The sequence below is a fragment of the Nansenia antarctica genome (assembly GCF_963989245.1).
Source record: "Nansenia antarctica genome assembly, chromosome: 14".
NCBI lineage: Eukaryota > Metazoa > Chordata > Actinopteri > Argentiniformes > Microstomatidae > Nansenia > Nansenia antarctica.
The window spans coordinates 9712671-9784759 of NC_137684.1; the positions used below are offsets into that span (position 1 = coordinate 9712671).

Sequence of the window (72089 nt, forward strand, 5' to 3'; positions counted from 1 at the left end):
TAAAATATAATATTTTTTTTTTTTTTCAAAATCATATATTTTTTTCTCCAAATCTAATATAGCTGTTTGTCGCGGTGATTACTGTTGTGTAGCGGCCTATATATGCCATTTAATGTCTATTTCTCATCCGATACGATTAGATGCGAGCTATATAATATATAATAATATAACATGATTTGACGCATGCCCGCTATGCCATGCGTCAAATCCAGCGCTGAACGGGTCCAGCGCTGAACGGGCGCCTCACTGGGAACTGAACAGACAGCATCGATCAATGAACGGACTCCACATTACGTTAACTGAAGTTTGTTAAATTGTTTGGGATTAATGTGAGTTTTCTATTTTCTCTTTACAGTTTTACCCTTTTTCTTTTTAAATCAATAAAACAACGTCATTTCTATAAGTCTCGCTGGTTGGGAAGGCATTTCGTTTAGCTCGGGAGTATGACAATGGGAAGAACATAACTGTTTATTGAGAAACAATTGATAGGCAGTCTGGGATACGTATATAAAGAAATACCACAATGTCTAGATGTATAACATTTTATTGAACAGTAACAGTGCAAGCATGTAGGCTACGGGGAACAGGGATTTTGGTCAGTAGGTCCTTTGTACAGAGGGCGTTTCTCTCCGACAACGCGTTCCCAGGTACCATGTAGTCCAGCACACTGACAGAGAGACAGATAGACAGACAGACAGACAGACAGACAGACAGACAGACAGACAGTCAGCTTACTTCTACCCTTTTGAGTGGAATTACTCCTTTAATTAGCTGTTAGCCATCTCAAAGCCCCCTGAGCTGCTCGTCAACACTGAGAATAGACCACATTATAGAAACCAAAACACCGTTTTTTAAATCCACAGGGAATAACCGAGAGTGTAAGGAAAGGCACACCCAGCGCTGTCAGTGGTGGGGAGACTTGAAGTGGCTTTGCTTGATTTCCATCACAGATTCAAGGATTGAAACACTGATGAAAATAGGGAGTAATAGTGATGGGATTATTTTAGATTATTTTAGATTAGATTAGATTAGATTAGGTGAGATTCAACTTTATTGTCATTGCAGAGTACAAGTACCAGACAACAAAATGCAGTTTAGCATCTAACCAGAAGTGCAAATAGTGATATAAAAACAAACACTTAACTTTCGGGGAAACTGCTAAAATAAAATAAATTAAATTAATTAAAAAAGAAAGCGACTATTAGCACCGCCGAATGACAACAAACGTATGAGTAATGAGTAAAACAATGTCACTGTTATAGTATGTTGTTTAACTTGCCGTTCGGTCGCCATGGCTCTGGTGTGTGTAGCAGCTTCAGCTAGCTGGCTGGAAACTTCTAGGGGTGCGTTCGTAAACACGCTCTGAGAGCGCCGGAGCGCACGCTGGCTTCGATGTCACAGAGCGACCGAGTCGTTCGATTGGACGAGAGGCGTTCCGCGAGTGCTGATCGGATTTCCAGAGCGTGTTTACGAACGCACCCAGCCAGCTTTAGCGAATTGTATTGAAAGGGAATTATTTTCACCGGACAATATGTCCGACGACTTTTCAATTTGTCGGACTTCACCAAATTTTACCGGACAAAGACCGGTAATTGCCGGTTAACGGAAACCCAGGGTCCAACACAATCCTGTTTTCCTCAACCCGCAATAAGGCCAGAGCAGAGAAATTAAATCAACTTGAATCTGAATATGCTCGCCTGGATAATTCACTTCAGCTTAAGTACAGCGACAGCACCGCATTACAGCGCAATTTGGTTAAAAAAGAAATAAACTCTTTACTCAAACAACGATCAGAATTCCTTATTCACCGGGTCAGACAAAATTACTATTTTAACAGTGCAAGACCCAGCCATTTATTGGCCTTGAAGCTTAGGGTTAATGAGCGGTTTGCGGATATTTCTGCTGTTAAGACAAGTAATGGTGTTATTTGCACGGATCCATTGCATGTTAATTCATCCTTTAGGTCGTTTTATGCTGACCTCTACAGCTGTGAGATTGTTCATGATAAAATTGCTTGTGATTCATTTCTGAATGACCTGCAATTGCCTAGTCTCGCAGCAGATGAATCTGCATCTCTCGACCGGCCTATCTCCCTGGAAGAACTCAGAGGGGCAGCTCAAGATATGCAGAGGGGCAAGTCTCCTGGCATTGACGGCATACCACCTGAGTTTTACCTTCTCTTCTGGGACATTTTAGGCCCGCTTTTGCATGAAATGATTTTGTTCTCTATTGAGAAGGGCTCCTTTGCTAGAGATGTTAATATAGCGTTGATCTGTTGCTGCTGCTGAAAAAAAACAAAGACCCCTTGGACTGTGGGAGCTATAGGCCGCTCTCCCTTTTAAACTCCGAAATTAAAATGTATGCCAAGGTTCTTGCACGCCGGTTACAGACTTACATGCTCAAATTGGTTCACTGCGACCAGACAGGCTTCATCAGGACCAGATTGGCTCCAGACAATATGAGGAGACTCTTACACATCATAGATGGTGCTACCTCATTTAATTCTCCTACTGCGGTGCTGTCGCTGGACGCTATGAAAGCATTCGACCGTTTAGAGTGGTCCTATTTATGGACGGTACTTGAAAAATTGGGTTTCGGTACGATGTTTTTAAATATGATCAAGACGATTTATTCTAATCCTTCTGCAATGGTAATGACTGGGAGGACTTTTTCGTCAACGTTTGCGATTGCTAAAGGCTCCAGACAGGGATGTCCGCTCAGCCCATTACTATTTGCGCTTTCCCTGGAGCCCCTGGCTCAGAGGGTCCGCCAGTCGACCACAGTCACACCAATTTCTATCGGTGGCACTCAGCATCACATATCCCTATATGCAGACGATGTACTTCTGTATGTAGATGATGCTCCTCAATCCATTCCCCATATTCTGTCCATCTTTGATGCTTTTAGCGCCATCTCTGGATACAGAATAAATTGGACCAAGTCTGCTCTCTTGCCGCTAAATGAGGCCATGAGGAGTGCAGTTGTGCCCTCCCAGATTCCGATAGTTACCCAATTTAAATATTTAGGCATTGACATCTATCCCTCACTGCTGACTACAGCTAATACCAATTTCAAGAATTTCCTTTCCAATATAACACAGGATTTGGACAGATGGGTTGCACTGCCGAATTCCCTGAGGGCTAGGGTTTCCATAGTTAAAATGAATGTGCTCCCCCGAATTAATTTTGTAAGTTCTATGCTTCCTCTTCCTCCCCCCGCTCTTTATTGGAACAAATTGCAATCTGCAGTTACTAAATTCATCTGGAGAGGTAAACGACCCCGAATTAAATTGACCACATTACAGCGTGAGAGACAGGATGGAGGCCTTTCTCTACCTAATTTTAAACTTTACTATTGGGCTTTCACACTGCGTCCTCTGGTAACTTGGTTTAATCCCATGGCTGAGGTTTCTTGGCGTGCTTTGGAAGAGGGATTGACATTCCCTCTCACTCTGAAGGAGGTGCTGTTTTCCAACACTCCACCTGCTCAGTGTAGGCGACGGTTTGGCCCAATCATTTCTCAATTAATCAGTGTCTGGCGAGCAATGACGAAAACATGCAAACTGCCCTCTGGATGGAACCCCTGCTCACCAATATTTAATAATGATGCACTCTTAATTGGGGGGCGTCCGATTAGATTCCAACAATGGGCTGACGGGGGTATTCATTCATTGGGCGATGTTATTGGGGATAAAGGTCTTCACTCTTTTGAAGAGTTACGAATTCAGTTTAATTTACCACGCTCCTCCTTTTTCTTTTATTTACAACTAAGGGCTGCCATGAAAACCTATGGGGTCCCATGGAAGGAGCCACTTCATAGGCACCCGGTGCTTGTTGTTCTGGACAGGGTGGGTAGTACGAGGGGCTTAGTTTCCACATTATATGGGTACTTCCTGCAGAAAACATACCTCCCATTGGCAGTTGGATCGGTATGGAAGGTGGACATTCCGGACTTAGACCTAGAATTTGACTGGGATAAAGTGTGGTCAGATGTCCTACAAACATCAAGGAATCCTGATCACCAACAAATTCATTATAATTTTATTCATAGGACTTATATGACTCCTCGGAAGATGTGTATTATGAAAATCATAAATGACCCCAATTGTACTCTGTGTCCTCTGGGGGTTGTGGGCACATTTATTCATATGATTTGGGAGTGTCCAGAGGTTACAGAGTTTTGGGTAATGGTCGCTTCTAAACTTTCTGCTCTGCTCTCTGTGACTATACCCCCTTCGCCTTCTGTATTGATCCTCAATGATCTTTCCCTGTTACCCCTCCCTCAAACTAAAAAACGCATTCTGTTTGCTGGTCTGACGGCAGCAAAGAAAATGGTTGCCACACGTTGGAAGCCTCCACATTCACTTTCATTTAAACAATGGGTTTTACGTTTTTTGGATGTTGTTTATTTGGAACTCTCTACAGCCTGTATGCATGGTGCTAAAGAGGCAAATATTAATTTGTGGATATCCACAGCTGTCGATCTTAAAAATCTTTTGAGTTGAGTGTAGGTTATCACAATTGTAACTGACTTGTCCTCTGGTCCCTGGGGTGGGTGGGTGGGGGTTATTTGTTTTACTTTCTTTTACGTTTTGGGTCCCGACTTGTAGTGTATGTCCCTAATACCTAGATAGCTATATTGTAATTTGTGTGCTGTGGTGTGGTTGTATGGGCTGTTGGGGGCGTTGATTGCAGGATGTGGCCTTGTTGTCTTGTTTTGTCATTATGTTTGTTTTAAAAGAAAATAAAGAAACATTTGATCACAAAAAAATGAAATACATCTCAGAGTGGTGTTTTAGAAGAGTGGCTAGCTTGCTACTTGTGTTTAATAGTTAGCTTGGAGTATCAGACGTTTTGAGAATAACACATGACAACGGCTCATTTAAGAGCCCATAAATCGAACGCTACCATTGAACGGCCCATAAATCAGGGACAGCGGCCCATTGGTACATTTTCTATACAGGCACTGGGCTGGCCCAATCAACAGAGAGAAGGGGGGGGGGGTCAGGGGTCACGCACGCAGCACCAGACCTCCGTCTCAGTTTCGCAGTAGTTTTGGGCCGGCAAAATAAATTTAGTTAGCCTGGATAGTTACTAGATAGATACTGAGAGAGATGGAGCGCAAAAGCACACTAAAACGGAAGGGAGGCTGGGAAAAACTTAGGGAGAAAAACAAAAAGAAACTCGAGGAAGATGCTGCCAAATGTGTAAACATTAGGGACATGTTTGCTGCACCCTCAAGTTTACCACAGCAGCAACAGCAACAGGTTGAAGAGGAGGCTGGCAGGGAGGAGCGGGAGCAGGGTACAGATACAGAGGTTTAGGGTTAGGGTTGAAGAGGAGGCTAGCAGGGAGGAGCGGGAGCAGGGTACAGATACAGAGGATAGAGAGGATACAGAAGAAGCGGGGCCGAGTCAGCCTGTAACCGTTGACCCGGTAAGGAAAATATACGTAGGTAGCTGTTAGGGGTGTAACGGATCGCCCCCCACGGTTCGGCACGCATGTGTACCGCGGATCAATTGCAAAATGTAACCAAGTAATAATATTACTTAATATTAGTTAATATCCCTTGTAAATCACAATGTAGAGTTGCCATGAAAAGATAGACGCGACAGTTGCGTGCTTTGTTTTACTCTAAAGCGCAATGATAGGTTGATAATGGAAAAAGAAATCTAGAACAACAAGGCTGCGTTCGTAAATTCGCTCTGGAATCTGATCACTGAGTACACTGGTCTACTTGCACTGGTACCATTGCTTACTGTATGTAGTCGTCTTTGTAGTGGTTTGGGGGAATACTACAGTTTGTCATATGACTGTACAGCACAGTATATAAGGCGAGTATATAAGGCAAGTATTTTTGTGCTGGTGTGGTCCGACCGATTGGGGTGGGCCTGTCTGGGCCAAAAATGCCAGGGCCTAATTTTTGTCCCAGTCCAGCCCTGTGTGAGACTAACTGTTATTGGAGTGTTCAGTAGTAATTATAAAGATGAAATGTGAAAGCAGTGTTAGCTCAGAGGACCTTATTAAGTAGTAACCCTCTGACTCAAAGTTACAGTACTTAACAAAGTTACCACCATTCGTAAATGCTGTTACACAACCACTCAGTCTTGAATATACTGGTCACGGATCATATTGATGTGGTTACTGACACGTCAAATCATTATCCAGGCCTCGTAATATCTGTTGCGCATCTACTGGTAGTCCGCTTAACAAGTGGTCTGGAAGTTGACTATTAGCTTTAAGAGATTGTTACCTAACTTTTGTCATTCAACAGTGTCAAACACCTATTAAGACTTAAATGGGACATGAAATGTCTCATCGGAGCCATTTAGTATGTGATTGAAAGTAAAGCATAACTTATGTTTAGTGTTCATGTATCAAGTATGTTTGCTAAGATGACGTTGTCTTCCCGAGATCTGAAAATATGGACAAAGATCAACCAGTGCTGTGGTTTAAAGCATCTACTGTGTCATTTACTCCTTGATCATGATTAATATGACTCTAAATAAGGACGTATTACTATACTATAGCTACTATAGTTTGTAATCATGTTGTGAAAAAGTAATACCTCTCCTTGAGCGCAACAAATGGGTCAGAGACATGGAGTGCTGTGCATAGCTGCTTTAAAGGTACAATATGATTGTTACAGTTGTGCTAACTTGCCATGGTACATCAGTAGCAAGTAAGGAATGATCAATAACATGAACTGAAGAGCGCCCAAACAAAGCCTTTATAAAACCTGGTGTTGTGATGCTTACCTATGTTACGCTTTGTTTGTTAAGGATATGCACACATTTGCCGCTATTAGAAAACATAGCATGTGTTATGTTCAGTATGTGTGGCCAGTGTGAGATAAAACGTATCTTATTATCTTACTTATCTAACACTTCACCTTTAATGGTTAGTGTGCAAGCTTGTATGTTACATTTAAGTTGTTACATGGGTTTGAATTCAGCCTTGGTTGGACGAGGATCAGCTGTTACACTATTGCATGTTGACTAGTCACACAGTCTGGCTCAGAGTTGCAGGTGCAACATCACACCATGTGTGTTTGTTTTGCTTAGGGAAGGTGTGAGTGTGAGTGTGAGTGTGAGTGAGTGCTGTGGTGGAAAGCATCACACAGGCACCTCAGTACTGCTCTCACAGAACCAACGCCATGGTTCAGGTAATGCACCAGTGTTGTTGTTTTACATATATTCAAATAGACCCTCATGGGCCACAACCTACAGGCAGACAATGATTAACTGTTACACAAGCGTGAGCCAGAAGTTTTTTTTATATAATGAATTCAGCTTTACTGTGCCATATTGTGGACCAGTGTGATTGGGGAGGTTACACAGACTGATTTCAGAGTTAATCTCTTCATTTATTTACACAATAAACAGTGAATAAAAAGACATTGTTGCCACTGTCTGCTGATTCAAAAGATTACAGGCCAATAGGGGAATGTAGTATCTTTCCTTTCTTCTCTGTTGTCATTGTGGGGGTGGGAAAAAGAAATAAAATGGTGAATGCAAATCGGCTAATGTTAAACTCTGTTCTCATCAAATAAAATAAAAAATAAAAAACACTGTGTGTGTATGGTGACTTCTTTCTTCCCCAGGTGACTGGGAGTCTGTTGCACCATTTCCAAATATTTCGCCTACTACTGAACAAAGTGTGCATAAGCCAAATAGTAGAGGCGATTCCTCTTTTTTGATGTGAAAACCAGACTGGCGAAAAGCCGACGGCTGATCTCTCTATAGGCATCCACCATACTGGTTTTACTTTCCCTACGGTTTGAGTTCAATGCAGTTGAAGTGGAGGGCGATAGGCCACTCTAGAGTGTTTAGATGCACCCTAGAGCCAAAGGTGAATGTCCTCATTTTCCAACCACCACAGACAGCTGGTCCCGGATCCGGCCCAGCCCGTCTAGCATGGTGTCCAGAGTCTCCTTGCTCAGTTCCACGGTCATCGACGACTGGGAGTCACTCCCTCCTGGACAGCTCGAGTCCCCCATCTGCAATATCAACCACAGAGTTGGTGACTGACTGTCTGGAACCTCATACACAACAACCTAAGCTATTTGTTTTGCAAGATTAGAATGTTTCGAGAAATTCACCAGACCAGACAAATTCCCAACACTAGACATTTCCCCTAGACCAGCGTTTCCCAAACTGTGTGGCGCGCCCCCCTAGTGGGGCGCGGGGGTACTGCAGGGGGGGCGCAGAAAAAATAAAATAAAATGTGGGAATACTGCTGCCTTTTGCAACATCGTACCTGTGTGAGATAGGCTTTTCTGCTGTTGCTGCTATCAAAAGCCAAAGTCAGGAAAGTATGACGATACATACCTCTCCCTGGGCTTCACGTCTAATGTGGACAGGATACAATCTTTCACATGGAAACTGGACATGTGGGGGAGGAGACTTGAACAGGGGGACATCGACTCATTTGGGAATCTGAAGGCATTCATCGAGACCAATGAGCTGCAGAGCACAGTGGTTCCATGTATGACAGAGCACATCTCAGCCCTGAAACAAAGCTTCCAGAAATACTTCTCTGTGGATCCATTTGTTGCACCACCACCTGCCATGTTCAGCACTGCGGAAGAGGAACAGTACATCGACATGACTTCAGAGTCAACCATGAGGCTGCAGTTCACATCCACGACTTTGGCTGGGTTTTGGATTGGAGTGGAGAAGGACTACCCTCTCATTGGACAGAAAGCTGTGGGAATACTGCTGCCTTTTGCAACATCGTACCTGTGTGAGATAGGCTTTTCTGCTGTTGCTGCTATCAAAAGCAAATACAGGTCGAAGTTGAACATTGAGAATGAACTGAGAGTGGCAGTCTCAAAACAACAACCCCGCTTTGAGAAGATTTGCAAGGCAAAGCAAGCACACACAAGTCATTGATCGTAATTGTGATAGGAATGTGTAGAGTAAGAATAGTGATGCAGTAGAAATTAGTTAATGTTGATATGTTGAATATTTCAGTGGCACAGGATCATTTGCCAAGCACTTATGTTCCTTTTCAACCCATAATAAAATATAAAACTATAGTTGGATATATGTGTCTTGTTATTATTAGAAGAGAAAATGTAATGTTTGTACAACTTTATACAATTAATTATATCAATCTAGGTGGGGACCGGGTTAGGGGGGGGCTCGAAAATATTTCCAATTACCCAAGGGGGGCCTGATTGAAAAAGTTTGGGAACCGCTGCCCTAGACACTTCCTCATATATCTGAAAGAGTTTGACGTGTAATGGGGAAATGCTTATTACTACACCTTGCCTTCTGGCAGAATTGAATGGAGTTTTCATGGGTTGTCTCTGAACTGAAAAGCCAATGCAATGTAGTATAGCGGGCCTAGATACTAACTCTTGGCAGCCCACTTACAGACATACATTTACTAAAAGAGGATGCATGTGGTCTAAAGTAAAAAAACAACAACAACAACAGTCAAATCAATACAGGTGAGGAGGACACAGGGGGGTCCATCAACGTCGCTAAAGGAAAATCTAGGCTTATTTAAATCTCGCGAGACTTTATGTTCCAGGTGGTTGCTATGACTACCTGACTATGTCTGGGAGAGAGCATATTTTCCGTCTGACTAGCGAGGGGACAGAGACAGACACCCTCTCACACATACAGGTACTGGAACCCCCTCCTCCTTCATAACGCCTTCAGGACACTCAGAAGACATCACATGTCACAAACAGTCATGACTACAAACTTTACACAGCTGTGGCACAGACAGTTATTTACTACTGAAGCTAGTTGACATGAGGAAGGGTTCTACCTAGTTGTCTAGCCTTATTCACATGAGTGTGTCAAGTGGTTTTAAGACCAGGTGTCGGAGAAAACATCTTGTGATGCCAGAACCACATTCTTTTTTTTTGTTTGTTTGTTATTTTTTCTGAGTGGGGCAGTCCCACTCATATTTTTCATTTGTATTGACAGTTACAGTGAAGATTCAGACAGGAATCAGAACCACATTCTAAGGCCTTCAGCGTATGAGTCTCATTGCCAGGGACACAGAGCTGATAGATGCGTATTAGATGAGTATTTAACTGGAGGACAGTTCACCAGCCTCAATTGAAAAGCGTTCTTCACACTTCCTCTGAATATCTGTATGCTTCAATTCAGTCCTTGCATTCACAAAACTCATAGGCGGCGGCTGTGGCGCAGGAAGGGGGGCTGTGGTGCAGGAGGTAGAGCCGCTGTCTAATGATCACGAGGTCGGCAGATCGGCGGTTCGAGCCCCGGCTGGCCACATGTCGAAGTGTCCTTGGGCAAGACACTGAACCCCAAATTGCTCCCGGTGAGCGGGCCGGCCGGGGCCTTGCATGGCAGCTTGCCGCCATTGGTGTGTGAATGTGTGTGTGAATGGGTGAATGAGAGGCCGTTGTAAAGCGCTTTGGATAAAGGCGCTATGTAAGTGCAGTCTGTTTATAGGCAATGACTTGATGACAATGTCAAGAGATAGAAACCTATTCCTGCTGACCCTGAACCTATTTCTATGTCATATCTTGTTTACTGTGCCATCAAACTGTATGTAGTTTAACAAGTTGTAAGTTACTGTTAAAGGTACAATCTGCACTAGTTACTGCTATTGTCAATTCAATTAATGATAATGTACAGTATTCCCATTGATTCTTGCAGGATAGCAAGGTTGTTTTACGACATTATTTGTATACATGTGTCATATTATAGCTTCAAAATATGTTTAAAGCGAACCTTTGAATCCATACTGGAGCTCTATCTATGAATCTAAGGTCATGTTCTCACATGAAAGTCCGAATCGTGACCTGGAGCAAGTGGATGAGATTGTAACATTGTTGCATAAATTATTTCTCTGATTTGCGTTCTCACAGCCCTTTACGTAAACGAAGTAACATACGTTATCGAAGCAACAGACATGCTAGTTGATTGATCAGAAAAATTTAAAATTGCCCGTTCGTCCCGCTCTTATCCAGATCAACGCGCATGCGCTGTTGTTTTCCTATGGACAGCCTCGATGCGTCGTTTCTAACCGGAGCGAAACCACCCTTTTCAAGCGGAGCATGCGTTGGTTAATTGCTCCGGGAGCGACTTCGAATGCGCGTTCTCACAGCTCCAAACGACGCAGAGCAAAGCGAATTTTATCCTAAACTCCGGGTGACTGATGTCTTGATGTCTGTCCATCCCTCTAGAACCCCCGCTGTGTGGACGATGGAGGCAGGGTGATCAACAGCGTGCTGGAGGGGGACGTCAGCCTGTCGACAGGAGCAGTCATCCAACACTGCCATCTGCAGGTCAGGAGGCGTTCAGTCTCAGAGCCTGTTTACATATTCTGACATATTCACATATTCACTATATGAATAGTTCAAACTTGCATCCTTCCTTTATTGAGGGTCTGATCTGTACCCGGTGGGGTACATGAAAGAAAGAGAGGTTTATTTATTATATTTTCTCTTAACAACGCCTATACAAATTCTTCACCCCCTTTTCAAACATTCACATCATCTCAATGTAGAAAAAATGTAGTAGCTTGTCATTAGGATATCTGAGGCTTGTATGCAAAAAGTAATTACTTAACTATTCTTTTTTTTTTAGGACCATATCAACATCAGCTGATATTACTGACTGATATACTCGAAAATGATTCAAGTCACTGATTAACCTTTGAACTTTGCCCCCAGGGTCCACTAGAGCTCCAGTCAGGTTGTTTATTGTCAGGCCTGGAGGTGACCTCCTCATCGCACCTCCGGAAGCTGGCTTTAACTAATGACATCATCATCCAGGGACACCGTGTACAACTTGGAAATCTGAAGCTCACTGTTTATACAGCGCTGGGGGCTTCTGATGATCTTGAGGTAACAAAATGCTTTTTCTTGCTCTCCTTTGTTCATGTCATCACTCGGTAGCTCATGATGTCATTACAGTGCCCTGCGTCAGTAACGGGACAGTGAAGCATGTTTTCAAGTCAAACCACTGAAACATTACACAGTAAGAACAGTCCAGTATGAAAAAAAAAAGGTTAGGTTTAGAAGAAGGTGATAGAAGAAGGTTTTTCCTTCTATCAATGGCCCCGGGCCTGAGCTGGATTACTCTTCCTGCTACGACTGGTGGATTGATGATTTTGGTGGATTGCTTAGTCAAATGTATTGATTGTAAGTCGCTTTGGAATAAGGCGTCTGCTAAATGCCAAAAATGTAAAAATGTAATGTATTTAACATCCCCCAGCCTGACTCTGATCACCCCCATCGAGCCAGCCAGAGGAGGAGTTGTACAGTCTTATTAGGGCAGGCAGAACATATCTCCTATGGTGCTCCTTAGTGCAGCTAAGAAGGATCTGAGGAGTAGAGCAGAGACAGTTGAGACACCCCCCGTCTCTCCGCCCCTGCCTCTCACCCACGCCTCCCTCTCCTCTAGGTCGCCTCTGACGATGGAACTGCTACCTTCCTCAACCACAGTTGGAGAGACCTCTACGACCGCACTGAGATACAGTAGGACTGATAGCGTGGCGAGACTAACCATCTTAGAAACTAACCATCTTAGAAACTAACCACCATAGAGATGAATAGAGACTAACCCCACCCCCTGTCTTAACATTAACCTTAACATGACCCTTGACCTTGCCTTAAACCTGAAACCCAGCTCATCTAGACACTTTTTCCAGTAATATTTCCATTCTTGAGCTTTCTTTGTCTGGCGGGGAGCTACCATGTAGCCATGTAGCCATGCCAGGGGACATGAATGGGAGCAGCAGCACCACTCTCAGTATAACTACTTAACATCCCTCTACAACAGTGGTCACCAACCTTTTTAAGCCCAAGATCCCTGACCTCGGCCTTGGTGAAGGCAAGATCTACCTATTGAAGCGTTGAGAGAAAAAGACAGCCAAGATAGTACTTTAAACTTAATGACGTTTATTTGCCTGTATTTTAATTAGATGCAATGCTTTGGTCCAACATTAAAATTGATGCAACAACAACAAAAAAGACTGTATCAAGCATATCAGGCAGCTGTCTTGCTTTAAGAATTGTACATAACTGAAATTCAATTCAAAGTTTGATTATGTCATTTCATTACAACACAAAAAAATAAAGGCATGGAATGGAGGAATGTATGCTAAAATCATTTTGTTCATAGTAACATTAGCCAACGTTAACAAATTGACATTCTTGACATTTTGACACTTGACTGACTTAATTATTATTCTTACTTATTAACATTGACAAACATATTTACAATTAGCATTTTATAAAGTAGAACTGTAATGTGTACTTTCTCAGTCAGTGCTAAGTGCAGTCATCTTATGCAGCATGACTTTTCACATCAAAACAAAAGTAAAACTAATGTGTACTTTCTCATATTATTAACATTGACAAACATATTTACAATTATATCATTTTATAAAGTAGAACTGTAAAGTGTACTTGTGTCTCAGTCAGTGCTAAGTGCAGTCATCTTATGCAGCATTACTTTTCACATCGAAACAGTCATGTTACTCACTCAAGTCAGTGTGATGGTTGTGACTGGATACTGTCTACAAGTGCTTTGTAGTTTGGCTCACAGCTACTGACTGCCAGTCTGAGACAGTCTGTGAGGTGTCTGTCAGTAAGGCGGCTCCTGTACTTTGATTTGATTATTTTCATCTGTGAAAATGACATTTCACAGAGATACGTGGATCCAAAGTAGGCACTCACTCTTAGTGCACATGCAGTGAGAAGAGGAAACTTCTCTCCGCTGACAAGTCCCCAAAAGTCACTGTCCCTTGGTGTCCCTTGGTGTGGCGTGACAGTTGGATGTCTGAGGCCATCTTTTTCAGTGTTTCATTTGGAGAAAATATTTCCATCACATCAGTGATGCATTTCTTAATAAACTCTCCTTCATTGTATGGCTTTTTAGCACGTGCAATGTTCCAGGCCACTTGATAGGACGCAAGTGTCACTGTCTCTGATTGCTTAACCAATATTTGGAACAACTTGGTCTGTGTTTGTGTCTGGCTTTTCAAGCTGTTTAATTTACCATTGCGAAGTTCGGTGCCTTTTGGAAACTCCTGGTCAATGTTAGCATGCGTTGTGCTGAAATGGCGCTGGAGATTGGAAGCTTTGTAATGTGCCAACGATGTTTGGCATATCAGGCAGAATGGCTTTCCATTGCGCTCCACAAAGAAATATTCACTCTCCCACTCGGCTAAAAACTTCCTGTGCTCATCTCCATACTTGCGTTTAGCTGTACATTTCTTCCCTGACATTTTTATTTTGTTGTTGTTATCCGTAATTTGTCAATAAATGAACTGTCAAAAAGCTGTGTTACGTGACAGCTTCTCCTCAGAACGGACAATTAGGGAACAGTGTTGCCTGATTTGGCCGATTCCAGCCCAATCGAGCTACTTATGATCACTCTGGGTGGGTTTTTAGACTCTGGTTGGGCTGAAAAATCAATCCAATCTGGCAACACTGTTAGTGACTCGAGATGATCCTTGAAAAAAAAGTATCGGGTTACAGCAGCGTGCAGCAAGACAGAGGCCGCGTTCGTAAATTCGCTCTGAGAACGTTGGTGCCTCCACGTCTCTTGTCCAATCAAATTACTTGGTTCCATTATGACGTTAAACCCAGTGTGCGCTCCGGCGAATTTACGAACGCGGCCTGTCAGAGAGAGCGCTACACCAACACTTTTAATGAATGGATTGAAGAGCCGCACACAGACAGCCAAAGAGCCGCCGCGGGTTGGCCACCCCTGATCTACAGGGAAAGTCTCAAAGATCTACCAGTCGATCGCGATCGACGGGTTGGTGACCACTACTCTACAAGATCTGTGTGGGCTGTACACGCATTGTCGATATGAAAACAATCAGCTATTTCCACTATTGCATGCATAAACTATGTATTATTGCATGTTATTCAAACTGAAAACATGATACAGTATGTGACTAGCTGTTGTACTCAGGTGGATGAGCAGAACATCACACCTCCCCCCTCCTCCCCTGCAGGTCTGAGGAGCTGTGGGGGTCCAGCGGACCCCGCTCCCTCCTGGAGGCTCGCCTGTTCCCGGTCTTCCAGCCCAGAGAGGGCGCTGTAGGGCTGGAGGAGGGCGTCGGCTGGCTGCTGGGCGGGCCTGGGTCGCTGAAGCAGTGGCAGGGGGCCTGGAGGCTGTCTCTCAGGGAGGTGCTGTCCCTGGCTGACCAGGATGCGGAGCTGGGCTGGAGGGAGGAGCTGTTCTTCCTGGCAGGGAGGAGGAGAGTGACGGACACACTGAAGGGCCACAGTGACCACAGCCTCCTGCCCTGCTTCAGAGCTGCTGTGCTGGGAGGCCAGCAGGAGGCGCTGCTGAGCACACTAGACTCCAGTGAGTGGCTCATTTCCAAATGGGTTTTTTTATCGATTTTTTTATTTTTTATTTGAATTATTGACAATAATACAAATACATAGATGGAGACAATGATGCTTGTAATTGTCAGGGATGGAGTGATAAAGTCTGTGACTTGTTTCCGTCGCTGTCCCTGGTGTTAAAAAGGGCCACGAGGGGAAGGGGCCATACCAACAGCCACTCCCATACAGTACAACACTCCCATACAGTACAACACTCCCATACAGTCATACAGTACAACAGAACAGACAGACAAACAGGTCCTTGATGTGGGAAGACAAAGCGCATCAATAGCAACCAACAAGTCCATAAAAACTTCCAAGATGTATATAATTTAGCCTGGAACATACAAGTCCTTCTCCTGTCCTATAACTCTCTATTTGGTTTACAGTGGGATGTTGCTAAACAGCTGTATTCTGATCTTAGCCTTGAAAGCTGCGGTACTGTCAGTTTCTTTGATGCTTAAAGGCAACTTGTTCCATTCCACTGCGCCTGTATATGTGAACGAAACTTCTCCTGTTTTTTTTACTGTGTCTACAGGGGACTAGATGATCGCAGCTTCCTCTAGTGTTGTATGAGTGTGCTATTCTCTCAAAGAGATTATTAAAGTAAGCCGGAGCTCTGTTGTTCAGGACCCTGTGGACTGTCACAAGACGCATCTGACTGGCTCTGGCTTCAACTGGCAGCCATTGAAGCTCCATGAATTGGGCCTTTCCAACGTGCGCTTTGTAACGGAAGCCCAACACCACTCTAATTAATTTCTTCTGTGCTGTTTGAAGTTTAGTTTTCAGAGGTTTGTTGAGGTTCCAGTACCATGAGCTGATTGCATAATTAAAATGGCACTGAAAGGCATGAGGCTAGGGTTCTAAGACATTTTTGGTTTAAAAACGAGGACTTCCTGGCGATGGGGTCATGCAGGCTTCCCACCAGTATTTAGCGTAGAATTTTGCGTTTTGCTCTCTATCGGTTCATTCTGAGAGAGCTCAGAGTGGGATACATAGATATCTCAAAGTAACACAAAGCTCTGTCTATGAATTTGAGATCGCACCTTTTAACACTCCACCCTCTCTCTCTCTCTCTGGGACCTCCAGTCGCGGCAGGGAGCAAAGAGAACCTGGGCGTGGCGGCCCGCTGCCTGGCCTGTATAGCTGACGTGCTGGGCTGTCTGGCCGGGGAGGGCAGGGGGGGTCTGAGGAGCGGGCCGGCCGCCAACCCTGCCTGGAGCCACGCCTTCTCTCTGCTGGAGCGGGGGGACCTGCCTGGCGGGGTGCAGACCCTGGCCGCCCAGAGACTCAACTGGCTCAGCAGGTACGACCACCCAGCACACTACCTGGTTACTATGACTACCAGCACACTACCTGGTTACTATGACTACCAGCACACTACCTGGTTACTATGACTACCAGCACACTACCTGACTACCTGAACACTGAATGTGCTTTTTCCGGACCAAAACAGGATTCGTTCATGAAATATTTCTTTCTTTCCCTGATTGCTAATTATTAAACGTAGAGTCGTTACAACCATTAGGAAGCTTTTAGAAAGCTCGAAATGTTACATACTGTACCTTCTTAAGCCTAAATTAGATGTAAATTACTTGCAACAAAAATCCAAAAGTCAAAAGTGGCTGTATTAGAAATGAAGCCGGTCAAGATTATCGTGATGCAGCCTTTGAGTTTGCGACAATGGAAACAGATCATTATTTTGTCATTTACACGAGTCAATAATACATGCAGTATTAGTAGTGTTAGTGTGACCTACTGCGTGGATGTGTTGCTGCCCTCTACAGGACAGACTTGCTAGTGCGTGCGGCGCGACACTACGAGGGGGCTGGGCAGGTGCTGCTACGCCAAGCTGTGATGTCAGCACAGGCGTACGTCTCCATCGGTCGTGGCGAGGTGATGCCCATAGGGGCGTGGCAGGAAGTGGAGTGTCCTGCCAGGTTGGACCTATCAGGTGAGTCGCAGAGGCCTGGTTCACCAGTTCTTATGAACACTAAAACAGCCATGAGGGGTCATTTGACCTCTGTGACTAAAGAAAAATGTTATATCTTTGCACTCTATCAAATTTCAGGACCCTCCTTTCATGACTTTTCCTAGATATGTGCGTTCTACCACCCAGTATCCTTACATTTTCAAAATCACATCAGGATAAGCTAGTATAAAGCTATGTTGCCGTTTTTCTGTGTAGGAAGCAGGCTAATTGAACAGATGGCCAACTAGTGGTCGTTGTGTGTAAGTAGCAGCTTGAGCATTGTAAAGAGGCGGCTCTTTTAGTAGGTAAAAAAGGCACGGCTGTTCTAGTGTTAACACACCACCAGTCACAGCAGTAAGCCTGGAGATATTAGGCCCTCAAAACCCACTACTTCAAGCTCGCCTTCACCAGTTAACCCTCTCCCTCTCCCAGTGGAGCCCCTAGACTTTTGGGGGCCCTAAGCAAACAACATTATGGAGGCCCCTGGTAAGGGTCTTAGGCGTGTGACGATGTGGACATTTTTAAATGTATTTATTTCCCTGACACTAAAATATAATACGGTTTTACGAAGTTCGCGCATATGCGCGCGCTCGTGTGTGTGTAAGTAAAAAAACAGTCTGAAACAAAGGAATTCATTATAAATGTCATAATGTATTAATTAACAGTCACACACACGTCTGAGTATTTGATCAACAAAGGAGCCATGTGTAGTAACATCAAATTGGAGCAATATAAATAATGAAATATCAACTCACAATGGTGCTTATTAGAACTCTTAACACACTTACATTCTGAAACTGCTGGTGTTTTCACATTCTGAAACAGCAACATTAATATGTAATATCAAACAGAGCAAGAACAACAAATAAATAAACAAATCAATCAAAAAATCAATAAACAAGTATATTCTGAAACCGCTGGTGTTCCTATTTACATTTTACATGACTCCACTGGGTCTGTCTGTCTGCCTGCCTGCTTGTCTGTCTGTCTGCCTGCCTAAGATATCTTACTTATTTTGCACTCTGCATCTTATTTTCATTTTTGCACTCTGCAGCTTCTATCCACTTACCACTATCCTGGTGTCGTTTTTCATTGTCTTCTCGTTTCTTTTTTCTTTTTTGGTGACCAGAAATGTGCGATCGCTTCATGATTGCTGCTGACAGTTGAGAGGCAGCTAGAAGTCAATTTCAAGCTAGAAGGGGGCGGGGCCCCACTAGGGGGGTTTTGGGGCAGCGGCGTGGATACTGCCAATAGTGGTTACGGATATGGATGTCCGCGGTGTTATAGATCATATAATAACGCCGTAATTGCAGGGAATACTTTACCAAACTAGCTATTTCACAATGAAAAGTAGTTAAACTCTTAACTACCCTCATATTGTTTAGCTTGTCAAACTAAAACTGTCCTTGGATAAATGTATGCGCAGCGCGAGCGCAGCGCAGCGCGAGCAGACTCAGAGCGACTGAACGCTAAATGCCATGATTTCCATTGAAAATACATTCATCCAAGGACAGTTTCAGTTTGACAAAAAGGCCCTTTTTGTTTGGTGGCCCCAAGCAATTGCCTTGGTTGCCTCTATGGACGGGGCGCGTCTGCCCTCTCCCCCTCCCCTTCCCATGTGTCCCCAGCACTACCTCAATTACGCCCCTATACTTTCTTTTATTTATTTATTTTGTTTCTTTTTATTATTACTACTCGATCTTTTCAGTTTGTAAAGCGTCTTTGAGTGTCTAGAAAAGCACTATATAAGTCTAATGTGGGGTGGCTGTGGCGCAGAAGGTAGAGTCGGCGTCTAATGATTGGAAGGTTGGCAGATCGGCGGTTCGAGCCCCGGCTGGCCACATGTCAAAGTGTCCTTGGGCAAGACACTGAACCCCAAATTGCTCCCAATGAGCGGGCCGGCGCCTTGCATGGTAGCTTGCCGCCATTGGTGTGTGAATGTGTGTGTGAATGGGTGAATGAGAGGCTGTTGTAAAGTGCTTTGGATAAAGGCACTATATAAGTGCAGTCCATTTACCATCCATCTGTTAAACGAGAACAGCCATGGAGGGGGCATTTGACCATAATGTATTATTATTATTATTATTATTATTACAAGTTCTTATGAACACACCACCAGTCAACAGCAGTAATCTCCCCCCCAGGTGGCTGGAGTGACACGCCCCCCATCGCCTTTGAACACGGCGGCTCCGTGGTCAACGTGGCCGTGAGGGTCGATGGGAGGCGGCCCATCGGCGCCAGGGCTCGGCGCATCAAGGAGCCCCGCCTGCTATTGGTCAGTTCCAGCGGAGGGATGGACTGCGGTGTCGCCATGGAGACCGTTTGTGAAAGGCTGGAGGATCTGAAGGACCACTGTCAGCCGCACGCACCTGGTGAGGCTCTGCTTGCTTCCTCCCTCCATCGAGGTAGGGAGGGAGGGGGGAGGGGGGAGGGGAGGAGAGAGAGGGGAGGGGAGGAGGGAGGGGCTAGGGGAGGAGGGAGGGGCTAGGGGAGGAGGGAGGGAGGAGGGAGGGAGAGAGGAGAGGGATGGAGGGAGGAAGCAAGCAGGGGACAGGGGAGGAGGGAGAGAGGAGAGGGATGGAGGAAGGAGTGGTGTGGTAGTACAGTACATGTCGGGTCAGGGGTTTTTCTTATTTGAAAATTGAAATAAAACTTCTGTGAACAGTCAGCAGGGTTCCCACGGGTCCTTGAAATCCTTGAAAGTTTGTGAATTTGAGAGAAAAAAAATCAAGGCCTTAAAAGTTTTTCAAAATAGACATAGGTCATTGAAAGTGCTTGAATTCCTCTCTCTCTCTCTCTCTCTCTCTATTTTTTTTAAATATATATTCAAAAATGTTTTTCTTAGCTCGTCAACTAGTAAATAAGTCTCTGTATTGCTTAACTTTACACATATTTCACAATATATTGTTTTGCTGTTCTGTGATAGAGAAGGCAAGAGACCATCTAGTGTTCACACATTCAAGCCTCTCTTTTTAATTGTTGTCTGTGAGCGGATAGTTCCTATTATATCAATTCTCATCTAGATGCGTCTCAAACTATGCCGTGTTGGGTCCTTGACTTTGAGGGAATTGAGTCTTGAAAGTCCTTGAAAGGTGCTTGAATTTGATGTTTCAGAAGGTGCGGGAACCCTGGATTATGCAATAACTGCAATAACTAATCTGCAACCCATTGACCTCACTAGATGCTGGGTATTGTCTGGGGATGGCCTGTACTGCAGCCATCTTCACTTGTTTGTTTTTAGATCATTTTGCCTAAACTCTTATCAGGAAATTATGTTCAATTGGATTAAATGTAAAGATTGACTTGGCCATTCAAGAATTGCCATAGTAACTCCCTAGTTGCAGTTCAAAGTAGTCACAGATGAAATGGTGAAAGCATTTATAATCAAGTTTGTTATCAATAATAAGTTTGTCTTCCGCTCCTTCCTCTCCTCTCCAGTTCCTTAGCCAATCAGGTCAGTAAGCCATCTCCTGCAACAGAATCACTGTATTCAGGCAGGGCCAATGTCAAGTGAGCTCAGCTGATTATATTAGTCTATAGGCCCCACTCCACTGGAAATAATACTTTAAGCTCTTTTGTTATACCTTGATAATGAACTGTATGGACACACACACACACACACACACACACACACACACACAAACCCTCACACACTCATGTAGTGTATGGGATGTATTACCTGAGCCTGCTGGCTGGGATTTCTCTGAGTGGAGGCTGGTATTCAGGGCCCAGGCTGCTGCGATTGTGGTGACCGTTAGGTGATCCTTATGGCCCATGTTCACCTGCAACAAAGTCAAAACAGGACATAAGGGGGTTAGAGGTGATTGGTGGAAGAAGAGGAGGTAGAATGCAAAGTCAGAGTAGTGACTTTGGTCCACAAATCAGGAAGCAGATCATGGTAGTTAGGTCAAGGTATAGCCTACACATTTCCCCCCAACCATAACACAGCCTCAGATGTCAGACTATAGACTACTGTAGATTATATCTCGTTCTATTCATTCTTTTTCACTCACCATCCGTTGCCTCTCTTTTGTCAGAGCTTCCTCCCTCGGTTTTTTGTCCATCTTCAATTCTTCTCTCTCTTTCTCCTCTTTCTCTCTCTCATTCATAATGCTCTCCCTTGTCTGCATCTTTTCCAGCTTTTCTTCCAGCAGTCCTCTCTGGTTAGTCAGGGCGTCGCTGTCGCTCCATGTTTCGAGCATATGCTCCTGTTGAGCTCTGTTCAGTTTGAGCCTCTCTTGCCAGAGCCTCTCTCCCTTCTCAGCCATCTCCTCTTTCTCCTTCCTCAGAAGTTCCTCCTCTTTCTTGTTCTTCAAACGCTTTTTGAGCATGTGCTCCTGTTGAGCTCTGTTTAGTTTGAGCCTCTTTTGCCAGAGCCTCTCTCCCTTCTCAGCCATCTCCTCTCTCTCCTTCCTCAGAAGTTCCTCCTCTTTCTTGTTCTTCAAACGCTGCTGTTCGGTTTCCTGTCTCTCTCTTTCTATCCTCTCCATTTCCTCACTCTCTCTCAAGTTCATCTTGCTCTCCCTCTCCTTTAACTTCTCTCTCTCTTCTTCCAGCAGTCCTCTCTGGTTAGTCAGGGCATCAGTGTCGCTCCATGTTTTGAGCATGTGCTCCTGTTGAGCTCTGTTTAGTTTGAGCCTCTTTTGCCAGAGCCTCTCTCCCTTCTCAGCCATCTCCTCTTTCTCCTTCCTCAGAAGTTCCTCCTCTTTCTTGTTCTTCAAACGCTTTTTGAGCATGTGCTCCTGTTGAGCTCTGTTTAGTTTGAGCCTCTTTTGCCAGAGCCTCTCTCCCTTCTCAGCCATCTCCTCTCTCTCCTTCCTCAGAAGTTCCTCCTCTTTCTTGTTCTTCAAACGCTGCTGTTCGGTTTCCTGTCTCTCTCTTTCCATCCTCTCCATTTCCTCACTCTCTCTCAAGTTCATCTTGCTCTCCCTCTCCTTTAACTTCTCTCTCTCTTCTTCCAGCAGTCCTCTCTGGTTAGTCAGGGCATCAGTGTCGCTCCATGTTTTGAGCATGTGCTCCTGTTGAGCTCTGTTTAGTTTGAGCCTCTTTTGCCAGAGCCTCTCTCCCTTCTCAGCCATCTCCTCTCTCTCCTTCCTCAGAAGTTCCTCCTCTTTCTTGTTCTTCAAACGCTGTTGTTGCATTTCCTGTCTCTCTCTTTCCATCACCTCCCTTTCTCTCTCCATCTCCTCACTCCTCCTCTCATCCTCCTCTGCCTTCTTCCAAACGGCCTCCTCCTTTGCCCTCAACTCCTCCCTGTCCTCCAATAAGATGTCTGTCTTCTCTTTCCACCACTCTACCTTTATTTCCACCTGCTGTTGCTTCCTGCTCAACACCATGTTGTCTCTGTTGAGCTGCTTCCTTTCCTCAAAGAGGGCCACCTCCATTCCTTCCATCTCCTCCTCCTTCTTCTCCAAGGCCTCCATAGCACTCCTTATATCCTCCCACTGTCTCTCAATATCTTCTCTCTCTTTGTCCATGTTTGCAAATGAATGTAGAACACTGCACTGCACTGAGCTGAAGTTACTTACTTTTGAATGTTTTACATCCGTTGTCATGGTAGTGATAAACAGCATCAGAACTTCTATACATTCCAACATTCTAAATGACACAATAAAAGATATAGGCTGCCTTCGTAAATTCGCTCTGGAAATCTAATCAGCACTCATGGAATGCCTCTTGTCCAATCAAATTACTTGGTCCCTTGCCGTTGAACACACTGTGCGCTCCGGCGCTCTCAGAGCGAATTTACGAAATGGTAAATGGACTGACTTATAGCGCCTTTATCCAAAGCGCTTTACAACGGCCTCTCATCCACCCATTCACACACACATTGTCCGCGGTGTCTTGAAAAGTATTAAAAGTTGATAAATCGATTTTGGGAAAATCAAGACCCTTAATAAGTATTAAAAAGTCTTATCACGATTTTATGAGGTCTTGAATTTTGTATGTATTTTTCTGAATTAGACTCTGTCCAAAGAGTTTGTCCTAAAAACTTTTAGTAAAAGTTCGTGAATTTATTAGTTTTATTAAAAAAACTAAGATGAAGCGGAAACTTTAACGTAATGCATAACCCCGAGGTTACGTCACATGACGCCCTGAGAGCGAAAGACGAAAACGAATTTCTTTGAATCATTTTGTAGAAACCAAGTGGAAAGTGTAAAAAAATAACAATGGGAAAGTGTACATTTGCGGAGTCCTGGTTGGATGTGCCAGACTTTAAGCCATGGCTGCCTGCAACCAGTCGCCGGTAACATCAGGGAGGCGTATTGTATATGTAAAAAGAAAATAAGTGTTGCATCGATGGGGATCAACGGGGTTAAGTCGCACATGCATGGCGCTAGCCACAAGGCCGCCGTTGGTCACCGAGAGCGGCAGCTCTCTATTGTAAATGTTTGTGCTACTGCCGTTGCAACACTACCTAAATCTACTGCCGACGTTACACCAGCCGCACCCAATGAAGCTCACGTTACAGCTACGACCGTGGCTACTAACAGGGCAGCCACCTCTGCCTCGTCTTTTGCCGACATCAGGTTGGCTCTGGGCGGCACACAAACACTGCGTGCGGAGATTATATGGTGTCTCGACACAGCGGTGAAACACCACTCACTGAACTCAAACGAAAACATTTCCGATGTTTTCAAGGCAATGTTTCCAGACTCGGACATTGCCAAGACGTTCTCCTGTGGCAAGGACAAAACTGGATATATAATAAGATTCGGGATAGCACCATACTTTAAGCAGCAGCTCATTGACACCATTAACAAGGCTGGCCAGTTTGTGCTGATGTCTGACGAGTCTCTCAACCAGTCAACAAAAACGAAACAGCTCGACGTCCACATTCGGTTTAGGCAGGATGACCGTGTTCAATCACGGTACATTGGCTCTCAATTCCTGGGACACGGAAAAGCTGACGACCTGCTGCATCACATCAAAGTACGTTTATTTACATTTTTCATACTTATACTTATGGACAATCGTGTGGCTAAAGTGTAGATTAATAGATGAGATTGGGATGTGGCAAGTGACTCGACACAGGTTGATGGGATTGGGGAGGAGGAGGCATGGACGGTAGAGAGGGTGGTTGTCTGTCAGTAAGGATAAAAATGTATCCCTAGGGATAAATGTGACAGAGAGTGGTGTAATAAGGTTACTGTTGGATGTGTGATTTTGATTGATTGTGTGTGTGTGTGTGTGTGTGTGTGTGTGTGTGTGTGTGTGTGTGTGTGTGTGTGTGTGTGTGTGTGTGTGTGTGTGTGGTTATTGTGGGTCCTTTAACTAGCAAATTGTCTTCATTATTCTTGAGGAGTGAAGTTGGGTGACCAGGCTAGCAGTTCAGTTTAGCTTGAATGGCTTGGAAGTAATTTACATATAATGATGAGTGGAAATTAGGCTATAGTTAATATCTTACTGAATGTCTGAATGGCAGTGTATTTCAAGAATAAACATTTAATGAATATTGTCATTAAATACTAATTGCTGTGTCTATTCACAGGAATGTGTTGCAAAACTCAATATGAGGCAGCTTCTATCCATCAGTATGGACGGCCCAAATGTCAACTTGAAGTTGGCAGACCTCCTCCAGAAAGAGCATGCTGAGCTGTATGGTGCTCATCTAGTCAATGTTGGAAGCTGTGGGCTTCACACCATCCACAATGCAGTGAAGGCAGGTTTTACTATGTGGCAGCTGGACAAGCTCCTTCGAGCACTCCATTTCCTTTTCCACAATGTTCCAGCTAGGAGGGAAGACTTCACTGCCTTGACTGGGTCCACCTGCTTTCCGCTACCATTCTGTGGCCACGGGTAGGTTGAGAATACACATTGAGAAAGGGCTTGGCCTGAAATGTCTGTGTTTTTATGTGGCAACAATGAAGTAAAATGACACAATTAAAATTGGAGTGACCTGACATTGTCCATTTTTGCACAGGTGGGTTGAAAATGTCCCTGTGTCAGAGAGGGCAATTCTAGTGTGGCCAATGATCATGATGTACATGGATGCAGTCAAGCAGAAGAAGCTTCCAAACCCCGGTACTGCCTCTTACGACATCATTGAGGCAGCACAAGCGGATCCCCTCATCATCGCCAAGCTCCAGTTCTTCCTGGCGATATCCAGGATCTTCAGGCCCTTCCTGACCAACTATCAAACTGATGAGCCAGTTCTGCCCTTCTTGGCCAAAGATTTGAGTGAGCTGCTGAAGGTAGTCATTACACTAGGGCCTAATTCAACTATGATTAATCTATATTAACTAGTCCATACCCGTGGATTTGTGGTGGTCCACAACTCTGCAAAATAGTGCCCCTCTGCCAATCCATCCTCAATGCCATGTGCAGTTTTACATAGATTGGCCAAGTCACTTGAGATGAAACATTGATGCAAACACACACTCACACCAATTATCTGTTTAATGGTAGGCTAGTAGGATAGTTCTGTCACTGATTGCTTGCTATATCCTTTTAAGAGTCTCCTGCGGCGGTTTGTAAAGGGGGAGCTCCTGCAAGACGCCACTCCCCTGAAGCTGACCAAAATTGACGTGGCTGATGAGGCGGACAGGGTATCCTACAAGGATGTTGACATAGGCCTGGGTGCTGAAACTGCCATCAAGGTAATTTTGATACTGCCTATTTTCTTTTCAGGGATGTATGTCTGGATTTGCTCTATCTGTACACCAATCCAACTACAATTTGTACATCTTATTCTGCTGTTTGTATTATTATTATTAATTAATAATAATAATAATAATAGCGGATATGGAGAAACTTTTTTTAGACTATAAAGCTTACCTTCTACATAATTTATAGCCTATGTTTATAGTCTGTTCCTTATTTGTCACGGGCACTTCAGGGCAAGCCAGGAAGCAGGGTAGGTGAGCTTTCTGTGCTCACCTTCAGGAAAGAGTGCATGCAGGGCCTGGTTAACATGGTTAAGAAAGTGCAGGAGAAAAGCCCCCTGAAAATTCCAGTGATCAGGGCCATTGGATGTTTGGATCCCACAAGCATGCACAGAGATGCAGAGTGGTGCCTCGCAAAGATGAAGACAACAGTACAAACAATGCTGCAGGACAAGCAGTTGGCAGGAGGCGTCTCAGCTGGTAGGAAAAATATACAGAGAGTAGAAGTGGATAGGTTACTGTAGGCTAAGACCATTTTCTGTGCATTCTTTTGTCAGTGTGAAAGTGTCTAAGCTTTTTTCAAATGCATCCGAATGAAATAATAGTAACACAGAAGATATCTACACTACACTGCTTTCCTTTTAATTACTTTACAGACACTGTGCCGTGTATTTGTCCAATGAAAGATTAACTAAATGACTAGAATTTAATTTAACCTATTAGTAATATTTATTTAATTTCCCCTGTTCCAGGTGATGTGATCGTCCAACAGTTCCAGAGCTTTCTCTCTCTTGAGGCGAGAGATGAGAGATTCCTCTCCTTTCAGCCCCTGAAGGAGCGGCTTGATGTGTTCCTGCACTCAGCACTCAGCCAGTCTTACCCTGAGCTGTCCAAGTTTTCTCAGAGCCTTCTACTTCTGTCCCATGGACAAGCCACGGTAGAAAGAGGATTCTCCATCAACAAGGAGGTTGAAACGTGCAACATCCTTGAAAGGTCGATGGAAGCTTTGAGGTTGATCTGCGACAAGGTCTGTGTCTGTGGGGGTGTTCTCAAGGTACCTCTCACCAAGGAGTTCATGGGTTCAGTAGCCTCTGCAAGGTCAAAGTACAGGATTTACCTGGAAGATGAACGGAGGAAGAAACTGAGTTCTGCACAGGGCCTCAAGAGAAAAGCCGTTCTAGAGGACATAGAAGACCTGAAGAAAAAGAAAAAGGTTCTGACAGAGGTGTGCCACTCCCTCCAAAGAGATGCTGATCAGCTAGCCGAGCAGGCAGAGGGGAAATGTGGATCATTAATGGCCCAGCTGCTCACAAAATCAAACACCCTGAGAAGAAGATGCAAAGAAAAACAGAACACACTGGTCGAAACTGAGAAGCTGCTGGACTCGAAATCAGACGAGCTGAGGCACATGAAGTCATGAAGATCTTTTTTTTGGTTGAGTGGAGCATGTCATGACCAAACCCAAACCTGTCTGAGAACACTGTTGTTGTTCAAATGGTGAATTAGGGAGGGGAGATGAATGAATGAATGAATGAATGAATGAATGGACTTTATTGTCATTGCTACAGTACAGGTACCAAACAACGAAATTTAGGAGGGGTGGCTCCCCTGGTGTTAGGAAAGGAAAAAAAAAAAAAAACTTTTAGAAAAAGAATAAAATCACAAGAAGGTAAGGAGCTGGTTTACATAAATAAAGGCTATGTACACAATCCACTGTACTATACTGCACAGATAGTCAACTAGGGTTGTCATATTGCACAAAAGTATTTTTTCCCGTTATTTAAAGTGTCACAGTTTGCAGGCTTGAAATGTACATGTTTGTGCCTCAGCACTAGCTGCCATACAATCCGTCCAGACTGTCCTGGGCCCAGAACTTAGGCCTTTGCTGTGTTCAGGGCCTTGACGGCCCTGTGGTAGAAGCAGTTCTTCAGTCTGTTTGTCTTAGCGGCCGGGGTCCTGTACCTCCTTTTCGAGGGCAGCCTGATAAAGTGTACGTGCCCAGGGTGGGTCGGGTCCCTGGAGATCTTGGAGGCCTTCCTGAGACAGCGTGTGTTGTACAGCTCTTCCAGAGAGGGGAGGGGGGCGCCGGTGATCTTCTGTGCTGTTCTCACGACTCTCTGTAGCGCATTTCTCTCCGCTGTTGTGCAGCTGTAGAACCAGTTGCAGATGCCGTAGGTGAGGATGCTCTCCACTGCGCCGCGGTAGAAGGCCACCAGTATCTCCTGCTTGTTGTGTTCTTTCCTGAGGCATCTCAGGGTGTATAGCCGCTGTTGTGCCCTCTTGATGGTGCCTTTTGGACGCCTAGATGGTGCCTTTTGGGTGCCTAGATGGTCCTAGGACGTGTGTCTCCCTTGGTGGGATGAGTCACATTACGTCTTGTTTCTTAAATCCCTTTTTGTTTAACTAAGAGTTATTGGGATGTTATATGGACAGGATATGTTTTTTATCCTACATTAGGTCTACTGTATTGAAAGATATGTGTATGCATGTTGGTGAGAGTATGCTGCCCTAACTGACTGTGTGCGTGCGTGCGTGTGTGCGTGTATATCTGTCTGTTTGTGTGTACGTGTATGTGTGGTGTGTGTGTACATATGCATCTGTGTGTGTCTGTATATCTGTGTGTGTGTGTGTGTGTACGTGTATGTGTGGTGTGTGTGTACGTATGCATCTGTGTGTGTCTGTATATCTGTGTGTGTGTGTGTGTGTGTGTGTGTGTGTGTGTGCATGTATGTTTTTAATAAACCTTGCCTTTGGTTTAATTTTTCCCAGCCTATTTGAATTCTGTTGTATGATAGTGGTCTAGTCTATTGCAAACTAAAACTGTTAAGTTAAAGGTGTCACTGATGTAAACGGTTACAGCTCGAAGTGGCGGTGAGGTCTGGAAAAAGTCTTAGAAAGGTATTGAAATGAACCTCAAGATTCCTGTATATACCCTGTTCACACACCAATGGTAACGTCATATCACAAGTTTGGAAAACAAAATGAGACGGTATAACTCTATCCCTGTGTGTGTTTGTGTGTGTGTGTGTGTGTCAGGTGCCCTGCTGAAGGCGGTGTGTGTGTGCAGCGGCCTGGTCACCTTCCCTTCCCAGCAGCCCCTGGAGGAGCAGCTGCTGCAGAGGTGGGGAGGGGGGGTGGAGATCCACAGCTGGTCTCTGCTGCCCCACGGCTCTGGACTGGGTAAGAGAGAGAGAGAGAGAGAGCCGTCAGACCCGGGTGGAAACAGTCTGGGTTTGACTGAGTTGGTCTAGCGCAGTGGAGCCAATGCAATAGTCCCAAAAGTGCAAAGACAAACCCATAAGGTTAAAGCAAACGCTCAAAGTATTTGAATTTTTTTCAAATACTATTTTGACACAGGTCTGATCGCCATGGTGCTGGGAGGAGGCTATGGTCTATTATGGTCTATTTCTATTATGGTCTATTATTATGGGCTATTACCTCTGAGAGGAAAGGTTGACACACGCAACACGCTTGTCCACTGTCATGCAAAATGCGTTCGAGCAATTGCGTGCCAATGCCAGAAGAATGTTAATACAAGGGAACAACAAGCCGTTACTTCCTGTAAAGTCTGACATGTACATTTCAGCTGTGCTTTATCCCTTCTTACTTCTCTTTCCCATCCGTAATTTGATCTTTGTGGAGTTAAAGAAAAATAGGTAAAGAAAGAATCATTCAAAATTCTCAAAGAATCTGAATGCAACTCCCTTAACCCCTCCTCTCCTCTCCTCTCCTCTCCTCTCCTCTCCTCTCCTCTCCTCTCCTCTCCTCTCCTCTCCTCTCCTACCTGCAGGTACCAGCAGCATCCTGGCGGGGGCGGTGTTGGCAGCTGTGTACAGATGCACCGGCCGCACCTACGACACAGACTCCCTCATCCACGCTGTCCTGCACCTAGAGCAGATGCTAACCACCGGTCAGATAACACACACTCAAGATGCACACACACACACACACACACACACACAAAGTTATATGCATGAAGGCTTCGTTTGATTTGAATGTGGGGTTTGGAGGTGTTTTCATTCTGTTCCATAACTGTGTTGCACATTGTTCATGTTTGCCATCTGAATCTGGGGCTTGAGGTTGTTCGCTGGTGAGTATTCACCCCCCCCCCTTCTCTCTTTGTGTTTTTCTCTCCCTCCCTCCCTCCCTCTCTCCCTCCGTCCCTCCCACCGTCTCCTAGGTGGTGGATGGCAGGACCAGGTGGGGGGTTTAGTGGGGGGGGTGAAGGTGGCACGGTCCAAAGCGTGTCTCCCCCTCCGGGTGGAAGTGGAACGTCTCGCTCTGTCCCAGGACTTCCTGGTCTCTCTACAGCAACACCTCCTATTGGTCTACACCGGCAAGACACGGCTAGCACGGAACCTACTGCAGGTAGTCACACATCTCTTACTGATATGAAGCCTCGTCTCTTAAGTCAGACATGTTCCTTCCTCTGACAGATGACATGGTTCCTGTGCTTCCAGCTTATCGTGTGCTCAACAATTGGCTTCTGTGTTCTATAGACAGAACAGGAGGGATGTGCTTACACAGGAAATCCGGTTGTCATTATTTCCCTGATCCTCCTCTGGTTCCTCCATTTGGGGGCGGCTGGGGCGCAGGAGGTAGAGCCGGCGTCTAATGATCGCAAGGTCGGCAGATCGGCGGTTCGAGCCCCGGCTGGGCACATGTCGAAGTGTCCTTGGGCAAGACACTGAACCCCAAATTGCTCCCAATGAGCCAGCCGGCGCCTTGCATGGTAGCTTGTCATCATTGGTGTGTGAATGTGTGTGTGAATGGGTGAATGAGAGGCTGTTGTAAAGTGCTTTGGAATAAGGCGTCTATATAAGTCAGTCCATTTACCGTTTTTTTCATTCTGAACCCCACATTAACTCATCATGTCTCTGGAGAGTGTCTGTCTATAGAAGGAAGATTTTTGTCTTCTCAAAAGCTTGATTCGTTGTTTCCACACGTAGGGCATGAACTGGTATTTCCACAATTTGTTCAATAAACTTTTCAAAGGTTAAAACAAATAGTCTGGCTGGTTTGAACCTTGCCTCAGGTGAGAGCGGTTGATTTTAAGGTTTATTTTCTTGACATTTAACAGAAGCCTTCATGCAAATCGATTTGCAATATATACATCTGTCTAAGTAAGTGAATCATCTATCCATCAGTAATCATACGAAATAATAATCTATGCCAAATCCAGGGTCCCGTTACAATGCTAGAAGAACATAATTTACTAGTCAGAAAGGCTTCAAACACAATTGTAGTTATGTCAGTTCTCTAATAAATTAGCCTATGCCATCATTTTAAACATACATTTTTAGATTAGATTCAACTTATTGCAGAGTACAAGCATCAGACAACGAAATGCAGTAAAAAGTGTATGTCAGAAGTGGGATTCGAGCCCCCGTCTTAAAAATTATGAAGTCATCCGGAAATAGTTGTTACTATAGTAACGTTAGTGTTGGTAGCTTGGTTGTGGTCGTTGAGCGGGCGTTAACCCACAGCTAGGCCACAATGCTTGTTTCCAACATAGTCCTCCATTATTGTGTTCTCCTACTTGCGCTTTTGAACCACAATTTAACTACAACACTCCTGCTGATCCACTTTGTCCTCAACATTGGAAGACAAGAGCGAGAAGAAATGGCGAACAAGTGTATCCAGCTTATGCCGTTCATGCCAGCCAGAGCCACCTTGAGTGTGTTCCCCCTGTGTCTCACCTGGTTGACTGTTCTAACAAAACCTCCCTCCTTCAGTCCCTCACAAACTTTTTAAAAGATCACTAGGTCACTATTTCTATGTTTTCTTTCATCTATGTACTCCATGATATTTAAATCTTTAATTATCTGAAGGCAGACTGCAGTCTCCTCCTCACTCCAGAAATGCTGGCTCCTGCTAGTCGCCATCGTGGCTTGCTATGCTGTCCCTAGCAACAAAACCCAGGATTCCCTGCGAATCGAGCATGCGCAGACGTGACTGAATATTCCGGAAAGCGACATTTTCCGATTAAGGTGTATACATGTCACAATATTCAGATTCAAACAGGCATATGCCAGGGGTCTTATTCGGAATATTCTCCAAATATTCTCCTATGGCCTTAATCCGGTTCTGCACGTGTTTACATGACTCTTACCCGACTAGTGAGCATATTCTGATTAATACAGGAATATGGTGTGCATGTTAACTTATTTCTCAGGGATGAGACCATATCTCTACAAAATAATGATGACTATCAATCCTACATCAATGTCTTAATGAGTAGGCAACCCATGGTTTTGGCTGTCTGTCTCATACATGATTTCCTGTCTACAATACAGAAACCAGACAGGTTTCTTTTGTTGCAACTTTTTTATTTTTGGCTCTATCTAGTCGCTACACTAACATACACGTCCTTCCTGTGTCTTTCACAGTAATACCACTTCCTGTTTACATTATACAGTAGCAGTAGAACACTTCCTGCCAATGCTGCAATTTCTCTTCAATTATTGAACAAAGGAATCAAAATAAGTTAAGAGTGGCCTTATCTACTTCATTTATGCTCATCTGCACTTCTTTAAAGATAAGACTAACAAAAACGGTGGTAAATGCCCACCTGGAATAATACTGTCTTACCTGTCCTGTCCTGTGACTGTCCTGATACTTCAGTGGAGGAAAGGAGATGAGGAGGGGAAGCCACAGGTCCTAAACTGATCACTCTTCCCTCTGCCTCGTCCCTAAACCTCAGTTTTTAATGCGAGTCAATGCCATGTTAAGGTTTGTCCTGACTGAGCTGAGTGTTTCTCAAACCCCACCTTTAAGTGCTGTTCTTAGAACCAAGGGTTGGAGATTCCCTATCCCAGGGGGCATTGTAATAGAGTTTATTCTTCTAAATCTGTGGTCAAGAGCATCAAGATCAGCTGTTCCTTTCATCTTATTGACGGCTTTTTTTTTCCACCACTTTTGTTTTGTTTTATATTCATTCTAAATACATAAAGGCTGTATACTGAATACTAAAGTCTGGTACTGTGATCAACTTCAAGAAATTATCTGTTTGAAATAATATTAGTAATCGAACATCAATAAAAAGGTCACCTTTCAGCAATATCTTGGAAATATGTAATGAGGGATTAAGTCTGTCCTAGATCTGATCGTTTTACATTCCTCTACCTAACTCTAATCTACCTCTCTCTGTCACTAACACTTGTTAACCATTTGAGACCGGGAGATAATATTGGGTAGCCTACCTAAACTGTGTTGTGTTTGGCAGGATGTGGTGCGGAGCTGGTACAGCCGCCTCCCTGCCATCGTGGAGAACGCTGAACAGCTGGTGGACAATGCAGAGGAGTGTGCCCGTGCGTGCACTGAGGGTGAGTGAGGATGAGTGAGTGAGACTGAGGGTGAGTGAGTGAGAGTGAGAGTGAGACTGAGGGTGAGTGAGAGTGAGTGAGGGTGAGTGAGTGAGCGTGAGGGTGAGACTGAGGGTGAGACTGAGGGTGAGTGAGTGAGGGTGAGAGTGAGACTGAGGGAGAGTGAGAGTGAGGAATGGAATGGAATGGACTTTATTTGTCATTGCTACAGTACAGGTACCAAACAACGAAATTTAGGAGGGGTGGCTCCCCTGGTGTTAGGAAAGGGAAAGAATTTTTTTTTTTTTTTTAGAAAAAGCATAAAATCACAAGAAGGTAAGGAGCTGGTTTACATCAATAAAGGCTATGTACACAATCCACTGTACTATACTGCACAGATAGTCAACTAGGGTTGTCATATTGCACAAAAGTATTTTTTCACGTTATTTTAAAGTGTCACAGTTTGCAGGCTTGAAATGTACATGTTTGTGCCTCAGCACTAGCTGCCATACAATCCGTCCGGACTGTCCTGGGCCCAGAACTTAGGCCTTTGCTGTGTTCAGGGCCTTGACGGCCCTGTGGTAGAAGCAGTTCTTCAGTCTGTTTGTCTTAGCGGCCGGGGTCCTGTACCTCCTATTCGAGGGCAGCCTGATAAAGTGTACGTGCCCAGGGTGGGTCGGGTCCCTGGAGATCTTGGAGGCCTTCCTGAGACAGCGTGTGTTGTACAGCTCTTCCAGAGAGGGGAGGGGGGCGCCGGTGATCTTCTGTGCTGTTCTCACGACTCTCTGTAGCGCGTTTCTCTCCGCTGTTGTGCAGCTGTGGAACCAGTTGCATATGCCGTAGGTGAGGATGCTCTCCACTGCGCCGTGGTAGAAGGCCACCAGTATCTCCTGCTTGTTGTGTTCTTTCCTGAGGCATCTCAGGGTGTATAGCCGCTGTTGTGCCCTCTTGATGGTGCCTTTTGTGTTGTTCTTCCAGGCCAGGTCATCCCACATGTGATGTCCCAGGAATCGGAGGGTTGAGACTCTCTCCACGCTCTCTCCGTCGATGAGCAGGGGCTGGATCTCGGACTTTTTCCTCCTGAAGTCTACGATGAATTCCTGGGTCTTTGACTTGTTTAGCAGCAGGTTGTTAACCTTGCACAGCTTGCTCAGTTGCTCTACCTCATCCCTGTACGCCGCCTCGTCCCCCCCCGAGATACATCCCACCACGGTGGTGTCGTCTGCAAACTTTACGATGTAGTTGCTGGGGTGGACGGGGGTGAAGTCGTGGGTGTAGAGGTTGTAGAGGATGGGGCTTAGCACGCAGCCCTGGGGGGACCCAGTGCTGAGGCTGAGGGCTGTGGAGGTGTGGGGGCCCACCCGCACCCTCTGGGGGCGGTCGGTCAGGAAGTCCTTGATCCACGCACATATAGAGTGTGATAGACCCAGGTCTAGTAGTTTGGTCACTAGCCTGTCTGGAAGGATGGTGTTGAAGGCGGAGCTGAAGTCCACGAAGAGCAGTCTCGCGTAGCTGTTTCCCCTCTCCAGGTGGGATAGAGTGGCGTGGAGAGTCGTCGCTATGGCGTCCTCTGTGGACCTGTGGGCTCTGTAGGCGAACTGGTATGGATCCAGGTTGGGCGGGAGGCGTGTGAGTATGTGGGCCCGGACTAGTTTCTCGAAGCACTTCATGATGATTAGTGTGAGTGCCACCGGGCGGTAGTCGTTTAGGCAGCTCACCGTGCTTTTCTTCGGGACTGGGATGATAGTTGAGGTTTTCAGGCAGGGTGGGACGGTGGCCTGGGACAGGGACTGGTTAAAGATGTTGGTGAAAACCCCGGCCAGCTGGTCGGCGCAGTCTCTCAGCACCCGTCCCAGGACGCCATCCGGCCCGAGGCTTTCCTGGGGTCCACCGCCTTCAGTACGCGTTAGGGATGGACGGTTTCCAATTATTGAAACCGAAAAACCGTCAGAGAGTAAAACCGCGGTTTTCCGGTTAACCGAAAAATACAGTAAAAATAAAAAATAAAAAATAAATAAAAAATATGTAAAAAAAACAAAAACAAAAGAGCGCCAATTTCAAATAATTGAGCCCTACTGCTACAATACACTCATGTCGAACACCATTAAAACACCGTAAGCACAGTCGCAACACATTTAGGCTACTTAGTTTCACAAATATAAGTGGAAAGGCAGACTTTTGTAAGCTACACCATACATGAAAACACATGAACACTTAACACACCAGCTCCGCTGATCCAGGGTGCACGCCTGCACGGAAGATCATCTCTTGGAACAGCGTCTTCATTGAATGAACTGCTTTCTCAATATCTTGGTTCTTAGACAAAGTTTCAGCTGCTGCTCAATGTATTTAAATATTTGAATACTGCTCAATAATCACTGAAATATTAGACTTAGAATTATGCAGTGAACATACTTAAAGCTTTTCATAAAAACCACATGCCGCGAGACTGACTCGTCCTGAACTGTCGTAAGTCAATCAACAAAGAATGCCCCATCAAAATAAAAGTGCCCATGGTAGAGCTGTCAAAATAGAGCTTTCAAAATAAATGTACTAATACAGATAGAGATAAATACAGAACTACCTTTGCGTCACTAAGTGACCGCGTATCTTCTGAGACATGCGTTCTGTCATCACTTTCAGTAGCGCCTTCACACACAGTGGCGCTGTGCACAAACACTCTTGATCCGTATAGCTCTTGTTTTATTATATTGTGGTTTAGTAAATACTGCACTTGGAGTTACATTCAATGCATGATTTGTGCTATAGAACATAAATAAAGTTTGATTGATTGATTGATATCAAATCAAATCACATTTTATTTCTATAGCGCATTTCTCACAAAAGTGACCCAATGCGCTTTACAGAGAGCAGCGAAAATGATCTTATTAAATGTAAGCAAGTAATTGTAAAAAAACTTTCCTATCTACCAATAACTGAAGGCAACTATCTTTCCCATAGAGTGATTCGTTACCCTTAAATATAATCCCAATTAGATATTAATCCTCAGTTATTCTTCACAACTGACCAAACCTCTCACTCATTGCGCGGCAGATTCAGACTGTATCATTGTTATTTTCACACATGACAAACATGTGACATGTTCCAGTTTTATTCTTATTCTATTTTATTCTTCTAAAAAAAAAAAAAAAAAAAAACGGTTTCAGACGGTTTTGATAAAAAACCGTTTCTATTTTTATAAACCCCGGTTTTCGGTTTAACCGAAAAACCGTCCATCCCTAGTACGCGTCTCACCTCATGCTCTGTGAGGGTGAGGCTGCTGAGAGCTGGAGAGAGTGGTGTTTGTGTTGCGGTTACCTCCGTTCGCCCCTCGTCGAACCGGGCGTAGAAGGTGTTCAGCTTTCCCGCCAGCAGGGGGTCGTCCTCTGCGGCTGTGAGCCTGTTGGCTCTGAAGTTTGTCATCTGCTGAACCCCCTGCCACATCCGCCTGGAGTCGTTGCTCAGGAGGCATTCCTCAATCTTCTCTCTGTGCTCTGCCTTGGCCGCTTTGATGCCGCGCTTTAGGTTGGCCCTGGTGGAGCTGTACAGCGGTGTGCGCTTCCCTGCGAAGAAGGCGTTGTCCCTCTCGTTGATCAGTTTTTGGACCTTCCCAGTCATCCATGGCTTCGTGTTGGGGTAGACCCGGACCCGTTTGTCCACGGTGACTGAGTTGGTGCAGTTCACTATGTGGTTCAGAACCGACGACGTGTACTGTTCCAGGTCCTCATGCTCATATTCCTGCCATAGGGTGTCATTTAGGCAGATCTGCAGTGGAGCGGACCCTTCTGGCCAGGTTCTGACAGTCTTAGTGGTGATGGGAGCACTTTTCCCCATTGTAGTGTATGCAGGAATCAGGAGGATTGACACATGGTCAGACATGCCTAGATGAGCTAGCGGACTAGCCTTGTAAGCACGTTTGATGTTGGTGTATACCTTATCCAGTGTTTTTTCTCCTCTCGTTGCACAATTCACATGCTGATAGAACTTGGGTAGTACTGCCTTCAGGTCGACATGATTAAAGTCCCCCGCTATGATGTGAATAGCCTGTGGATCAGTGCTTTGTTGGCTACTAATGACTTCATATAGTCGCGCCAATGCTACTTTGCTGTCTGCGCTAGGCGCTATATACACACATGTAATTAGCACCGCGTTAAACTCCCTAGGGAGGTATGTGGGTCGGCATTTAACAGTCAAGTATTCCAGGTCTTGGGAGCAGTGGCTACTTACAGTTTTCGTGTTTAAGCACCAGCTGTCCTTCGTAGATATAATGAGGCCGCCTCCGCGGGTCTTCTCACTAAGCAGCGTTCGGTCAGCGCGGTGCAACGTACGCCCCTCCAAGCTAACATAAGCGTCCACAATGTTGTCATTTAGCCAGGTTTCGGTCAGAATAATCACACAGCTATCCCCCACGATGTTGTTTTTGGCCACCTGTAGTCTCAGGGTGAGTGAGTGAGACTGAGGGTGAGTGAGAGAGAGTGAGACTGAGGGTGAGAGAGAGTGAGGGTGAGGGTGAGTGAGAGAGAGTGAGACTGAGGGTGAGTGAGTGAGGGTGAGACAGCTGGTGAGTGAATGAGTGAGAGACGCCCCCTCAGACCAAGCCACGGTTTTGGGTAACTGAACACAACGTGACTCAAAAGTGACCAAATGACACTAAAAAAATCTATCTAAAAAAATCAGGCCGTACTGCACATGAGCTTTTCGACGGAACTCGTAAAATTAACACAATCACACACTGAGCATGAGACCAGCCAGATAACAATGCAAATGTGCTTGCTAGCATGAATAGGGACTTTTTCATTGGGGAAACTTTTTATATTCTCTTTTGTTGAAGTAATAATAAATAATAATAATAATACATTTTATTTATGGGCGCCTTTCAAGGCTCTCAAGGACACCTTACAAGACAGTTTAAAACCACATATCAAAACATTAAAATCAACAAAGCAAAATGAGATAAAAACAGCAAAATCAGATATAACAACAAACAAAATACAGGAGATCAAACCAAGTAAGCCATTGTGAAAAGGTGTGTTTTAAGAAGTGTCCCCCTCTCCCCCCTCCCTCCCTCCCTCTCTCTCTCTCTCTCTTTCTGGAAGGTTCTCTGACCAGGCTGGGGGCGTGTCTGGAGCGCTCCTGGCAGCAGAAGAAGGTGATGGCTCCCGGGTGCGAGCCGGCCGCCGTGCGGGCCATGATGGACGCCCTCCGCCCCCTGGCCCTGGGGCAGAGCCTGGCCGGCGCTGGGGGAGGGGGCTTCCTCTACCTGCTGACCCGCCAGCCCCAGCAGGGGGAGACAGTGAGGCACATCCTCAACAATACACACGTGAGTACGGAAGGAGAGAAACGGAAATGGCCACTATGTTGCATTCATATATCCTACTGAGCACTTATTCATGTCATTAAGGTAATGTTGTTTGTGTCATGTATGTAGAGCTCTAGAATCTAGAACGTAGAATTTCCGATGAATGTATTTGCAGTTCATGAAATGGCTAATAAACTTTTACTTCTTTCCAAGAGGAGAGCTGATCTATCAACTTCTGGTTGGCAGTCTTTACATGAGTTTAAACAGGGTTCCCGCGTCGGTCGTAAAAAGCCTTTGGGCCCTATTATGCACTTCTTAACTTGCCGTCTTAAGTGTTAATTAAGACTCACCGCCAGGTTAAGACCTACCCCCACCCTTATTATGCGCTTCATACGCGCTACTGCTATTATACAGGTGTCGATAGGCGCCCACACATAAGACGTAAAACTCCCGTGCATATATTGCTCATTGTGGGAGTGTTCATATGTTAATGAAGTGCACTAGGCGCCCCTGCTATTATGCGATCTGACTTTGCTCCTATCGCTAAGAAGTGGTTTGAAAAGTTCTTAAGTTTAGACTTCATGCACGTTTTGAAACACGAGCGCGCCTCCGCGGTTTGCGCATGCATGTGGGCACACATGAACACGCACGTGGCTCCACGGCAAGACGTCAATTACGGTCACAGTATAAATGCTTTATTTCAGAAGGGAGAGGCAGAGAAGCGCGCTGACCTCCTTCTCAGGACTTCCATAATAGCATAGCGCTAATGACTCAACGCAGCCGGTTCTTAAAGGGAATGGCACCTGGCACGCTGATTGGGTTGATTGAGAAGACGCCCAAAACACACCCATGACTAATTTCTTTGCTTAGCGCCGGGTTTTAGGCGCCCACTACAGCACGCATAATAGCAAAGTGGCCTTGACCACGCCTCCACGTCTTAAGTTTAGATCTACCGCCTCGTCTTATTGATGAAGTGCATAAAAGGGCCCCTAAAGTCTAAAATCCATCAATCCGATTTATAAGGCCTAAAAAGGGAGCTGTCCTGCAAGGAAGCTTTTGTGCACTTTGTTCTCTTCACGTTGAAGTGACTTTCTACAGTTAACTGTTAATGTTAATACATTTACTTTTGAGTAATTATCTGACTTATTTATTTTATATTAATTATCCTTCAGACTTTTTTGTCTGTATGGCAGTGAAATCCCTAATTTCATCACCTCGAGGATGACAAAAAGCTATCATATGGTTTTGCGACAGGTCTAAAATTCTATTCAAAGAGGTCTAGAAAAAGGCCTAAAAGGGTATTAAATTTGACTTGTTGAAACTTGTAGGAACCCTGTTATGGAGCCAAAACAAACCAGCATTGCCTATTGTGTATCACAGGGCCTTGGAGACTTCACTGTCCATTCAGTTGAGCTGGACATGGAGGGGATCTCACTGCTGGAGCCTTCCTGAGACGGACAGACGGACGGGGCGGACAGACGAATGAACATGGACGGACCTCACCACTGCTTTACTGTCCCGTTACTTACTGTCCCGTTACTTACTGTACACTGTGTCTTCCTTAAGTTGGCACATGCCTTTTGAAAGGAATGTTCACTGCCACCAACACATCTGCTCAAGTGTTGTTGTGAGACTAACTGTTATTGGAGTGTTCAGTAGTAATTATAAAAGATGAAATGTGAAAGCAGTGTTAGCTCAGAGGACCTTATTAAGTAGTAACCCTCTGACTCAAAGTTACAGTACTTAACAAAGTTACCACCATTCGTAAATGCTGTTACACAACCACTCAGTCTTGAATATACTGGTCACGGATCATATTGATGTGGTTACTGACACGTCAAATCATTATCCAGGCCTCGTAATATCTGTTGCGCATCTACTGGTAGTCCGCTTAACAAGCGGTCTGGAAGTTGACTATTAGCTTTAAGAGATTGTTACCTAACTTTTGTCATTCAACAGTGTCAAACACCTATTAAGACTTAAATGGGGCATGAAATGTCTCATCGGAGCCATTTAGTATGTGATTGAAAGTAAAGCATAACTTATGTTTAGTGTTCATGTATCAAGTATGTTTGCTAAGATGACGTTGTCTTCCCGAGATCTGAAAATATGGACAAAGATCAACCAGTGCTGTGGTTTAAAGCATCTACTGTGTCATTTACTCCTTGATCATGATTAATATGACTCTAAATAAGGACGTATTACTATACTATAGCTACTATAGTTTGTAATCATGTTGTGAAAAAGTAATACCTCTCCTTGAGCGCAACAAATGGGTCAGAGACATGGAGTGCTGTGCATAGCTGCTTTAAAGGTACAATATGATTGTTACAGTTGTGCTAACTTGCCATGGTACATCAGTAGCAAGTAAGGAATGATCAATAACATGAACTGAAGAGCGCCCAAACAAAGCCTTTATAAAACCTGGTGTTGTGATGCTTACCTATGTTACACTTTGTTTGTTAAGGATATGCACACATTTGCCGCTATTAGAAAACATAGCATGTGTTATGTTCAGTATGTGTGGCCAGTGTGAGATAAAACGTATCTTATTATCTTACTTATCTAACACTTCACCTTTAATGGTTAGTGTGCAAGCTTGTATGTTACATTTAAGTTGTTACATGGGTTTGAATTCAGCCTTGGTTGGACGAGGATCAGCTGTTACACTATTGCATGTTGACTAGTCACACAGTCTGGCTCAGAGTTGCAGGTGCAACATCACACCATGTGTGTTTGTTTTGCTTAGGGAAGGTGTGAGTGTGAGTGAGTGCTGTGGTGGAAAGCATCACACAGGCACCTCAGTACTGCTCTCACAGAACCAACGCCATGGTTCAGGTAATGCACCAGTGTTGTTGTTTTACATATATTCAAATAGACCCTCATGGGCCACAACCTACAGGCAGACAATGATTAACTGTTACACAAGTGTGAGCCAGAACAGTTTTTTTTATATAATGAATTCAGCTGTACTGTGCCACCAGTGTGATTGGGGAGGTTACACAGACTAATTTCAGAGTTAATCTCTTCCTTTATTTACACAATAAACAGTGAATAAAAATACATTGTTGCCACTGTCTGCTGATTCAAAAGATGACAGGCCAATAGGGGAATGTAGTATCTTTCCTTTCTTCTCTGTTGTCATTGTGGGGGTGGGGAAAGAAAAATATAAAATGGTGAATGCAAATCGGCTAATGTTAAACTCTGTTCTCATCAAATAAAAATAAAAAAACACTGTGTGTGTATGGTGACTTCTTTCTTCCCCAGGTGACTGGGAGTCTGTTCCACCATTTCCAAATATTTCGCCTACTACTGAACAAAGTGTGCATAAGCCAAATAGTAGAGGCGATTCCTCTTTTTTGATGTGAAAACCAGACTGGCGAAAAGCCGACGGCTGATCTCTCTATAGGCATCCACCAGTGGCGGCTGGCCGATAGAGGGCGCTGGGGCGCCGCCCCCACCTTCACTTCCTTGTTGCGATTTGTAAAAGTTTTTTTTTAAAATAAACATTGTTTATTCACAAAATGTGGCTGATATTCTGTCGGCGCCTATCAGCATTCATTAAAAATCCTCCAATACAATAAACATTTTTATCTGTGTGTGTGTGTGTGTGTGTAAACCTCACTGTTAAAATACATAGGGAGAGAACGCGGGGCGCCGTGTCAATGCAAGTCTATGCCAGGACGAATACTTTTCGCTTACACGTGAGCTGTAGCAGCGCTCCAATTGGCTGTCTCTATTTCTTGGCCAGGACGCACATTTGTGCGCGCGAAAGAGGACCCCCCCGCCACACTGCTGTGCCCCACCCAAAATGTTTTGCACCAGCCGCCACTGGCATCCACCATACTGGTTTTACTTTCCCTACGGTTTGAGTTCAATGCAGTTGAAGTGGAGGGCGATAGGCCACTCTAGAGTGCTTAGATGCACCCTAGAGCCAAAGGTGAATGTCCTCATTTTCCAACCACCACAGACAGCTGGTCCCGGATCCGGCCCAGCCCGTCTAGCATGGTGTCCAGAGTCTCCTTGCTCAGTTCCACCGTCATCGACGACTGGGAGTCACTCCCTCCTGGACAGCTCGAGTCCCCCATCTGCAATATCAACCACAGAGTTGGTGACTGACTGTCTGGAACCTCATACACAACAACCTAAGCTATTTGTTTTGCAAGATTAGAATGTTTCGAGAAATTCACCAGACCAGACAAATTCCCAACACCAGACATTTCCCCTAGACACTTCCTCATATATCTGAAAGAGTTTGACGTGTAATGGGGAAATGCTTATTACTACACCTTGCCTTCTGGTAGAATTGAATTGAGTTTTCATGGGTTGTGTCTGAACTGAAAAGCCAATGCAATGTAGTATAGCGGGCCTAGATACTAACTCTTGGCAGCCCACTTACAGACATACATTTACTAAAAGAGGATGCATGTGGTCTAAAGTAAAAAAAAAACAACAACAACAACAACAACAGTCAAATCAATACAGGTGAGGAGGAAACAGGGGGGTATTCCATCAACGTCGCTAAAGGAAAATCTAGGCTTATTTAAATCTCGCGAGACTTTATGTTCCAGGTGGTTGCTATGACTACCTGACTATGTCTGGGAGAGAGCATATTTCCCGTCTGACTAGCGAGGGGACAGAGAAAGACACCCTCTCACACATACAGGTACTGGAACCCCCTCCTCCTTCATAACACCCTCAGGACACTCAGAAGACATCACATGTCACAAACAGTCATGACTACAAACTTTACACAGCTGTGGCACAGACAGTTATTTACTACTGAAGCTAGTTGACACGAGGAAGGGTTATACCTAGTTGTCTAGCCTTATTCCCATGAGTGTGTCAAGTGGTTTTAAGACCAGGTGTCGGAGAAAACATCTTGTGATGCCAGAACCACATTCTTTTTGTTTGTTTGTTATTTTTTCTGAGTGGGGCAGTCCCACTCATATTTTTCATTTGTATTGACAGTTACAGTGAAGATTCAGACAGGAATCAGAACCACATTCTAAGGCCTTCAGGGTATGAGTCTCATTGCCAGGGACACAGAGCTGATAGATGCGTATTAGATGAGTATTTAACTGGAGGACAGTTCACCAGCCTCAATTGAAAAGCGTTCTTCACACCTCCTCTGAATATCTGTATGCTTCAGTTCAGTCCTTGCATTCACAAAACTCATAGGCGGCGGCTGTGGCGCAGGAAGGGGGGCTGTGGTGCAGGAGGTAGAGCCGCTGTCTAATGATCGCGAGATCGGCGGTTCGAGCCCCGGCTGGCCACATGTCGAAGTGTCCTTGGGCAAGACACTGAACCCCAAATTGCTCCCGGTGAGCGGGCCGGCCGGGGCCTTGCATGGCAGCTTGCCGCCATTGGTGTGTGAATGTGTGTGTGAATGGGTGAATGAGAGGCCGTTGTAAAGCGCTTTGGATAAAGGCGCTATGTAAGTGCAGTCTGTTTATAGGCAATGACTTGATGACAATGTCAAGAGATAGAAACCTATTCCTGCTGACCCTGAACCTATTTCTATGTCATATCTTGTTTACTGTGCCATCAAACTGTATGTAGTTTAACAAGTTGTAAGTTACTGTTAAAGGTACAATCTGCACTAGTTACTGCTATTGTCAATTCAATTAATGATAATGTACAGTATTCCCATTGATTCTTGCAGGATAGCAAGGTTGTTTTACGACATTATTTGTATACATGTGTCATATTATAGCTTCAAAATATGTTTAAAGCGAACCTTTGAATCCATACTGGAGCTCTATCTATGAATCTAAGGTCATGTTCTCACATGAAAGTCCGAATCGTGACCTGGAGCAAGTGGATGAGATTGTAACATTGTTGCATAAATTATTTCTCTGATTTGCGTTCTCACAGCCCTTTGCGTAAACGAAGTAACATACGTTATCGAAGCAACAGACATGCTAGTTGATTGATCAGAAAAATTTAAAATTGCCCGTTCGTCCTGCTCTTATCCAGATCAACGCGCATGCGCTGTTGTTTTCCTATGGACAGCCTCGATGCGTCGTTTCTAACCGGAGCGAAACCACCCTTTTCAAGCGGAGCATGCGTTGGTTGTTTGCTCCGGGAGCGACTTCGAATGCGCGTTCTCACAGCTCCAAACGACGCAGAGCAAAGCGAATTTTATCCTAAACTCCGGCTGACTGATGTCTTGATGTCTGTCCATCCCTCTAGAACCCCCGCTGTGTGGACGATGGAGGCAGGGTGATCAACAGCGTGCTGGAGGGGGACGTCAGCCTGTCGACAGGAGCAGTCATCCAACACTGCCATCTGCAGGTCAGGAGGCGTTCAGTCTCAGAGCCTGTTTACATATTCTGACATATTCACATATTCACTATATGAATAGTTCAAACTTGCATCCTTCCTTTATTGAGGGTCTGATCTGTACCCGATGGGGTACATGAAAGAAAGAGAGGTTTATTTATTATATTTTCTCTTAACAACGCCTATACAAATTCTTCACCCACTTTTCAAACATTCACATCATCTCAATGTAGAAAAACTGTAGTAGCTTGTCATTAGGATATCTGAGGCTTGTATGCAAAAAGTAATTACTTAACTATTCTTTTTTTTTTAGGACCATATCAACATCAGCTGATATTACTGACTACTCGAAAATGATTCAAGTCACTGATTAACCTTTGAACTTTGCCCCCAGGGTCCACTAGAGCTCCAGTCAGGTTGTTTATTGTCAGGCCTGGAGGTGACCTCCTCATCGCACCTCCGGAAGCTGGCTTTAACTAATGACATCATCATCCAGGGACACCGTGTACAACTTGGAAATCTGAAGCTCACTGTTTATACAGCGCTGGGGGCTTCTGATGATCTTGAGGTAACAAAACGCTTTTTCTTGCTCTCCTTTGTTCATGTCATCACTCGGTAGCTCATGATGTCATTACAGTGCCCTGCGTCAGTAACGGGACAGTGAAGCATGTTTTCAAGTCAAACCACTGAAACATTACACAGTAAGAACAGTCCAGTATGAACAAAAAAAGTTAGGTTTAGAAGAAGGTGATAGAAGAAGGTTTTTCCTTCTATCAATGGCCCCGGGCCTGAGCTGGATTACTCTTCCTGCTACGACTGGTGGATTGATGATTTTGGTGGATTGCTTAGTCAAATGTATTGATTGTAAGTCGCTTTGGAATAAGGCGTCTGCTAAATGCCAAAAATGTAAAAATGTAATGTATTTAACATCCCCCAGCCTGACTCTGATCACCCCCATCGAGCCAGCCAGAGGAGGAGTTGTACAGTCTTATTAGGGCAGGCAGAAAATATCTCCTATCGTGCTCCTTAGTGCAGCTAAGAAGGACCTGAGGAGTAGAGCAGAGACAGTTGAGACACCCCCCGTCTCTCCGCCCCTGCCTCTCACCCACGCCTCCCTCTCCTCTAGGTCGCCTCTGACGATGGAACTGCTACCTTCCTCAACCACAGTTGGAGAGACCTCTACGACCGCACTGAGATACAGTAGGACTGATAGCGTGGCGAGACTAACCATCTTAGAAACTAACCACCATAGAGACTAACCACCATAGAGATGAATAGAGACTAACCCCACCCCCTGTCTTAACATTAACCTTAACATGACCCTTGACCTTGCCTTAAACCTGAAACCCAGCTCATCTAGACACTTTTTTCAGTAATATTTCCATTCTTGAGCTTTCTTTGTCTGGCGGGGAGCTACCATGTAGCCATGTAGCCATGCCAGGGGACATGAATGGGAGCAGCAGCACCACTCTCAGTATAACTACTTAACATCCCTCTACAAGATCTGTGTGGGCTGTACACGCATTGTCGATATGAAAACAATTAGCTATTTCCACTATTGCATGCATAAACTATGTATTATTGCATGTTATTCAAACTGAAAACATGATACAGTATGTGACTAGCTGTTGTACTCAGGTGGATGAGCAGAACATAATAATTAATTTTAAATTTTGCCATTTAGCAGACGCTTTTATCCAAAGCGACTTACAATTACGAATTACAGGGACATTCCCCCTGGAGTAACTGAGGGCTAAGTGCCTTACCCAAGGGCACACTAGTAGTGGTGTGGCTTCAGGCGGGATTTGAACTCACAACCTTCCGATCACAAGTCCAACTCACTATCCACTAGACCACCACTACCCCCCCATCACACCTCCCCCTTCCTCCCCTGCAGGTCTGAGGAGCTGTGGGGGTCCAGCGGACCCCGCTCCCTCCTGGAGGCTCGCCTGTTCCCGGTCTTCCAGCCCAGAGAGGGTGCTGTAGGGCTGGAGGAGGGCGTCGGCTGGCTGCTGGGCGGGCCTGGGTCGCTGAAGCAGTGGCAGGGGGCCTGGAGGCTGTCTCTCAGGGAGGTGCTGTCCCTGGCTGACCAGGATGCGGAGCTGGGCTGGAGGGAGGAGCTGTTCTTCCTGGCAGGGAGGAGGAGAGTGACGGACACACTGAAGGGCCACAGTGACCACAGCCTCCTGCCCTGCTTCAGAGCTGCTGTGCTGGGAGGCCAGCAGGAGGCGCTGCTGAGCACACTAGACTCCAGTGAGTGGCTCGTTTCCAAATGTTTTTTTTTATCGATTATTTTATTTTATTTGAATTATTGACAATAATACAAATACATAGATGGAGACAATGATGCTTGTAATTGTCAGGGATGGAGCGATAAAGTCTGTGACTTGTTTCCGTCGCTGTCCCTGGTGTTAAAAAGGGCCATGAGGGGAAGGGGCCATACCAACAGCCACTCCCATACAGCACAATACTCCCATACAGTCATACAGTACAACAGAACAGACAGACAAACAGGTCCTTGATGTGGGAAGACAAAGCGCATCAATAGCAACCAACAAGTCCATAAAAACTTCCAAGACGTATATAATTTAGCCTGGAACATACAAGTCCTTCTCCTGTCCTATAACTCTCTATTTGGTTTACAGTGGGATGTTGCTAAACAGCTGTATTCTGATCTTAGCCTTGAAAGCTGCGGTACTGTCAGTTTCTTTGATGCTTAAAGGCAACTTGTTCCATTCCACTGTGCCTGTATATGTGAACAAAACTTCTCCTGTTTTTTTTACTGTGTCTACAGGGGACTAGATTATCGCAGCTTCCTCTAGTGTTGTATGAGTGTGCTATTCTCTCAAAGAGATTATTAAAGTAAGCCGGAGCTCTATTGTTCAGGACCCTGTGGACTGTCACAAGACGCATCTGACTGGCTCTGGCTTCAACTGGCAGCCATTGAAGCTCCATGAATTGGGCCTTTCCAACGTGCGCTTTGTAACGGAAGCCCAACACCACTCTAATTAATTTCTTCTGTGCTGTTTGAAGTTTAGTTTTCAGAGGTTTGTTGAGGTTCCAGTACCATGAGCTGATTGCATAATTAAAATGGCACTGAATTAGGCATGAGGCTAGGGTTCTAAGACATTTTTGGTTTAAAAACGAGGACTTCCTGGCGATGGGGTCATGCAGGCTTCCCACCAGTATTTAGCGTAGAATTTTGCGTTTTGCTCTCTATCGGTTCATTCTGAGAGAGCTCAGAGTGGGATACATAGATATCTCAAAGTAACACAAAGCTCTGTCTATGAATTTGAGATCGCACCTTTTAACACTCCACCCTCTCTCTCTCTCTCTCTCTGGGACCTCCAGTCGCGGCAGGGAGCAAAGAGAACCTGGGCGTGGCGGCCCGCTGCCTGGCCTGTATAGCTGACGTGCTGGGCTGTCTGGCCGGGGAGGGCAGGGGGGGTCTGAGGAGCGGGCCGGCCGCCAACCCTGCCTGGAGCCACGCCTTCTCTCTGCTGGAGCAGGGGGACCTGCCTGGCGGGGTGCAGACCCTGGCCGCCCAGAGACTCAACTGGCTCAGCAGGTACGACCACCCAGCACACTACCTGGTTACTATGACTACCAGCACACTACCTGGTTACTATGACTACCAGCACACTACCTGGTTACTATGACTACCAGCACACTACCTGACTACCTGAACACTGAATGTGCTTTTTCCGGACCAAAACAGGATTCGTTCATGAAATATTTCTTTCTTTCCCTGATTGCTAATTATTAAACGTAGAGTCGTTACAACCATTAGGAAGCTTTTAGAAAGCTCGAAATGTTACATACTGTACCTTCTTAAGCCTAAATTAGATGTAAATTACTTGCAACAAAAATCCAAAAGTCAAAAGTGGCTGTATTAGAAATGAAGCCGGTCAAGATTATCGTGATGCAGCCTTTGAGTTTGCGACAATGGAAACAGATAATTATTTTGTCATTTACACGAGTCAATAATACATGCAGTATTAGTAGTGTTAGTGTGACCTACTGCGTGGATGTGTTGCTGCCCTCTACAGGACAGACTTGCTAGTGCGTGCGGCGCGACACTACGAGGGGGCTGGGCAGGTGCTGCTACGCCAAGCTGTGATGTCAGCACAGGCGTACGTCTCCATCGGTCGTGGCGAGGTGATGCCCATAGGGGCGTGGCAGGAAGTGGAGTGTCCTGCCAGGTTGGACCTATCAGGTGAGTCGCAGAGGCCTGGTTCACCAGTTCTTATGAACACTAAAACAGCCATGAGGGGTCATTTGACCTCTGTGACTAAAGAAAAATGTTATATCTTTGCACTCTATCAAATTTCAGGACCCTCCTTTCATGACTTTTCCTAGATATGTGCGTTCTACCACCCAGTATCCTTACATTTTCAAAATCACATCAGGATAAGCTAGTATAAAGCTATGTTGCCGTTTTTCTGTGTAGGAAGCAGGCTAATTGAACAGATGGCCAACTAGTGGTCGTTGTGTGTAAGTAGCAGCTTGAGCATTGTAAAGAGGCGGCTCTTTTAGTAGGTAAAAAAGGCACGGCTGTTCTAGTGTTAACACACCACCAGTCACAGCAGTAAGCCTGGAGATATTAGGCCCTCAAAACCCACTACTTCAAGCTCGCCTTCACCAGTTAACCCTCTCCCTCTCCCAGTGGAGCCCCTAGACTTTTGGGGGCCCTAAGCAAACAACATTATGGAGGCCCCTGGTAAGGGTCTTAGGCGGGTGACGATGTGGACATTTTTAAATGTATTTATTTCCCTGACACTAAAATATAATACGGTTTTACGAAGTTCGCGCATATGCGCGCGCTCGTGTGTGTGTAAGTAAAAAAACAGTCTGAAACAAAGGAATTCATTATAAATGTCATAATGTATTAATTAACAGTCACACACACGTCTGAGTATTTGATCAACAAAGGAGCCATGTGTAGTAACATCAAATTGGAGCAATATAAATAATGAAATATCAACTCACAATGGTGCTTATTAGAACTCTTAACACACTTACATTCTGAAACTGCTGGTGTTTTCACATTCTGAAACAGCAACATTAATATGTAATATCAAACAGAGCAAGAACAACAAATAAATAAACAAATCAATCAAAAAATCAATAAACAAGTATATTCTGAAACCGCTGGTGTTCCTATTTACATTTTACATGACTCCACTGGGTCTGTCTGTCTGCCTGCCTGCTTGTCTGTCTGTCTGCCTGCCTAAGATATCTTACTTATTTTGCACTCTGCATCTTATTTTCATTTTTGCACTCTGCAGCTTCTATCCACTTACCACTATCCTGGTGTCGTTTTTCATTGTCTTCTCGTTTCTTTTTTCTTTTTTGGTGACCAGAAATGTGCGATCGCTTCATGATTGCTGCTGACAGTTGAGAGGCAGCTAGAAGTCAATTTCAAGCTAGAAGGGGGCGGGGCCCCACTAGGGGGGTTTTGGGGCAGCGGCGTGGATACTGCCAATAGTGGTTACGGATATGGATGTCCGCGGTGTTATAGATCATATAATAACGCCGTAATTGCAGGGAATACTTTACCAAACTAGCTATTTCACAATGAAAAGTAGTTAAACTCTTAACTACCCTCATATTGTTTAGCTTGTCAAACTAAAACTGTCCTTGGATAAATGTATGCGCAGCGCGAGCGCAGCGCAGCGCGAGCAGACTCAGAGCGACTGAACGCTAAATGCCATGATTTCCATTGAAAATACATTCATCCAAGGACAGTTTCAGTTTGACAAAAAGGCCCTTTTTGTTTGGTGGCCCCAAGCAATTGCCTTGGTTGCCTCTATGGACGGGGCGCCTCTGCCCTCTCCCCCTCCCCTTCCCATGTGTCCCCAGCACTACCTCAATTACGCCCCTATACTTTCTTTTATTTATTTATTTTGTTTCTTTTTATTATTACTACTCGATCTTTTCAGTTTGTAAAGCGTCTTTGAGTGTCTAGAAAAGCACTATATAAGTCTAATGTGGGGTGGCTGTGGCGCAGAAGGTAGAGTCGGCGTCTAATGATTGGAAGGTTGGCAGATCGGCGGTTCGAGCCCCGGCTGGCCACATGTCAAAGTGTCCTTGGGCAAGACACTGAACCCCAAATTGCTCCCAATGAGCGGGCCGGCGCCTTGCATGGTAGCTTGCCGCCATTGGTGTGTGAATGTGTGTGTGAATGGGTGAATGAGAGGCTGTTGTAAAGTGCTTTGGATAAAGGCACTATATAAGTGCAGTCCATTTACCATCCATCTGTTAAACGAGAACAGCCATGGAGGGGGCATTTGACCATAATGTATTATTATTATTATTATTATTATTATTACAAGTTCTTATGAACACACCACCAGTCAACAGCAGTAATCTCCCCCCCAGGTGGCTGGAGTGACACGCCCCCCATCGCCTTTGAACACGGCGGCTCCGTGGTCAACGTGGCCGTGAGGGTCGATGGGAGGCGGCCCATCGGCGCCAGGGCTCGGCGCATCAAGGAGCCCCGCCTGCTATTGGTCAGTTCCAGCGGAGGGATGGACTGCGGTGTCGCCATGGAGACCGTTTGTGAAAGGCTGGAGGATCTGAAGGACCACTGTCAGCCGCACGCACCTGGTGAGGCTCTGCTTGCTTCCTCCCTCCATCGAGGTAGGGAGGGAGGGGGGAGGGGAGGAGAGAGAGGGGAGGGGAGGAGGGAGGGGCTAGGGGAGGAGGGAGGGGCTAGGGGAGGAGGGAGGGAGGAGGGAGGGAGAGAGGATAGGGATGGAGGGAGGAAGCAAGCAGGGGACAGGGGAGGAGGGAGAGAGGAGAGGGATGGAGGGAGGAGTGGTGTGGTAGTACAGTACATGTCGGGTCAGGGGTTTTTCTTATTTGAAAATTGAAATAAAACTTCTGTGAACAGTCAGCAGGGTTCCCACGGGTCCTTGAAATCCTTGAAAGTTTGTGAATTTGAGAGAAAAAAAATCAAGGCCTTAAAAGTTTTTCAAAATAGACAGGTCATTGAAAGTGCTTGAATTCCTCTCTCTCTCTCTATTTTTTTAAAATATATATTCAAAAATGTTTTTCTTAGCTCGTCAACTAGTAAATAAGTCTCTGTATTGCTTAACTTTACACATATTTCACAATATATTGTTTTGCTGTTCTGTGATAGAGAAGGCAAGAGACCATCTAGTGTTCACACATTCAAGCCTCTCTTTTTAATTGTTGTCTGTGAGCGGATAGTTCCTATTATATCAATTCTCATCTAGATGCGTCTCAAACTATGCCGTGTTGGGTCCTTGACTTTGAGGGAATTGAGTCTTGAAAGTCCTTGAAAGGTGCTTGAATTTGATGTTTCAGAAGGTGCGGGAACCCTGGATTATGCAATAACTGCAATAACTAATCTGCAACCCATTGACCTCACTAGATGCTGGGTATTGTCTGGGGATGGCCTGTACTGCAGCCATCTTCACTTGTTTGTTTTTAGATCATTTTGCCTAAACTCTTATCAGGAAATTATGTTCAATTGGATTAAATGTAAAGATTGACTTGGCCATTCAAGAATTGCCGTAGTAACTCCCTAGTTGCAGTTCAAAGTAGTCACAGATGAAATGGTGAAAGCATTTATAATCAAGTTTGTTATCAATAATAAGTTTGTCTTCCGCTCCTTCCTCTCCTCTCCAGTTCCTTAGCCAATCAGGTCAGTAAGCCATCTCCTGCAACAGAATCACTGTATTCAGGCAGGGCCAATGTCAAGTGAGCTCAGCTGAATATATTAGTCTATAGGCCCCACTCCACTGGAAATAATACTTTAAGCTCTTTTGTTATACCTTGATAATGAACTGTATGGACACACACACACACACACACACACACACACACACACACACACACACACACAAACCCTCACACACTCATGTAGTGTATGGGATGTATTACCTGAGCCTGCTGGCTGGGATTTCTCTGAGTGGAGGCTGGTATTCAGGGCCCAGGCTGCTGCGATTGTGGTGACCGTTAGGTGATCCTTATGGCCCATGTTCACCTGCAACAAAGTCAAAACAGGACATAAGGGGGTTAGAGGTGATTGGTGGAAGAAGAGGAGGTAGAATGCAAAGTCAGAGTAGTGACTTTGGTCCACAAATCAGGAAGCAGATCATGGTAGTTAGGTCAAGGTATAGCCTACACATTTCCCCCCAACCATAACACAGCCTCAGATGTCAGACTATAGACTACTGTAGATTATATCTCGTTCTATTCATTCTTTTTCACTCACCATCCGTTGCCTCTCTTTTGTCAGAGCTTCCTCCCTCGGTTTTTTGTCCATCTTCAATTCTTCTCTCTCTTTCTCCTCTTTCTCTCTCTCATTCATAATGCTCTCCCTTGTCTGCATCTTTTCCAGCTTTTCTTCCAGCAGTCCTCTCTGGTTAGTCAGGGCGTCGCTGTCGCTCCATGTTTCGAGCATATGCTCCTGTTGAGCTCTGTTCAGTTTGAGCCTCTCTTGCCAGAGCCTCTCTCCCTTCTCAGCCATCTCCTCTTTCTCCTTCCTCAGAAGTTCCTCCTCTTTCTTGTTCTTCAAACGCTTTTTGAGCATGTGCTCCTGTTGAGCTCTGTTTAGTTTGAGCCTCTTTTGCCAGAGCCTCTCTCCCTTCTCAGCCATCTCCTCTCTCTCCTTCCTCAGAAGTTCCTCCTCTTTCTTGTTCTTCAAACGCTGCTGTTCGGTTTCCTGTCTCTCTCTTTCCATCCTCTCCATTTCCTCACTCTCTCTCAAGTTCATCTTGCTCTCCCTCTCCTTTAACTTCTCTCTCTCTTCTTCCAGCAGTCCTCTCTGGTTAGTCAGGGCATCAGTGTCGCTCCATGTTTTGAGCATGTGCTCCTGTTGAGCTCTGTTTAGTTTGAGCCTCTTTTGCCAGAGCCTCTCTCCCTTCTCAGCCATCTCCTCTTTCTCCTTCCTCAGAAGTTCCTCCTCTTTCTTGTTCTTCAAACGCTTTTTGAGCATGTGCTCCTGTTGAGCTCTGTTTAGTTTGAGCCTCTTTTGCCAGAGCCTCTCTCCCTTCTCAGCCATCTCCTCTCTCTCCTTCCTCAGAAGTTCCTCCTCTTTCTTGTTCTTCAAACGCTGCTGTTCGGTTTCCTGTCTCTCTCTTTCCATCCTCTCCATTTCCTCACTCTCTCTCAAGTTCATCTTGCTCTCCCTCTCCTTTAACTTCTCTCTCTCTTCTTCCAGCAGTCCTCTCTGGTTAGTCAGGGCATCAGTGTCGCTCCATGTTTTGAGCATGTGCTCCTGTTGAGCTCTGTTTAGTTTGAGCCTCTTTTGCCAGAGCCTCTCTCCCTTCTCAGCCATCTCCTCTCTCTCCTTCCTCAGAAGTTCCTCCTCTTTCTTGTTCTTCAAACGCTGTTGTTGCATTTCCTGTCTCTCTCTTTCCATCACCTCCCTTTCTCTCTCCATCTCCTCACTCCCCCTCTCAACCTCCTCTGCCTTCTTCCAAACGGCCTCCTCCTTTGCCCTCAACTCCTCCCTGTCCTCCAATAAGATGTCTGTCTTCTCTTTCCACCACTCTACCTTTATTTCCACCTGCTGTTGCTTCCTGCTCAACACCATGTTGTCTCTGTTGAGCTGCTTCCTTTCCTCAAAGAGGGCCACCTCCATTCCTTCCATCTCCTCCTCCTTCTTCTCCAAGGCCTCCATAGCACTCCTTATATCCTCCCACTGTCTCTCAATATCTTCTCTCTCTTTGTCCATGTTTGCAAATGAATGTAGAACACTGCACTGCACTGAGCTGAAGTTACTTACTTTTGAATGTTTTACATCCGTTGTCATGGTAGTGATAAACAGCATCAGAACTTCTATACATTCCAACATTCTAAATGACACAATAAAAGATATAGGCTGCCTTCGTAAATTCGCTCTGGAAATCTGATCAGCACTCATGGAATGCCTCTTGTCCAATCAAATTACTTGGTCCCTTGCCGTTGAACACACTGTGCGCTCCGGCGGTCTCAGAGCGAATTTACGAAATGGTAAATGGACTGACTTATAGCGCCTTTATCCAAAGCGCTTTACAACGGCCTCTCATCCACCCATTCACACACACATTGTCCGCGGTGTCTTGAAAAGTATTAAAAGTTGATAAATCGATTTTGGGAAAATCAAGACCCTTAATAAGTATTAAAAAGTCTTATCACGATTTTATGAGGTCTTGAATTTTGTATGTATTTTTCTGAATTAGACTCTGTCCAAAGAGTTTGTCCTAAAAACTTTTAGTAAAAGTTCGTGAATTTATTAGTTTTATTAAAAAAACTAAGATGAACCGGAAACTTTAACGTAATGCATAACCCCGAGGTTACGTCACATGACGCCCTGAGAGCGAAAGACGAAAACGAATTTCTTTGAATCATTTTGTAGAAACCAAGTGGAAAGTGTAAAAAAATAACAATGGGAAAGTGTACATTTGCGGAGTCCTGGTTGGATGTGCCAGACTTTAAGCCATGGCTGCCTGCAACCAGTCGCCGGTAACATCAGGGAGGCGTATTGTATATGTAAAAAGAAAATAAGTGTTGCATCGATGGGGATCAACGGGGTTAAGTCGCACATGCATGGCGCTAGCCACAAGGCCGCCGTTGGTCACCGAGAGCGGCAGCTCTCTATTGTAAATGTTTGTGCTACTGCCGTTGCAACACTACCTAAATCTACTGCCGACGTTACACCAGCCGCACCCAATGAAGCTCACGTTACAGCTACGACCGTGGCTACTAACAGGGCAGCCACCTCTGCCTCGTCTTTTGCCGACATCAGGTTGGCTCTGGGCGGCACACAAACACTGCGTGCGGAGATTATATGGTGTCTCGACACAGCGGTGAAACACCACTCACTGAACTCAAACGAAAACATTTCCGATGTTTTCAAGGCAATGTTTCCAGACTCGGACATTGCCAAGACGTTCTCCTGTGGCAAGGACAAAACTAGATATATAATAAGATTCGGGATAGCACCATACTTTAAGCAGCAGCTCATTGACACCATTAACAAGGCTGGCCAGTTTGTGCTGATGTTTGACGAGTCTCTCAACCAGTCAACAAAAACGAAACAGCTCGACGTCCACATTCGGTTTTGGCAGGATGACCGTGTTCAATCACGGTACATTGGCTCTCAATTCCTGGGACACGGAAAAGCTGACGACCTGCTGCATCACATCAAAGTACGTTTTATATTATATTGTGAAACATTTACATTTTTCATACTTATACTTATGGACAATCGTGTGGCTAAAGTGTAGATTAATAGATGAGATTGGGATGTGGCAAGTGACTCGACACAGGTTGATGGGATTGGGGAGGAGGAGGCATGGACGGTAGAGAGGGTGGTTGTCTGTCAGTAAGGATAAAAATGTATCCCTAGGGATAAATGTGACACAGAGAGTGGTGTAATAAGGTTACTGTTGGATGTGTGATTTTGATTGATTGATGTGTGTGTGTGTGTGTGTGTGTGTGTGTGTGGTTATTGTGGGTCCTTTAACTAGCAAATTGTCTTCATTATTCTTGAGGAGTGAAGTTGGGTGACCAGGCTAGCAGTTCAGTTTAGCTTGAATGGCTTGGAAGTAATTTACATATAATGATGAGTGGAAATTAGGCTATAGTTAATATCTTACTGAATGTCTGAATGGCAGTGTATTTCAAGAATAAACATTTAATGAATATTGTCATTAAATACTAATTGCTGTGTCTATTCACAGGAATGTGTTGCAAAACTCAATATGAGGCAGCTTCTATCCATCAGTATGGACGGCCCAAATGTCAACTTGAAGTTGGCAGACCTCCTCCAGAAAGAGCATGCTGAGCTGTATGGTGCTCATCTAGTCAATGTTGGAAGCTGTGGGCTTCACACCATCCACAATGCAGTGAAGGCAGGTTTTACTATGTGGCAGCTGGACAAGCTCCTTCGAGCACTCCATTTCCTTTTCCACAATGTTCCAGCTAGGAGGGAAGACTTCACTGCCTTGACTGGGTCCACCTGCTTTCCGCTACCATTCTGTGGCCACGGGTAGGTTGAGAATACACATTGAGAAAGGGCTTGGCCTGAAATGTCTGTGTTTTTATGTGGCAACAATGAAGTAAAATGACACAATTAAAATTGGAGTGACCTGACATTGTCCATTTTTGCACAGGTGGGTTGAAAATGTCCCTGTGTCAGAGAGGGCAATTCTAGTGTGGCCAATGATCATGATGTACATGGATGCAGTCCAGCAGAAGAAGCTCCCAAACCCCGGTACTGCCTCTTACGACATCATTGAGGCAGCACAAGCGGATCCCCTCATCATCGCCAAGCTCCAGTTCTTCCTGGCGATATCCAGGACCTTCAGGCCCTTCCTGACCAACTATCAAACTGATGAGCCAGTTCTGCCCTTCTTGGCCAAAGATTTGAGTGAGCTGCTGAAGGTAGTCATTACACTAGGGCCTAATTCAACTATGATTAATCTATATTAACTAGTCCATACCCGTGGATTTGTGGTGGTCCACAACTCTGCAAAATAGTGCCCCTCTGCCAATCCATCCTCAATGCCATGTGCAGTTTTACATAGATTGGCCAAGTCACTTGAGATAAAACATTGATGCAAAGAAACACACACACTCACACCAATTATCTGTTTAATGGTAGGCTAGTAGGATAGTTCTGTCACTGATTGCTTGCTATATCCTTTTAAGAGTCTCCTGCGGCGGTTTGTAAAGGGGGAGCTCCTGCAAGACGCCACTCCCCTGAAGCTGACCAAAATTGACGTGGCTGATGAGGCGGACAGGGTATCCTACAAGGATGTTGACATAGGCCTGGGTGCTGAAACTGCCATCAAGGTCATTTTGATACTGCCTATTTTCTTTTCAGGGATGTATGTCTGGATTTGCTCTATCTGTACACCAATCCAACTACAATTTGTACATCTTATTCTGCTGTTTGTATTATTATTATTATTAATTAATAATAATAATAATAATAATAATAGCGGATATGGAGAAACTTTTTTTAGACTATAAAGCTTACCTTCTACATAATTTATAGCCTATGTTTATAGTCTGTTCCTTATTTGTCACGGGCACTTCAGGGCAAGCCAGGAAGCAGGGTAGGTGAGCTTTCTGTGCTCACCTTCAGGAAAGAGTGCATGCAGGGCCTGGTTAACATGGTTAAGAAAGTGCAGGCGAAAAGCCCCCTGAAAATTCCAGTGATCAGGGCCATTGGATGTTTGGATCCCACAAGCATGCACAGAGATGCAGAGTGGTGCCTCGCAAAGATGAAGACAACAGTACAAACAATGCTGCAGGACAAGCAGTTGGCAGGAGGCGTCTCAGCTGGTAGGAAAAATATACAGAGAGTAGAAGTGGATAGGTTACTGTAGGCTAAGACCATTTTCTGTGCATTCTTTTGTCAGTGTGAAAGTGTCTAAGCTTTTTTCAAATGCATCCGAATGAAATAATAGTAACACAGAAGATATCTACACTACACTGCTTTCCTTTTAATTACTTTACAGACACTGTGCCGTGTATTTGTCCAATGAAAGATTAACTAAATGACTAGAATTTAATTTAACCTATTAGTAATATTTATTTAATTTCCCCTGTTCCAGGTGATGTGATCGTCCAACAGTTCCAGAGCTTTCTCTCTCTTGAGGCGAGAGATGAGAGATTCCTCTCCTTTCAGCCCCTGAAGGAGCGGCTTGATGTGTTCCTGCACTCAGCACTCAGCCAGTCTTACCCTGAGCTGTCCAAGTTTTCTCAGAGCCTTCTACTTCTGTCCCATGGACAAGCCATGGTAGAAAGAGGATTCTCCATCAACAAGGAGGTTGAAACGTGCAACATCCTTGAAAGGTCGATGGAAGCTTTGAGGTTGATCTGCGACAAGGTCTGTGTCTGTGGGGGTGTTCTCAAGGTACCTCTCACCAAGGAGTTCATGGGTTCAGTAGCCTCTGCAAGGTCAAAGTACAGGATTTACCTGGAAGATGAACGGAGGAAGAAACTGAGTTCTGCACAGGGCCTCAAGAGAAAAGCCGTTCTAGAGGACATAGAAGACCTGAAGAAAAAGAAAAATGTTCTGACAGAGGTGTGCCACTCCCTCCAAAGAGATGCTGATCAGCTAGCCGAGCAGGCAGAGGGGAAATGTGGATCATTAATGGCCCAGCTGCTCACAAAATCAAACACCCTGAGAAGAAGATGCAAAGAAAAACAGAACACACTGGTCGAAACTGAGAAGCTGCTGGACTCGAAATCAGACGAGCTGAGGCACATGAAGTCATGAAGATCTTTTTTTTGGTTGAGTGGAGCATGTCATGACCAAACCCAAACCTGTCTGAGAACACTGTTGTTGTTCAAATGGTGAATTAGGGAGGGGAGATGAATGAATGAATGAATGAATGAATGAATGAATGAATGGACTTTATTGTCATTGCTACAGTACAGGTACCAAACAACGAAATTTAGGAGGGGTAGCTCCCCTGGTGTTAGGAAAGAAAAAAAAAAAAAAAAACTTTTAGAAAAAGAATAAAATCACAAGAAGGTAAGGAGCTGGTTTACATAAATAAAGGCTATGTACACAATCCACTGTACTATACTGCACAGATAGTCAACTAGGGTTGTCATATTGCACAAAAGTATTTTTTCACGTTATTTAAAGTGTCACAGTTTGCAGGCTTGAAATGTACATGTTTGTGCCTCAGCACTAGCTGCCATACAATCCGTCCAGACTGTCCTGGGCCCAGAACTTAGGCCTTTGCTGTGTTCAGGGCCTTGACGGCCCTGTGGTAGAAGCAGTTCTTCAGTCTGTTTGTCTTAGCGGCCGGGGTCCTGTACCTCCTTTTCGAGGGCAGCCTGATAAAGTGTACGTGCCCAGGGTGGGTCGGGTCCCTGGAGATCTTGGAGGCCTTCCTGAGACAGCGTGTGTTGTACAGCTCTTCCAGAGAGGGGAGGGGGGCGCCGGTGATCTTCTGTGCTGTTCTCACGACTCTCTGTAGCGCATTTCTCTCCGCTGTTGTGCAGCTGTAGAACCAGTTGCAGATGCCGTAGGTGAGGATGCTCTCCACTGCGCCGCGGTAGAAGGCCACCAGTATCTCCTGCTTGTTGTGTTCTTTCCTGAGGCATCTCAGGGTGTATAGCCGCTGTTGTGCCCTCTTGATGGTGCCTTTTGGACGCCTAGATGGTGCCTTTTGGGTGCCTAGATGGTCCTAGGACGTGTGTCTCCCTTGGTGGGATGAGTCACATTACGTCTTGTTTCTTAAATCCCTTTTTGTTTAACTAAGAGTTATTGGGATGTTATATGGACAGGATATGTTCTTTATCCTACATTAGGTCTACTGTATTGAAACATATGTGTATGCATGTTGGTGAGAGTATGCTGCCCTAACTGACTGTGTGCGTGCGTGCGTGTGTGCGTGTATATCTGTCTGTTTGTGTGTACGTGTATGTGTGGTGTGTGTGTACGTATGCATCTGTGTGTGTCTGTATATCTGTGTGTGTGTGTGTGTACGTGTATGTGTGGTGTGTGTGTACGTATGCATCTGTGTGTGTCTGTATATCTGTGTGTGTGTGTGTGTGTGTGTGTGTGTGTGTGCATGTATGTTTTTAAATAAACCTTGCGTTTGGTTTAATTTTTCCCAGCCTATTTGAATTCTGTTGTATGATAGTGGTCTAGTCTATTGCAAACTAAAACTGTTAAGTTAAAGGTGTCACTGATGTAAACGGTTACAGCTCGAAGTGGCGGTGAGGTCTGGAAAAAGTCTTAGAAAGGTATTGAAATGAACCTCAAGATTCCTGTATATACCCTGTTCACACACCAATGGCGGCAAGCTACCATGCAAGGCGCCGGCCTGCTCATAGAGAGCAATTTGGGGTTCAATGTCTTGCCCAAGAACACTTCGACATGTGGCCAGCTGGGGCTCGAACCGCCGATCTGCCAACCTTGCGATCATTAGACGGCAGCTCTTTTTTTTTTTTTTTTATCTTTTATTATAAAAATATTCTTTTAAATACAATCATAGCTATACATATTCATACATGTTCATTTTATAGCCTTCATTGTATTCTAATTCAAATAAAATAAATTAAAAACCAATAGATAAAAACAAAACACACCCATACCATTTTGGTATGAGATGCATCCATCTATTATTCCGTCAGTCCTTCATAACCAAGATAACCCTTTATCATAAATCAATAACAAATGAATGCAACACAAAAAACATCTTCAAAAATCTAAATCAAACTCCAACCCTCCATCCACCACCACTCTTATAAACCCACAATCCCTAATAAACAACTTCTCAAAATCTTTTTGCCCTGTCTTGTGCATCAGTCCCACATTCTTCCTGACCAATCCCTCAAAGACTTTCCACACCGTTATCCACTTTCCCTCAAATCTTGCTAAATTCCTCCTCAAATAAATTGCATACCTAGCCTGTGATAATACATAATTTAAACACCATATATTCACTCCCCTTCTCTTTCCCTCCACCCCAAAAACCACCATCCTCCTCCACTCCTGCATCCCCACCACCTCCACCCCCCAATGCTTCTTCACTAGTCCTTTCAACCTTTCTTCGAATCCCTTCATTTCTTTACATTCAAACAGCATGTGCATTAAGTTCTCATCCTGTATCCCACACACATCACACTCCCTCGAAACTGTTCTGTCTACCTGATGCAACACCACCTTAGTATAAACCCTGTTATGCCTAAGCATAAAATCAAAATGAGTACATTCTAAACTATTATATTTTAAAAATAAATTCCTCCATATGTTCTTCACCTCCAATCCTGGGAACACCTGCCTCCACACCTTCTCTGCCGCAGGCTCCTTCACTCTGCTCTCCAACAGTGCCCAGTAGCACTCCTTCACCTTAACCGCTGAGAAGTCCCGCACTGTTTCCCCTTTCCCTAGTCTTAACTTAGGTAACTCTGTTTGCTCCTTCCCTTTTAACTCCCTATCTAACCTACTCACCCACTCCCCTGGTATACTCTGCTTTATTTTATTATACATGCTCACTATTTCTCCCCTTCTCATCTCCTCATCTGTTTCCCTAACAACTTCTATAATTGCCTGCTCTGATAGGAACCCTGGCACTACCTCATACCTAAAATCCCTTACTCTAATCAGTCCTGCCCTCCAGAAACTCCTAGATTCTAACATTTTCCCCTCTCTTCTAATTACCGGGTTCAATAAAACTGGAACATTTAGTATCTCCCCTCTCTTCTCACACTCATATCCTACCTGAGGCAAAAAACTACCCCAGGCTTTAAACACCTCTTTATAGAATTCCGGCACCCTATCATACATCCGTACTTTAAAGCACATCAACAACCCATAATCCCCACACCCCCCACATCTATGTACCCATTCCCTAAAGTATCCTTTCCATCCATGTCCTTCCTCCCCATACAAAAACCTTTTGACTGTTCTGACTCTCATTGCCCTCATCTTTACTTCCAAATCTACCAGTTTCAACCCTCCTTTATCATAATCTGCTACTAATACATCATACGCTATTTTAACCCCCTTTCCTCTCCACAAAAAATCTGACACTAACATCCTGGTTTCTTTTAGAACCCACTCTGGTACATTCAATACTCCTAATACATAAACATATTTTGACATTAACAGTGCATTAACAATTACAACTTTTCCCTTCAGTTTCATGTTCCTTTGCTTCCAATAATTCAATGTTGTTCTTATTTTATTCAAAACCCCTGTCCATGTGTAATCAACAGCCTCCCTGTCATCCTCTCCAAGATATATCCCCAACACTTTTATCATCCCCTTTACAATTTTCAAATCAAAAACACAATTGTCTGTATTCACTCCCCCTATACACAACATTTCAGACTTGTCAACATTCACTTTTGCACCAGAAGCCTTTCCATATATGTTTACACACCCCATTATTTTGTTCACACTATTTACATCCCTGACAGTACATGTCGTGTCATCTGCATATTGATGGATTATGCTAACTCCTCCCCCCGGCATATTTATTCCCTTAATTTCTTTCTCCTGCTTAATATACGCTGCCAATGGCTCCACAGATATGCTATATAGCAATGCTGACAGTGGACACCCTTGTCTTATTGATCTCCCCAAAGGGAAGGAGTCAGTCAATAATCCATCTATCTTTACTTTACTTCTTGCATTCTTATATAATAGTTCAATCCAATCCCTCATAACAGTCCCAATCCCAAAATGTTCCATTGTTTTCAATAAAAAAACATGTTCCACCCTGTCAAAAGCCTTATTTAAATCCAAAGATAACAATAAACCCCCTTCCTCCCTCATGTCCTTCACAACATCCCTTAATGTGCACATATTCTCTGCCACATCCCTCCCTGGGACTCCATAGGCCTGGGTAGGTGCAATCATGTTTTTCATTACTTTATTCAATCTATTTGCTAATACTTTTGCTATGGTTTTATAATCACAATTAAGTAATGATAATGCTCTATAATTCTGTAATTTGTTCCTGTCCCCTTTACCCTTATACAATAACGTGAGCACCCCCAAACCCATAGAGTCCGGAACAACCCTTTTATTCCCCATACACGTATACACTCTGCACAATATAGGGGCCAGGATGTCAACAAAAGCTTTATAAAATTCAGCCGTCAACCCATCCGAACCCGGACTCTTATTTGGGTTTAACCCCATGATGGCTGTCTTAACCTCCTCCACCCTTAGGTCTGCATCACACATTTTCCCTTCTTCTTCTGTCACCCTAGCTTCCACTGCTTCTAATACTTTATTCATACATTCCTCATTCACCCCCCCAGATGTATATAGGTCTGTATAAAATGACTGCACAGTATCCATTATTCCCACTAAGTCTGTTATTATTTCACCGTTATCATTCTCTAATTCCTTAATTTTCCCTTTCTCTTTCTGTCTCTTCTCTAAACCTAAAAAGAATGCTGTACTCCTTTCTCCCTCAACCACATACCTTGCCCTACTCCTTACTAAAGCACCTTCACACTTTCTCTTCTCTAGCTCCCTCAAATCTTCCCTCACTCTCAAATACTCTGCTAAATCATGCCCTGGAATATTATCAACTCTTTCCTGTTCTATTGCTAACCTTTTCTGCAAATCTCTTTCCTCCCTCACCCTCTCTTTTCCTCTCAGTTTTGCGAATGCTATTATTACAGCTTTTAATTTATCCTTCATCCCTTCCCACCACACACACACATCACTCTCATACATCTGGTCTTCCATAGCAACACTCACACACTCTCTTACTATCACCCCAAAACGTCTATCTTTCAGTAAACTTGCATTAAAGCACCATGCCCCTCCTCTTCCCCCTACGTTCCTCGCACCTAGCTGGAAAGACTGAGCATCGTGGTCGCTAAAGGCCATAAACCGATACTCAACCCTTCCAACCAGGTGCCTCACCTCCCTCTTCACTAAACATAAATCGATCCTTGATTGTCTCAAAACCCCCATCACCATTTGTCTCCTTGAAAAAACCTGTGCATCAGGGTGCCCCTCCCTCCATATATCCACCATTCCTCTTGTGCGCATCATTTCTAATAATACTGGGCGTGACGGATCATTCCTAAATTTCACCCCCCTTGTTACATCTAACCTGTCCACCACCACATTATAATCCCCAACCATAATACAATTCCCAACACATTTCTCTTTCAAAGATTCAAAAAAAACTTTCCTATATTTGTCCACATTTGGTGCATATATACAATATAGTGCATACTCTATCCCTTGATATTCGAACCCCACTCCCACCACTCTTCCCTCATTGTCATTCATTATATTCCTTACATTTTTCACTACCCCATTCTTTACCAAAATAGCCACCCCACAAGCATACACAGTTCCATTACTCACATAAACTTGTCCATTCCACCTCCTTCTTACATCCTCCATTATGTCCTCTGTCCAATGCGTCTCCTGGAGGCATATAATCTCCTCTCTGTATGCTGCCAACACAAGCTCCATCTTCTTCCTATCCCTGAGTCCATTTGTGTTGACAGCAACAACCCTGACCATCGTCAAGATTACAAAGAAAAAGATCATGTACACCGCCATGTCATTTTCCTACCTTAGTCTTCTTCCCTTGTGCACCTTTTGCACCCCTTCCCGATCTTGTCCTCACCCTCTGTACATCCGCATATAGTCCTTCATCGGAACCTTTTCTTTTCCCCACGCCCTCTGTTGAAGGCCCTGCCTCATCCATCTCTCCATCCCTTACTGCGTTGTCTAGGCTGGCTCCAATCTCCTCTCTCTCTTTACCCTCCATTTCCACCGGACCAGGCCCCTCCGCTCCTCTCTCCACTTCCGGCTCCATCTGGGTCTCCTCCACCACCTCAGCTTGTCCTCCTCCCTCCGTCACGTCTTCATGGCTCCTTTCCCCACCTTCTCCTTGTGTCTCCACCACTTCCTCCTCCACCACCTCCTCCTCCTCTCCCTCCATCTCCTCTTCTTCGTCCCCCTCCTCCTCCTCCTCCTCCTCCTCCACCACCTCCTCCTCCTCCTCCTTCTCCTCCTCCTTCTCCTCCTCCTTCTCCCCCTCCTCCTCCTCCTCATCACTGCTCACTCTCTCTCCTCCATCATATCTCCTTCCCATGCATTCACGTGCATAATGTCCTTGTTTATTGCATTTGTAGCATACGAACTCCGGGCATTCTCGGATTACATGTCCTGGTTTGATACATAGCCTACATACCCTCACCTGCTTATCATGAATCACCCTAAAGTGATCCACTCCAACCAGGGTCTCAAACTTGGTAGAATAGGGCAAAGACCTCACCTCTTCGGTGAACTTCACCTTCATGTATCTCGTCCCGTCTGCAATGTCAGTTCCCGGCCACGTCTTTCTTTTGATAGGTGATACCGCCTTCACCCCCCACGACTCCAGCCTGTACCTGATCACGTCGTCCTTCAGATATACCGGGAGATGCAAAAACGAGACCACCATTTCATCCACCGCCAAGTCCCTTCCCATTATTCTCACGTCTTTTATCATGAACCCATCCGTGAGCTTGTCCTTCCCTCTCCTCGATGCCAGCGTGATCTCATATTTCCTGTCTCCTTTATCCCGACAGCCCTCCACATTTCCACACACCTCCTTTATGCCTCGTAACATTTCCATCATGGTTATATTACTTCCCTGCTCCAGCCGCACTTCCACCGTTAAACTTGCGTCATACCGTTTGTCCGTGTTGCTATTATCGTCGTCCATTCCATTCGCGTTGTTCGTTGCCATGTCGTCCGTCCTTAGAAGCCCCCGATCAGCACGAAGCTGTCGGGGTACTCAAAATCCTTAACTCGCTTAAATAAAGATGTTATTATGATGTTCGTTTGTTTTTTTCAAAGACACGCTCAAACTTTTTCTCAGTCCAAACACACCTGTTCAACTTCCGCTCATGCGCATAGACGGCGGCTCTACCTCCTGAGCCACTCTACCTCCTGCACCACAGCCACCTCACGAACACAGCCATAATGAAAAGAACCTCTTGCATGGGCTTTAAATGGGTATTGCATTCAAGCAACAATAATTATTGCTTTAAAATGAATTGACCTTTAAGGGCCACCATAGATGTTCCCATGTTGAGTTTCCATTTCCCCCTCCCCTGCTCCAAGAGGATGAGAAATGACAAATACATATATTATGTATAATATTAGCTTACACTGCACTATTGATTAGTTCACAGACTATTACAAGGGTAGTTCACTCTTTCTAAACCGCCTCAAACTATCTGTCTCAAACGATGCCGTGTTGGGTCCTTGAATTTGAGGGAATTGAGTCTTGAAAGTCCTTGAAAGGTGCTTGAATTTGATGTCTCAGAAGGTGTGGGAACCCTGAGTCAGAGCCGGGACCCAGAGTCGGGAAGTTTTTGGGTTCGGGGGTGGACCCGTTAAGACCTCCACTCTGATGTGTCCCATCTTCCCATGGTAACGTCATATCACAAGTTTGGAAAACAAAATGAGACGGTATAACTCTATCCCTGTGTGTGTTTGTGTGTGTGTGTCAGGTGCCCTGCTGAAGGCGGTGTGTGTGTGCAGCGGCCTGGTCACCTTCCCTTCCCAGCAGCCCCTGGAGGAGCAGCTGCTGCAGAGGTGGGGAGTGGGGGTGGAGATCCACAGCTGGTCTCTGCTGCCCCACGGCTCTGGACTGGGTAAGAGAGAGAGAGAGAGAGAGAGCCGTCAGACCCGGGTGGAAAACAGTCTGGGTTTGACTGAGTTGGTCTAGCGCAGTGGAGCCAATGCAATAGTCCCAAAAGTGCAAAGACAAACCCATAAGGTTAAAGCAAACGCTCAAAGTATTTGAATTTTTTTCAAATACTATTTTGACACAGGTCTGATCGCCATGGTGCTGGGAGGAGGCTATGGTCTATTATGGTCTATTTCTATTACGGTCTATTATTATGGTCTATTATTATGGGCTATTACCTCTGAGAGGAAAGGTTGACACACGCACTGTCATGCAAAATGCGTTCGAGCAATTGCGTGCCAATGCCAGAAGAATGTTAATACAAGGGAACAACAAGCCGTTACTTCCTGTAAAGTCTGACATGTACATTTCAGCTGTGCTTTATCCCTTCTTACTTCTCTTTCCCATCCGTAATTTGATCTTTGTGGAGTTAAAGAAAAATAGGTAAAGAAAGAATCATTCAAAATTCTCAAAGAATCTGAATGCAACTCCCTTAACCCCTCCTCTCCTCTCCTCTCCTCTCCTCTCCTCTCCTCTCCTCTCCTCTCCTCTCCTCTCCTCTCCTCTCCTCTCCTCTCCTCTCCTCTCCTCTCCTCCCCTCTCCTCTCCTCTCCTCTCCTCTCCTCTCCTCTCCTCTCCTCTCCTCTCCTCTCCTCTCCTCTCCTCTCCTCTCCTCTCCTCTCCTCTCCTCTCCTACCTGCAGGTACCAGCAGCATCCTGGCGGGGGCGGTGTTGGCAGCTGTGTACAGATGCACCGGCCGCACCTACGACACAGACTCCCTCATCCACGCTGTCCTGCACCTAGAGCAGATGCTAACCACCGGTCAGATAACACACACTCAAGATGCACACACACACACACACACACACACACACACACACACACAAAGTTATATGCATGAAGGCTTCGTTTGATTTGAATGTGGGGTTTGGAGGTGTTTTCATTCTGTTCCATAACTGTGTTGCACATTGTTCATGTTTGCCATCTGAATCTGGGGCTTGAGGTTGTTCGCTGGTGAGTATTCACCCCCCCCCCCCCTTCTCTCTTTGTGTTTTTCTCTCCCTCCCTCCCTCCCTCTCTCCCTCCGTCCCTCCCACCGTCTCCTAGGTGGTGGATGGCAGGACCAGGTGGGGGGTTTAGTGGGGGGGGTGAAGGTGGCACGGTCCAAAGCGTGTCTCCCCCTCCGGGTGGAAGTGGAACGTCTCGCTCTGTCCCAGGACTTCCTGGTCTCTCTACAGCAACACCTCCTATTGGTCTACACCGGCAAGACACGGCTAGCACGGAACCTACTGCAGGTAGTCACACATCTCTTACTGATATGAAGCCTCGTCTCTTAAGTCAGACATGTTCCTTCCTCTGACAGATGACATGTTTCCCGTGCTTCCAGCTTATCGTGTGCTCAACAATTGGCTTCTGTGTTCTATAGACAGAACAGGAGGGATGTGCTTACACAGGAAATCCGGTTGTCATTATTTCCCTGATCCTCCTCTGGTTCCTCCATTTGGGGGCGGCTGGGGCGCAGGAGGTAGAGCCGGCGTCTAATGATCGCCAGATCGGCGGTTCGAGCCCCGGCTGGGCACATGTCGAAGTGTCCTTGGGAAAGACACTGAACCCCAAATTGCTCCCAATGAGCCGGCCGGCGCCTTGCATGGTAGCTTGTCATCATTGGTGTGTGAATGTGTGTGTGAATGGGTGAATGAGAGGCTGTTGTAAAGTGCTTTGGAATAAGGCGTCTATATAAGTCAGTCCATTTACCGTTTTTTTCATTCTGAACCCCACATTAACTCATCATGTCTCTGGAGAGTGTCTGTCTATAGAAGGAAGATTTTTGTCTTCTCAAAAGCTTGATTCGTTGTTTCCACACGTAGGGCATGAACTGGTATTTCCACAATTTGTTCAATAAACTTTTCAAAGGTTAAAACAAATAGTCTGGCTGGTTTGAACCTTGCCTCAGGTGAGAGCGGTTGATTTTAATTGAAGGTTTATTTTCTTGACATTTAACAGAAGCCTTCATGCAAATCGATTTGCAATATATACATCTGTCTAAGTAAGTGAATCATCTATCCATCAGTAATCATACGAAATAATAATCTATGCCAAATCCAGGGTCCCGTTACAATGCTAGAAGAACATAATTTACTAGTCAGAAAGGCTTCAAACACAATTGTAGTTATGTCAGTTCTCTAATAAATTAGCCTATGCCATCATTTTAAACATACATTTTTAGATTAGATTCAACTTATTGCAGAGTACAAGCATCAGACAACGAAATGCAGTAAAAAGTGTATGTCAGAAGTGGGATTCGAGCCCCCGTCTTAAAAATTATGAAGTCATCCGGAAATAGTTGTTACTATAGTAACGTTAGTGTTGGTAGCTTGGTTGTGGTCGTTGAGCGGGCGTTAACCCACAGCTAGGCCACAATGCTTGTTTCCAACATAGTCCTCCATTATTGTGTTCTCCTACTTGTGCTTTTGAACCACAATTTAACTACAACACTCCTGCTGATCCACTTTGTCCTCAACATTGGAAGACAAGAGCGAGAAGAAATGGTGAACAAGTGTATCCAGCTTATGCCGTTCATGCCAGCCAGAGCCACCTTGAGTGTGTTCCCCCTGTGTCTCACCTGGTTGACTGTTCTAACAAAACCTCCCTCCTTCAGTCCCTCACAAACTTTTTAAAAGATCACTAGGTCACTATTTCTATGTTTTCTTTCATCTATGTACTCCATGATATTTCAATCTTTAATTATCTGAAGGCAGACTGCAGTCTCCTCCTCACTCCAGAAAAGCTGGCTCCTGCTAGTCGCCATCGTGGCTTGCTATGCTGTCCCTAACAACAACAAAACCCAGGATTCCCTGCGAATCGAGCATGCGCAGACGTGACTGAATATTCCGGAAAGCGACATTTTCCGATTAAGGTGTATACATGTCACAATATTCAGATTCAAACAGGCATATGCCAGGGGTCTTATTCGGAATATTCTCCAAATATTCTCCTATGGCCTTAATCCGGTTCTGCACGTGTTTACATGACTCTTACCCGACTAGTGAGCATATTCTGATTAATACAGGAATATGGTGTGCATGTAAACTTATTTCTCAGGGATGAGACTATATCTCTACAAAATAATGATGACTATCAATCCTACATCAATGTCTTAGTGAGTAGGCAACCCATGGTTTTGGCTGTCTGTCTCATACATGATTTCCTGTCTACAATACAGAAACCAGACAGGTTTCTTTTGTTGCAACTTTTTTATTTTTGGCTCTATCTAGTCGCTACACTAACATACACGTCCTTCCTGTGTCTTTCACAGTAATGCCACTTCTGACCACTTCCTGTTTACATTATACAGTAGCAGTAGAACACTTCCTGCCAATGCTGCAATTTCTCTTCAATTATTGAACAAAGGAATCAAAATAAGTTAAGAGTGGCCTTATCTACTTCATTTATGCTCATCTGCACTTCTTTAAGGATAAGACTAACAAAAACGGTGGTAAATGCCCACCTGGAATAATACTGTCTTACCTGTCCTGTCCTGTGACTGTCCTGATACTTCAGTGGAGGAAAGGAGATGAGGAGGGGAAGCCACAGGTCCTAAACTGATCACTCTTCCCTCTGCCTCGTCCCTAAACCTCAGTTTTTAATGTGAGTCAATGCCATGTTAAGGTTTGTCCTGACTGAGCTGAGTGTTTCTCAAACCCCACCTTTAAGTGCTGTTCTTAGAACCAAGGGTTGGAGATTCCCTATCCCAGGGGGCATTGTAATAGAGTTTATTCTTCTAAATCTGTGGTCAAGAGCATCAAGATCAGCTGTTCCTTTCATCTTATTGATGGCTTTTTTTTCCCACCACTTTTGTTTTGTTTTATATTCATTCTAAATACATAAAGGCTGTATACTGAATACTAAACTCTGGTACTGTGATCAACTTCACGAAATTATCTGTTTGAAATAATATTAGTAATCGAACATCAATAAAAAGGTCACCTTTCAGCAATATCTTGGGAATATGTAATGAGGGATTAAGTCTGTCCTAGATCTGATCGTTTTACATTCCTCTACCTAACTCTAATCTACCTCTCTCTGTCACTAACACTTGTTAACCATTTGAGACCGGGAGATAATATTGGGTAGCCTACCTAAACTGTGTTGTGTTTGGCAGGATGTGGTGCGGAGCTGGTACAGCCGCCTCCCTGCCATCGTGGAGAACGCTGAACAGCTGGTGGACAATGCAGAGGAGTGTGCCCGTGCGTGCACTGAGGGTGAGTGAGGATGAGTGAGAGTGAGACTGAGGGTGAGTGAGAGTGAGGGTGAGTGAGTGAGCGTGAGGGTGAGACTGAGGGTGAGACTGAGGGAGAGTGAGAGTGAGGAATGGAATGGAATGGACTTTATTTGTCATTGCTACAGTACAGGTACCAAACAACGAAATTTAGGAGGGGTGGCTCCCCTGGTGTTAGGAAAGGGAAAGATTTTTAATTTTTTATTTTTAGAAAAAGCATAAAATCACAAGAAGGTAAGGAGCTGGTTTACATCAATAAAGGCTATGTACACAATCCACTGTACTATACTGCACAGATAGTCAACTAGGGTTGTCATATTGCACAAAAGTATTTTTTCACGTTATTTTAAAGTGTCACAGTTTGCAGGCTTGAAATGTACATGTTTGTGCCTCAGCACTAGCTGCCATACAATCCGTCCGGACTGTCCTGAGCCCAGAACTTAGGCCTTTGCTGTGTTCAGGGCCTTGACGGCCCTGTGGTAGAAGCAGTTCTTCAGTCTGTTTGTCTTAGCGGCCGGGGTCCTGTACCTCCTATTCGAGGGCAGCCTGATAAAGTGTACGTGCCCAGGGTGGGTCGGGTCCCTGGAGATCTTGGAGGCCTTCCTGAGACAGCGTGTGTTGTACAGCTCTTCCAGAGAGGGGAGGGGGGCGCCGGTGATCTTCTGTGCTGTTCTCACGACTCTCTGTAGCGCGTTTCTCTCCCCTGTTGTGCAGCTGTGGAACCAGTTGCAGATGCCGTAGGTGAGGATGCTCTCCACTGCGCCGTGGTAGAAGGCCACCAGTATCTCCTGCTTGTTGTGTTCTTTCCTGAGGCATCTCAGGGTGTATAGCCGCTGTTGTGCCC

General features: G+C 44.9%; 2 protein-coding genes across 2 annotated transcripts in view; both read left to right on the plus strand.

The window, feature by feature from the left end:
- Nucleotides 1-7915: 7915 nt before the first annotated feature.
- On the plus strand, nucleotides 7916-39975 carry LOC308169813 (L-fucose kinase-like; the record flags this gene model as incomplete). The annotated part of the gene is made up of 14 exons (XM_080544556.1): nucleotides 7916-8017; nucleotides 11176-11277; nucleotides 11665-11838; nucleotides 12398-12471; nucleotides 14964-15319; nucleotides 16432-16648; nucleotides 17130-17296; nucleotides 19459-19686; nucleotides 28957-29100; nucleotides 29711-29830; nucleotides 30101-30288; nucleotides 33146-33245; nucleotides 38321-38544; nucleotides 39904-39975. 14 exons carry the CDS (start codon nucleotides 7916-7918, stop codon nucleotides 39973-39975), a joined length of 2268 nt encoding a protein of 755 aa, XP_080400682.1.
- Nucleotides 39976-42528: 2553 nt separating this feature from the next.
- Nucleotides 42529-72089, plus strand: part of LOC308169814 (L-fucose kinase-like) — a gene marked incomplete at both ends in the record, with an annotated part of 34000 nt that continues 4439 nt past the window's right edge. Inside the window, 13 exons of the mRNA XM_080544557.1 lie at nucleotides 42529-42630; nucleotides 43061-43189; nucleotides 44719-44820; nucleotides 45203-45376; nucleotides 45935-46008; nucleotides 46706-47061; nucleotides 48160-48376; nucleotides 48858-49024; nucleotides 51190-51417; nucleotides 66787-66930; nucleotides 67669-67788; nucleotides 68074-68261; nucleotides 71129-71228. Coding sequence (XP_080400683.1) covers nucleotides 42529-42630; nucleotides 43061-43189; nucleotides 44719-44820; nucleotides 45203-45376; nucleotides 45935-46008; nucleotides 46706-47061; nucleotides 48160-48376; nucleotides 48858-49024; nucleotides 51190-51417; nucleotides 66787-66930; nucleotides 67669-67788; nucleotides 68074-68261; nucleotides 71129-71228 — 2101 coding nt within the window. The remainder of the gene's footprint in view (nucleotides 42631-43060; nucleotides 43190-44718; nucleotides 44821-45202; nucleotides 45377-45934; nucleotides 46009-46705; nucleotides 47062-48159; nucleotides 48377-48857; nucleotides 49025-51189; nucleotides 51418-66786; nucleotides 66931-67668; nucleotides 67789-68073; nucleotides 68262-71128; nucleotides 71229-72089) is intronic.